Source organism: Arvicola amphibius, chromosome 13 (assembly GCF_903992535.2).
Source record: "Arvicola amphibius chromosome 13, mArvAmp1.2, whole genome shotgun sequence".
Classification (NCBI taxonomy): domain Eukaryota; kingdom Metazoa; phylum Chordata; class Mammalia; order Rodentia; family Cricetidae; genus Arvicola; species Arvicola amphibius.
In genome coordinates, this window is record NC_052059.1 from 42,447,231 (window position 1) to 42,519,319 (window position 72,089).

Genomic DNA, 72,089 nt, shown 5'->3' on the forward strand with positions numbered 1-72,089 from the left:
AGAGGCATAATCCTCCAACAGTACAGACTCATTCTGTAAGTTCTGTTTTCCTAGAGAACTCCTATTATTACAATGCACCATGACTGCTGGGTTATAGTCATGAGCTTCCACAGTACATGCACCGTTAGTCTGGGTTTCTGGTTTGGGTTTGTCAAAGTCCACTCACAGTGAGTACTAGATTATAAGGCATGAGCCTTGTGCACCATGAGTACTGGGTTAGTGGTGTGTGCTTCCAACAGTACATAAACCTTGAATGCTGTGTTATAAACCTGAACCTCCCACAATATATGCAGCATGAGTGCTCAGATACAGGTGTGTCCCTCCCCCCCACTGTACATGCACCGTGAGTGTTGTGTTACAGCCTTGGGCCCACCCTGCTAATGCATTACGTACAATGAATGCTAGGTTAGAAGCTCGCATGCACTTCAATGCTTGGTGACTGGCTTGCGTCTCTTAACAGCATGTTCACAATGAATATTTGGAATATTTGGTTATACTCATCCTACAGCACACGCACCATGAGTTCTGAGTGTGAGAGTTTAACTCTGGCCAAATCACCCTTAGGATTAGTTCCTCCCATACTTGCCAGCATAACCTTTCTGTTGCTATTTTTTTCCTCATCTGAAAACAGAGACTGAATAGGATCACTTACTTCAAATGCGAAGAAGTAGAACTGAACAAATCCATGAGAAGCACATTGCACAGTTCCTGGTCTGTGTTAAAGGTCCCTGGTTCTTTGCCACCTGGATTTCATTCTTGCTCCCTAGGTGCTATACCTATTCTGTATCTTGTTATCTGTGTGTCTTTGAGGAGACCCTCCCTCAGTTTCTGTACCAGGGAGGTGATGTATGATAACATCCAGCCTGCTTATCGTGTGCCTGCTGTCAGGATCAACAGGTATAAACTCTGTTTCTTGTCACATTCCCTAAACAATAAGTACAACAACCATATAGCATTACACTCTAAGAAGCATTACGCCTTCTGGAGATGGTTTGAAGTATACAGGTAGATGATCACAGGCTATATGCAGACACTTTTATATGAAAGGCATGGGAACCTATGGATGTTGGTATGTAACTTGGTCCTAGAACAAGTGTCCTCCATGGACACTGAGGGATAGATGCTTAGCTGTTATATTCTGAACACTGACTATGGTGCCCCTGTTTTCAAGATGGTGCTATGATTGTTAGGCATAGGGAATGCTGAGAAAACATACCTGTCAGTGAAGGATGCTCCACAGCCCTTCTCTTTGGTCATTATTTTTTACCTCAAGGCAACAAGGGAGGAGTGGAAACCAGATCAGACAGAAAAGACTGTATGTAGTCCAGTGTGTCCAGTACCTATGTTCTTAGCTGGGGGAGACTCTCATTATTTCTTACAGAGCATTCAAAGGGACAGCCCGGGTCTGTAGAGGCTCAGAGCCAAGTGCTGATGCTGCCTTATTACTCAAAAGGACTACACTGTTATTTAAGTGGAGGGACAATGAGAAGAGTCCCCGCTTCTACATTTCTTCTTTATCCTGGGTTACAGCTCGCCACTTCTCTGCTGGTTCCCTGAACACTCAGCTGTTGACTGACTGAGTTTTCTGTCCTACCCAGTCCTGAAAAATCGTTCAGTCCCCACCCCAAATCACACAGAGGTCTACATTAATTATAAACTGATTGGCCAGGAGCCAGGCATGAAGTATAGGTGGAGCAACAAGAATTCTGGGAAGAGGGAAGTTTTAGTTTGCAGTCATGAAAAGATGCAGAGGAAGCAAGATGTGACTGCCTCACCGAAAAAGGTACCAAACCCCATGGCTCACACAGAAAAGAATTAAGAGTTAATATATGTTATAAGAGTTAAGAAGAAGCCTGAGATACTAGGCCAATCAGCTTAAAATTAATGTCCTCTGTGTGATCTTTTGAGGACTGAATGATTGCAGGACTAGGTGGGACAGAAAACTCAGTCAACAGAATGGTGCCCAACATGGGGCTTGAACCCATGACCCTGGTATTAAGAGTCCCATGCTATACCAACTGAGATCTTCCCAGAATTCTCATTGCTCCACCTCTACTTCCTGCCTGGTTGCCCTGCCTATACTTCCTGCCTGGCTACTGGCCAATCAGTGTTTTATTAAAAATAATACAACTGACAGAATCAAACGAGCATTGTCCCACAGCACTTAGCCTGCTACCCTCTTCTCTTCTTCCACTGATGAAGTCTTTCTAGAGATAAAGTGGATCTTGTTGCTCCCCTGCTTATCTCTGTCAATGGTTCACTATTTACCCCATAGTAAATCCTAGATCTGCCTGCTCTGGCCACACCCCATCACTTCACTCATGTTCCAGATACAAGAAGCATTCAGAATGATCTGCAAACCACTCTCTCACTGGCACATGCATCCTCTCAATCTGTATGCTGGGTATAGATGGGTGACTTGCTGAAGTCAGAGAAGCAAGCAAGTTAGAAGGTCCTTAGTCCCTTGGAGCTTACTTTATAACAGGTAGAAACATACCTTAGAGAGAGAATATCACTAAAATCAAGGCATACTTTGAGTTCACATACATGTATGTTTGGGGATGTATGCATGAGTGAATAAGCAGTATCATGCCATGGACCTTAGAGTCAGGAATAGTGAGTGTGGACCATTAACTAATTGAGCTGACCCTTGCCCTTTCATACCCAGTTTAGGTGTTATTTTCTCTAAGAAGCCTTCCTTAAAGGGAACATATTCGGGTGAGGTGTCATGCATCTGTGCTCTCAGGGAAAATTGCCAAGTCCAGAGTATTCCTGAATCGCTTCTCGGCCTTTTGGCTAAGATCAAGTGCAGAGTATTCCTGAAGTGTTACACCTGATCCCAGGTATAAGTAGCATCTGTCCCTGAGGCTGTCAACCTTTTGAAATCAGTGACAATGCCACTCAGTGCCCAATAGATGCCCCAAATAGAGTCAAAATGATGACTATGAATGAGTCCCCAGATGCCTAGGATCAGGGAACAGAGAGACCGAAGCAGCCAAGCCCAGGAAGGCTCCTCTTTCTCCTATTTAAAAGAGTGCACTTGAAAATGGAATTGTGGAACTGAGTTGGGCATTTGTTTATAAATGACAAAGGCGGCCTGGAGCTTTGGAGGAGACCCTCATTCATCCTGCCCCCATCACCTTCCTGTCATTTTGCAGTTATTTAGAACCAGCCGGCCAGATAGCCCTTAACCAAGCAATATACATGTTAATGTGGAGAGCAGGGGCTGAGATTGAAGTAGCAGCAAAAACACATTATTCAAAAAGGAAGACGAGGAGGAAAAGAGAAATGGACAAGGTAGGGGAGGCTCGGGGCAGCTCCAGCCTTCATTGAAAGTCACAAGCCGCCATGTCTGCAAGGGCCTGGTGGCCACCTGCCTCCAGTCCGTGTCCCCTCCCTTGGACCTCTCTCTCCCCAGTCTAAAAATGCCCTTCGTTTAGTTTATTTTTAACCATCTCCATAAGGCCCCTGGCAGTCTCATTTTAATTAGGTTTGTACCCAAAGAGGCTGCAGCTATTGATGGAATGATTTCTTTCCTTCTCTCCTTATTGGCATTGCGTAGGGGGGCAGCCAAAAATTCTTTCTGAGAAATGGAAAGTTTAGCATTTAATTATTTTTTTTCTTGGTTATCTGGTTCCAGTCCAAGAGCACTGGAGCTGGCAAGAGGAGGTGGCTCTTGCTCTTACCTCTTTTATTGACTTGTTGGTTCTTAACTATGGCTGTTTTCATTCTTTACCCATGGACAGGCTCCATTACTTGCCTTTGCCTTCAACTAACTCCCTTGGATCTCAGAGATGAGAGGGGCTAGGAAAGAAAGAAATAGGTGCAGAAAGTGTTTAAATATGAGACTTCTCAAAGCTCTGAGGCCGTCAGGTGAGGCAGCAACCCTTTCTGGATCCAGACAGCCCCTCTTTATGTCACGGTCATAGTGGTGATGGGAACAGCATTGGGTGACACTGTAGCTCCATTCTCAGAAGCTAAATGGCAGCTCACTTAGACAGATATGTGTCCCAGAAGTAGTAGTCATGTTGAACCATGAGTTCACAATCCTGTTCACATGCACAGATACACACACAGAGACACACAGACACAGACAGACACATACACACACACACACAAAGAGAGAGATTGACAGAGACAGAGACAGAGAGAGAGGGTGATGGAGAGAAAGAGAGAGAGGGAGGGAGGTACGGAGGGAGGAGAGAGAACTTACAGAACTTTCTGAGCTGCCAGAACGGTGTTAGTCACAGCAGTGCTAGGCCTCTGTTTGCTGAGCTAGTCATACTAGATTAGATTACCCTGATACAGTGAACACTTCACCACACCCTACTCCAACTACAGTCTATTTTTGTGCTTTGTAAACTCTCTCTGAACCTGAATGCTTGTCTAGGGTAATTTTCCTGCAGGTAGCAGATCGACATTTCACACTGGTGCCTTTGGGAAGACGGCATTGTTACCACAGAATCAGAGCTGGACCACAGCAATTAGATGCCTTGTCAGTCACAGTTCCCAAGTGTTATCTCTGTGTTCAGATCGGCAGAGGAGTGTTGTAGGGAGGCCGCTTTTTTGTTCCAGACTGCCCAGATCTGAAACAACCACACAGAAACTGTCTTGATTAAATCAAGCATTTATAAGATTAGTTATGTCTTCAAATCTTCCCTCTCCCGTGCCTCAATTTCCTTCTCTGCCTTCATTTCTCCAATGAAGGAAGTGAGAAGATGACTTCCTGTTTGACTCACTGTATAAAACACTATTAATTCCTGTGCTTCATCACTTTGTGCTCTAATAAAGTGTCTTGGACCTGTTCCAGGGTACCCTACTATATATCTGGTCAGGGTCATGTGTCTGGCATCTCTAGTATCTGGGTGTAACCCTGAGGACAGGGCTAGCAAACCTGGCTTGTCAAAGTCTTGAGAGAGTGTCCCAAAGACTTTAGTGTCTTGTCCTTACTTTGACATCATTTCTGGCATCATTAGCCAATTATCTATAGTTCCCATCAGTGACTTATGGCTGCTTGGCCATGGCATTCCACCCCACTTCCTTCTTGCCACTCTGCTCTGGCTGCACTGGCTATTTATCAATTGATAATTGGTTTCTCAAACTCACTACATTTATGCCTGCTTTAGGGCCTCTCTACCTGCTTTCTTGTCCTTAATCTAGCCCTCTCTGCTCTTCTCAGGACATCCTCTTTATGATCTAGAGGATATTTTTAGACACCTTGCAGGTCATCTCATCATGGTCTTACCATGATCAGAAATTATTTGGGGTTTCATTTGACTGCATTCACTCAGCTAGGCTGTGAGCCTTCTGAGAGTAGGAACTGAACCTCACTTGTCCTAATGTTACTGTCTCTGCCCTTAAGACAGTGGTTGGCAAAGCTGTTCATGGAAATTTGTTGATTAAAAGGATGTGGACATCAGAACCTTTGCTCTCATTTCTTCCACTTGTCTCCTTCACCATCCCATTCTCCTTTCACATTCACACATCATTCCTGTTCTTCAAGGCCGCCTCCTTTGCAGACTTTCCCATTTATACCTATTTCCCCACTGTGCCTTAGAAGAGACAGTATTTACAAAGGACACTTCAAACCTGTCCTATATCTTTTGCTTTCATTATACATCATAACCTTGTAGCAGCTCAGGGGCTAAGACCTTGGGGTGAAAGACATGGGGTGATCCTGTGGCTCTCGAGAAATGTCCTGATGCCTGGAAGGCACATGTCTTGCCTTGAGTTCACCTGATGGATATCTCGCTGATGTCTTGGCTACACACAGACTGAACTCTGCCTTGCTTCCATTTGGAGGAGGTCCTGGTATACCTAGTTATGTCCTGATGTTCCTGTATCAGAGAGGAGGCATTATCTTGTGTTACAGGAACTCCTAGGGAGGATTATCCTGGGGGTCAGGCCCTCAGAAAGGAGATTCTGATGGGTTGCAGAAGAAGGTGTTCTGCTTGGTATGTATAGCTTTGGTATAACCAGAACTTCAGAATTCAGTGTGTGTGTGTGTGTGTGTGTGTGTGTGTGTGTGTGTGTGTGTGTGTGTGTGAGAGAGAGAGAGAGAGAGAGAGAGATAGAGAGAGAGAGAGAGAGAGAGAGAGAGATTCAGAAGCCTTGCAAACAGTGCAAGCACAGAGTTGAAACTAGAATTCCCACGCCTTGAGTCTGTAGTCTCTAGTTCAGTGCTTTGGTTTTTTTGAGCCATGTTCTCTCTCTTCCATAGCTCAATTAAAACAAAGCAAAGCAAGAGGCAATGTTGCCTGAACAGAAAAACACAAAGCCAATTAGCACCAAAGTTGATTAGCTGCTTCTGGGTTGTTGTTTTTCCCCTGCTTCTGGTGGCTTAAAAGCTTTCAGAAATAGTTTTTAAATAGACTGAGAAATAAGATAACAACAGTGTTTTTCGATAACAGTGATACAAACAAGCTGCAAAGCTCCCAACCAAGACTGTGAGGCCTCCTCTCCCCCAACTTGGCTTGCAGCTTCTTTGAGCAGGAGCATGGGAGGTCATTAAAGTGTGGAGTCCCGAGGTAGATGGTAGGAGACAGATGGAGTCTCTTGCGGAGGGGGCCAAGCTGTTCTCTGGCCTCATACTACTTCCTTGAGTTTACAAGGATAAGATTGGAAGTTGATTGACATCTGTCAAGAGGAAATGTCTCCTACATATTTCAATGGAAATGAATTTCCCCCATTCCTCTTTCCAACCCTTTACACATTTACAAGAGAATGCCTTTCAGACCCCCCTGGTTTGTCCTATAGATTCAGAGTCTCTGTTGAATAATGTGTATTATTGGCTATTTTCTTATTGTTGTGATAAACGACTCTAATAATGGGGGAAAGGCTTTCTTTTGGCTCACATTTTGAGGATGCAGTCCCTCATGGTAGGAAGGCATGGCAGCAGGTGTTTAAGTTGGTTGGCCACGTTACATCCATAGTCATGAACCAGAAGGCAATGATTCCTAGTGTTCAGCTTGCCTTCTTTTTATTCAGTTCCTGACCCCAGCCCATGGAATGGCAAGTTCCACAGCAAGTGGATCTTTCTACCTTGACCATTTTAATCTAGATAATTTCTCACACATACAATCAGAAGCTAATCTAGTTTAGATGATTCCTTGTAAGTGAGCCTTCTAGGTGATTATGGGTCTTGTCAAGTTGACAATCAAAAGACTATCACAGCACACTTCAGTGACAGATCTGTTTCTCTGTCTAAGTGGAAGATGGCTAGCCAAAGAGGAGTAGACGGATTGGGTTACCATTTTGGCTCAGTGATAAATTTCATTTGATTCCACAATTAAAGTTTTGTTACCAAGTATACTGTCTTTGATGAATGGATTTAGTTTTCTGGAGAAGTTAGAAACCACAAGATGGACAATCTTTAATGATACTCCTAGAGCCAAACATATATAGCTTCTCAGATGCAGATATCTGAGCCAGCGTTATGATGAGGTGAGGCAAATCCTATGAGACTCAATAGAAAAGGGCTTTGCTTTCAGGATGTGCAAGCAAAAGTCCCAAAGAAGCTTTGCCTTTTTTTAAAAGTGTGAGGTCTTGACACCTGAGGTGGAAAAAGAAGGTATGCTTGTCTCCTAGTTCCTGTGGAGCTTCCTGGTCTTCTGGGATTTCCTTGGCTGGCCAGGGCTAACAGTATGGGAAGGAGGGGACTGAGTGGAAAGATCTATTCTTGTCTGGAATGAAGGAGGCTGTTCTATGGAGAAGAGAGAGTGCAGGTATAATGGGGGCCCACAGTGTTTCCTTCAGCACACCTGAGAGCTGGTAGGGGGAGAATGGTTTGAAACATGGAGAAATGAGTGTGAATTTCCATATCAGAGGAACCTAGATGTCAATTTTGCTCTTGCGAGCCCTAGATTTTTCTCATTGATAAGCCTCTCTCATGGAGGATGGGGACTGGCTATCTTAGCTACAAGGGCCTCTAGATTTCCTTGCTAGTGGGTAGGCTGAGTCTGTCTAGGAGTAAGGAGTCCTTGGGGTCAACTCTCTGGTGCCCTTCCACTGTCTGTGGCCTGATTCTGACCCAGGCCACTCTGTGCTGGTGTCCTGTATCATATAGCCCCACCAGGGACCCATAGATGTCTCTACTATCTCTGTAGTCCTTTCTCTTTCTCTTATTGTCTTGAGACAGGGTCCTGTTATAGAGCCTTGGACCTTTCTATGAGAACCAGATAGTCTTGAATCTGATGCCATCTCCCTACCTCTGCCTCCCAAGGTCATTACCATCATTAATAGCCCCAGTGGGGAAAGGCTTCTAGGTGATATGCCTGTTTTCCCTAGGAGAGAGTATATTGGTTTTGAAGGGACCTTATTAATCATACTCAGGAGTCAATGTCAATCATTTCCCTATACAAATGTTGTGTAGGGAAAGGGAGCCATCTTTGGAGGCCCATGAAAATGTTCCTCTTTGGAAGAACTGCGGGATTGCTCAAGATACACTGAAACAAAAACACCCAAGTTCTGATTCTGACCCAACTCTCACCAGCTGTATGTAGCAGTTTCTGAGTTTTTGTGAGCCCTGCTGTCCTTATTTATACCATAAAGGAAAAGTCTTTCTCCTGTGGCTCCTAGGAGAGGCAGGCATGATGAAGGTATTTGAATGCATTTGGCATATACGAGGCTACCACTATACCATTATAATATTAGCCCCACTGGGAAGGAAGGAAATTATGCCCTCTTCCTTTTCTTAATCACCATCAATACCCAGTCCCCGCTGTGCCTCCTTTTCTCCAGCGGAGCATTCTCAAAAGTTGTGTATCAATTGAATTTTTTTTTCCTAAATTGAATCTCATTTCCAATGCACCAAGGGAGCTCGAGATTTTAAAGAATTCTCCAGTTTGTCTTTTTGTAAAGCTAATAACCACCCCTTGATGTCTTTGGTACAAATCGGATTTTTCATTTATAGGCTCTGTTGAAAGTGGGGCTCCCTTGTATTCATTAAGAAGCCCATGTACCCCTACTTGGCATCGAGATATAGACTGAACAAGTCAGCTAAACATACCTGGTCTCTCTTGTGGGCATGTGGGGGGGGGTTGTATGGGGTAATGAAGGGTTTCAGAGAACAAACTCAGCCCCAGAAATACTGGAGAAGGCTGAGTCACTGGCAACTTGAGGACACACCCAAGACCAGCAAGAGAAGGAGGGCTATTGTCCTTTTCCATCATCCGATGTTTTATTAAGATTTCACTGGGGGGTTATGGGAGTCCTGCTTGACCCATGTAAATTCTTGATGCTATGTTCTCTCCCTTTATCAAAATTTATTACAGTGTTATCACCCCCTCTCTTTCTTTTTCAGCTGTTTTCTGGAGTAGGTAACCCAGGGTTCTGTTCCTCAGATCCCTGAACACCAGTCCCAGGTCCCAGACTTGACTTCAGCATCGACACAAATTCATTTGTCTAGTCTCTAAATCTCATTTGGTTTGTCTGTTTTTCCTAATAAGAAAAATAGAATTAGTTAGCTCTCTCTACTCAGCAGGGCTCCCATATAGAGTTTACGTAAATTATCTCCTTAATAAAATTACTAAATATAACATCAACATGGTTACAAGGGTGGAAAAATAAAACTCTTAGGTTGTAAGTGTCTCTAAAAAACAAAGCTATGTTCTACTACCAAGGGAAATGAAATTTAGCTTTCTAACCATAGGAACAAAGTATAGGAGGGAGGGTAGATGAGAGTCTAGAAAGGACTGGAGAGAAAGACTGAGAGAAGATGGGAGGAATCTCTAAGCCAAGCACACAGATAACCCTTAATTAATCACTCTCCAGGGATTTTGCAGGGTGTTTAGAATCAGGTCAAGAATATAAACAGTCCTTGTCTTCCTGAAAAAGATACTCTGGTTATTCTCCCATGTCAAAGAAATTGTTCCAGTAAAATAATGAAAAGTATTAGACATGACAATAGGTCAGAAATGAGCCTGTGTGTCTCTAGGCATGTTCACCCACCTATACAGTGACACTGTGCACAAACCAGCCAAACCTAGCAGAGACAGGAGTCGGGAGTAATGTCAGAAACTGTGGAAGACACTGGAGATATTTGTATGAGAGGCACATGCTTGTCACTCACAGGAGAAACACAAAGGACACAGTGCACAGTCTAGCTTCCTGCTTTTCTCTTAAGTCTGACATGTAAAGTGTCTCTGTTCTCCTCCTCCCTGAAGGCTCCTTCCTTGCCAGCCTCTGTCACTACCTTTATTTAGTCTCCCTCTGTCGTGATGTTCTCCAGGATGCCCTCCCCCTCCCATCTCTAGTCTCTTTCTCTCATCTTTGTAGGGTGCCAGAGATATCTTTTAAAAATATCCCTAGATCAAGACATAGTGGTGGCAATACATCAATTTCTCTGACTTCATACCTGTTGGTCCAATATTCAAAGCCTCCCACTTACTGCCTGTTTCTTTAGCCTGCCTAAGATCCTCTTTTAAGACCCACCCCACCCCCAGATGATGGAAGGATGCTAGAACGATGCTTCTTAAGTATAAGGATAACCTCTGCAGCCGGCAGGCTCTCAACTCACCACGCATGCTTGCATCCTCTGCAAATAGATGTCTGCCCAGCCCACATGCAGGTCTTTCATCTCTCTTAGCCCCTGGACCATGAGTTTCCCTTTACTGACTTTTCACAGTGCTCCAGCTCACTTTCTGCTCCGTGCAGTTTTTGGAGTAGCTATTTGGTGGAGCCAAGTGATGTTGACACATCTGAACGCAATGCAGACCCACGGAGGGACCGGGAGGACCTCTGAAAGTCAGCCAGGCTGGTTCACATTCCAGATCTATCGCCTACCAACTGGGTGGACCTCAGGCAGGTTCCTTCATCTCTCTGGAAACCGATCTCCTCGTGGGTAAAACAAAGACATCAAACTCTACCCCACTGAGCCCTTAAAGGAATCCGATTGTGTGATACCCGCACAGGCCTTGATATGCACGAAGCAAGTGTCAGCCGTGTACATAGACATCATTACCAGCTTCCCCTTCACCTGGCTGAGAACTTGAAAAAAAAAAAAAAAGGAGCTGTGTCTTCTTCAACTGTATTTTAGCATCTACTTCTAGAGTGAATGCTGAGTCCTAAGAAAGGGACCCTACCTATAAGCAACCCCTTTATTGCTGGTTACTCCTCTGCATAGGCCAAGAATTGGGGTTCCAGGCCAACACATATGGTTTTGAATACTTCTTCTGTTTCCTGTGAGTTCCCTCATTGCTCACAACTTCTGCAGCAGGCTGGAGCTGGAAAACACAACTCACTCTACTCCACTCACATCCAGAAGTACCACAAGTTGACTGGCAGCTCCTCCGCAAACCCATGAGCCGAATAGTGCCTTTGCTCATCCTCTATTGCCCTCACAGAACACCCTGGGACAGATACGTTTTAGAGACAAAAAACTTATTAAATTTGTGATCCTAGTTGTTCAAGGCTGGGCTGATCTGGTGAGGGCCTCTCCTCATCCCTTTGATGTGGTGGGAAAGAAGAGTGAGGGGCAGGAGTATGTGGAAGGGAGAAAACACAGAGCACCCTGCATTTATGCTAATTCCTTTCTAAGAACCCAGTCTAACAAGGAAGATATTAATTCTTCTTAATGGCATTATCACCCTTTAAAAGCCCCACCTTCCAAGAGAACCACGGGGTAATGGAATTCCAATTTGAGTTTCAGAGGGGGCAGAGCATATTCAGGCCACAGCAGGAAATCTGATTTTCTTTTTGCATTGATGTGAGCTCAGAAAATATGGTCTGGTCTGCGCTATGCTCTAGGGAAGGGATTTGACCTGCCTTGCCTGACCAAAGCCAGGAGCAAGACAGCATGGGGGTCTAGTTTCTTGGGGCTGCTCAGCAAAGAACAAACCAGGGGTCTTAACTAACAAGCCTTTGTTTTATGATTTCTGGTGGTGGGGCAGGGGGTGGTTACAAGGTCTAGGTTTCTGAAGAGTTGCTTCTTCTGAGAGCAGAGAGAAAGAATCTGCCTCTCTTGCAGCCATTCCCATGGCTGGGGATCTTGGAGTTCCCTATATTATAGAGGCAGCATTTTGATCCCAACTTCACCTTTATTTGATGATCCCCCTGCCTCTGTATCTATGTACACATTTTAGGCCCCTTGGAAGGACTCCAGGCCACACCAATGACCTCTTTTTAACCTGAGATCCTAATTTCAATTAGGATTGCATTCTGAGGTACTGGGTACTAGAAATTTAGAGTATGTGTTTGGGGGAGTGGCTTGAGTTAAATCATAGCAAGAGTGGGAAAGAAAAGTCAAAAGAAGATGGGAACCATGAGGGAAACAAAATAGCTGTGTCTGAGACACAGATCTCAGAGTTTCCACAGCCTGGGACAAAAGGAGCCAGGAGAAATGAAGGAGGATGGAGGGATGGGCAAGGTTCTCTCTTGATCTTATTCTTCACTCTTAGGTTCATTTCAATGACCCCAGCTTCACCTGAGATCTTGGCTGTCTTCATTCCAGAGACTTCCAGGCCATCCCTATTGGATCTGTATCCAGACAGTACAGCTGGTGTTCAGTATGTACAATATGAAATTATTTGTCAAACTTTCAAATGTTCCTAGGTCTTGTTTACCTAAGGAGACTCTGAATTCTAAAGATATGGACGCTCCCTGGGCCTTTCTTTATGATGCTCAGTAAACATTAATGGAATAGCAAAGTGGCCACGTCCCACCCTTAATAAAACATAACAGGTAATTTAGCCGATGCTAAATTCAAAAGGCAGACAAAGATTCCTGGTGCAAAGTCTCCCTCCCACCCCTGTCTCTCTGCTGCAGGTTGATCTCCCTGGAGGACACTCATGTTCTCAGTTTATCCTGTATTTTTCTGGAGATCTTTTATGCTTCTGCCAGCAAATGCATACAGCTATTCTTTCCCGATATGTAGTAGCCTGCCATCCAAACGGATCTGTTCTCTATTTCTCTCTTTCTGTGTGTTTAAGTTATTCATTTTTTTTTTGGAAAAAACTTAGAAATCTTGGTAAGGTAGTTTTAAAGATAGGCCTGCAAGAATCTTTCCGATTTCTCCCTTCAAGAGGTAGACCTAAATTCCCTTCTCTTTGACGGTGGGCTGGAATGAGTGACTTGATCTTAGTGAACACAGCATTGCAGAATTGACAAGCTGTTGTTCTGGGATTATATGACAAGACACCTCCACATTCCATCTTAAAGATCTTCATAACCTGGGAGAAGTTCATGCAGTGAGGGGCTGAGGCTTGCCCCTGACTATGTGTGTATGTAATCTGTGCTTCTGGGACCTTCCCATAGAGTTATGAGAAGCAGAAAGCAAGTCCCAGACCCTCCCTTGTTACCTGAAAGGGATACAGCCTGTGTATATCTTCACTCCACCCTCTTGAGGGATCCTGAATAAGAAGCATCTGGAAAAGTCATCTCCTAGTTCCTACCTCATGAAAAGAGTGGGCCAATAAGTGCTTACAGTTTCATGCCGACATTTTCTTTTTTACAAGAAAGATAAGGCCTTGACAATCCTTCATGTGAATTCACGGACAGTGTATACACCCTTTTCCACTGATATTTTATATTCCATCTGCTTGACATAGCATGCTTTATTTTAATTGGTCTTTTATTGATAGACATTTAGGCTATTTCCAAGTTCTTCAAGCAACGCTGCTGCAATGAATCTCTTCATGTGTGGAAATCCATAATTTTACCTGTGTGAATGTAGGAAAAATTCTTAGACAGTATGTGCTAGAAGTTGTGATTTTGGTTATACTCTCTCTGTGTGCGTGCGTGCGTGCGTGTGTGTGTGTGCGTGTGCGTGTGCGTGTGCGTGTGCGTGTGTGTGTGTGTGTGTGTGTGTGTGTTTGGTTGAATCCTGCCTGATTGCTTTGGTTTATCAGCAATAGATAAGATAGGTGGGTTTCTTCAGAGTCTCAGTGTTGTCTTTTATTCTTGGAGAACAGGGTATTGAGTACAGAATTTCTATGCTTCAGGACTGAATGAGTTTGGCGTCTCAGCAGAAGTGCTTGAAACCTCTCCTGGCTACTTTGGAATGGTAGAGAAGGACTATGCCCACAGCTAACAGCTAACATATGCACATCCTGCCGTGAGGAGCTATAGGCACCAAAGTGAAGTGGCAGCAGCAGCGGTGGCAGCAGCAGTGGCAGCGGCTGCAGTAGCAACAGCAGCAGCAGCAGCAGCAGTGGAGGCAACAGCAACAGTGGCGGCAATAGCAGCATTTGTGTGTTGGAAACTCAAAGTAAACCAGAGCAAGCCAGATTTCCTTTTATCCCCTGCTCAGAGTGAGGCGGCAAAGCCCCAGGGTCTGACAGTCCTTTGCCACAGACACACAAAGGGGGATGAGTAGTTCACAGGTGTCTGTGATCCTGAGGTGTCCTGGGGGAGCGCAGGGCAGGGCCCTGCTGGCGGTCTCTGAATCTATCCTGACAGCTGAGACTTCAGATGTGTCCTTCCAAGCTCCTGTCTCTAAAGGGAGCCGTGCCTGAAGCACAGGCAGCTAGAGGTGCTGTATCCTGGCTATAGGAGAGAGGAGTGCCCTAAAGCCAGCTCCAAGTGGCAGAAGTGGTGGTGCTATTCTCCCCTGCCAGTTCTGTGCACTTCTGTTGTTTAGCCCATTGGAAGGAGAGTCTTCTCCACAGAGCACATAGGCTTTATCTCCTTAGTCCAGAGAGCAGAGGAGGGAAGAGGAGGGTGATGCCCATCTTCATTGTCTACGGAAAACTAGATTGGCTGGAGAGATGGCTCAGTCATTAAGAGCATTGCCTGCTCCTCCACAGGTACTGAGTTCAACTCTCAGAAATGACATGGTGGCTCACAACCATTTGTAATAACATCTGGTGCCCTTTTGAGGAAGTGACCTGGTCAGTCATCCTCATCAACTTAGACCATGAAACCCAATATGAACAAAGTTCAACAGAACCGCCATATATGGGCTGTCTGTGCATGCTTCAGTTAATAAAAGGTGGGGGGGGGGGGAATAAAAAAGAAAAGGACAGGAAAGGAAAGGAAAGAAAAAAAAAAAAGATTGAACATAGAACCACCCTGGAAACAAACCTTTTGGTTTGGCTATGAGGGCTTTTCTAGAAAGGTTTAACTAAAAAGGGGGAATTCACCCTGAATGATGGAGAAATCGACTTGAGGAGCAGCATTCCTCTCTGTTTTTGCCTGAAGGTGCAGTGTGACCAGAGCCTTGTGCTCTGCCACATGACGGACTGTGAGGCAAAATAAACCCTTCCCATGTTGACCTGAATTTGTTAGGTATTTTGTGAGAGCAACAAAAACAGTAACTAATGCAAAGAGAAAAGGGTTTTAGTAATGGAATGTCTCCCAGGTTTGTAGATGAAAATTAGGGGCACAGTTGCTGAGGAAATGGGATTCTGTGCCTGCTTGGTTTTTGTTTGTTTGTTTGTTTGTTTGTTTTTTGTTTTTCCAACTGTGTAAGAATGACTTGCATGGGGCTTCATGGACTCCTTAGCTCACCAGCTCACTCTTTGCTGAGTGCCTGCATGCATCTAAAAGAGCTGTAAATCTCCAGCTCCCTTGGTCAGGCAACACAGGGCAGGGCAAAGGCTAGTGCAGGCATCCCAACAATGTGTGGAGAACGCTGAAGACACAACAGAAGTTAGAGATGTTCAGAACATGGACCATCTTCCAGGAAGATGTCTCTGCAGTGAGCAGAGACAGCCCAAGAAAGGGACTTTGCAGACTACAATTGGGAAGACCGCAGCAAAGTTGTCCAAGCCTTTAAATCTCATCACAATAGCCAATGTTGGGGGGCACTGAGCTATGAGATTGAGGGTTCTTCCTGGTTTTGATCTTGTTTCCTTCCTAACCCCCCTTTCTAGGCCACCATTTTTCCTCTTGAAATAAATATATGCACTGTGTATCACTGTATCTTCCAAAGATTTTTATTGCATAGGATGTTGAGTCTCAGAAGAGACTTTAAACTAAATTTGGGGCAACGTTGTAGTTGCTAAGAATTTGTGAACTCTTAGAAATGGATTACATGCATTTTGTACTATGAAATGGATGTGAACCTTCTGGGGGCTGGGGGTGGAATGTGATAATCTGGAGACAAAGTGTTTTTCCCAACCACTCATACACTGAAGACTTGGTTGGCTCAAACTGGCGAGAAACCTTCTAGAGGGAGGTCTAGCTGGAATGAGGTCAGGGAATGGGGGTGTCGTTAGGGGCATCTTGTTCATGGTCTGTTCCTGCCCCAGAGTCCCAGCTGCCCCAGGATGAAAAATCTCCTGGGTTATCCTATTTCTGACACCATGATCTTTTGTCCAGAATCATGCATGGAAGCAACCACAAACCAAAACCTTTGAAACTATGAGTCCAAATAAATGTTTCTTTCCATAAAGTGTTTTGTCAGTGTCCTGTATTAGGAATGAAAAGTCTCACTAACACAGATTCTCTGCTCCTTGTCATCTGCGTGGACCTGTCCCTTTATTGAAGAAACAACATTGATAATAACCATGTTGACTCTGTGGTTGAGTCTGGGTCTCTATTTGTTTTCTGTTATTTCAGGTTGAAAATGCCAAATGCCTCCAAACATGGGACATTTGATTGCCTATATGAAGCCACAGTCAACATCCCATGGCCATGAAACTGAGTTTCATATGCAAATACCAATTATGATGTTATTTATAACTGTTTCCTTCTTAAGGTATGCACAAATTGTGAATGAATTTTTGGTACTATTCTCAATGTACCCGCAAATATTCCTAAACTCAGAAAGATCTAAAAGTCTAAAACACCGTGGTTCCAAGCATGCCATAAAGAGACAATCCATCTGTTTAACAGAATACCTGAACCTGGATAGTTTACAAAAAGCAAAGTTTTATTTTGGCTAATGAATTTGGAGGCTGGAAAGATTGGCCGCCCTTAGCTGGTAAGTTTTCAATGATCATCTCATAGCCTCGTGGGGGGGTGGGAGGGGGAAGCACACCATTGATAGCTAACCCATTCCCCAGAGAAAACAACCCACCCAGGAAGGCAGAGTCACCTGGAACAAAACAGCCTTTAACGTCCCACCTCTCAGCAGCAGCCAGTAGGGATCATGCTACAACTTGAGTTTTTAAGGACGCAAATTATGTTCAAATTTTTGCAGTGTGGGAGCCTTCTTGAGGGTTGAACTGTGTTTCTAAAACAGTATGTTGGAGTCCAAACTCCTAGTATCTGTGAGTGAGGCCTTATTTGGAAATAGGGTCTTTAGAAATGTAAACAAGTTCAGGTGCAGCCATATTGGATTGTGGCAGGTCCTCAGTTCAGAGACGGACTTTCTTACAGAGTGAGAGGGGTCTGGAGACAGAAACACAGAAGGTGGGAGCTCCCATGAAGACAGGGATGCGGCATAACTGATATGACTCTAAGCCAGAAACTAGTGAGGATGGCTGGGGCCTTCCTTGAGCAGCGAGGAAGAAACAAGGAAGGCTCTGTGCATGTACAGACTGAACATTAGGAAAGTTTTCACTGAGAAGACTCTGAGCTCCCAAACTGAGGGAATCCGTTTCTGGTTTTCCAAGTTTCTTTCTTTCTTTCTTTCTTTCTTTCTTTCTTTCTTTCTTTCTTTCTTTCTTTCTTTTCTTTTCTTTTCTTTTCACTTTTTTCTCTTTTTTTCTGTTTTTTCAGATTACCCTGCTTTGTGATAATTTGCTGCAGTAGCCCAGACACCTGAGGTGCTCACAGTTCAGCTTTCTGCAGGGCTGCCTAAATGAGACCACATGTACCAGTGTGTGGCCACAGGGTCCCTGAATCCAACCAGAGACTGCCTCCCAAAGAGAACAGACTTGTGGGCAGGAAGGAGGCCACTCGCCTTCCGTGTGTGTGTGTGTGTGTGTGTGTGTGTTTGTGTGTGTGTGTGTGTGTGTGTTTTCATGTTGGAAATTCTTCTTACACATCCCAGGAAAATTGATGTTTCTTGAATTCCAAATCTTAAGAATCATGAGGGGCAAGTACAGGACAGTATGAGAGACTGAACACTTACAGTATAGATCCAGATTTTGTAGATTTGAAGGAAACTCTTCAAACACCAGGACAGAGCACAACAGGAGGTGGATACAATTAGTCAGTCAGTCTCCCCTGTTGTCATGGCTACACTGAAGTTCATGTCCATGATCTGACTGTTGATACACATGGTGAGTCCTTAATATATTTAACAACACGCACACCATGATTATAGACCCTTTTAATGGTCTTCTAAGAAATACCAAGTTTGGAATCAAAAAACAAAAAACCCTTTGGGTGGCATAGGACACACATTTCTGAGAAGGTGCATACCTTGTCAGGGGACCCAGATGTCAGGATCTTAGGGATGCTATAGTGACTTAGTGTAAACAGCTTCAGGACCACAGTTTAGTCCAAATGCTCCAGCACTTGTTCCCCGTTTGTGTCTGAAAGAGGACCTATGCAAAGATCACCCCACCTTGTCTTAGCCGAAGCCCAGCTCTGTTCTCAGTTAGGTGAAAGCTCTCTTATCTCCGTGGTTGCTTTCTATCTCCACACTGTGCTCAAAGGCTGTGTGGCCTCATTGGTTTCTTCCAACTCCCCAGATAGTTCTTCCCTAGGTCACATTTTTCAAAGGAAGCACTCTGTGACTGACTTCATCTTCTGTTTGCTTCTTTTTAAAAATGGACACTTAACTTCCCAGACTCATGGGATGCAGTGTGTCGCTTGATACATGCCCGAATGTTATAACCACAGCACTGGGGTAACTAGCATGTCCCTTCTCTCATTTATAACGCCCTCAGGGGACTGTTGAGGTTGCACCCTTTGCATTCAGACATTTAGTGAGGGCTTTGCTTGCTGGACGATGGCTACTTTCTTGCATTTCTTACTTTGCTTAATCCTCATCATGATTCACTGAGGGAATGCTTTGTTATACCAATTCACAGATGAGAAGCCAAAGCCCAGAGCAACATGTGTGGAGAAAAAGGTCCCAGACCAGGGAGGGGACTTGAAGGTGACCCTGTGAAGTGACTGGACACACCAGGGCCTTTCTCCTACAGCAGCTTCATGGGAGAAGCTATCTTCTCAGGAGGGCTTTGGGACAGTGACGCCTAGTGTTTACTGTCAACCTGACAGATTCTAGAATCACTTGGAGCTGGGCCCCTGGGCATGTCTATGAGAGATGATCTTGACAACGTTTACTGCTATGGGCAGGTCCGTTGCTAGGTAAGGGATCTTGGATAGCATAGAAGAGTGAGATCAGAGCATCAGCGTGCGGGCATTCATTGTTCTATTCTGACTGTGGGCATAATGTGACCAACTGCTTCAAGGTCAAGATGCCTGGCCTCCCCTGCCAGGATGGTCTGCCACCTGGAACTGTGAGCTCAAAGAAACTCTCATCCCCTGAAGTTGCTTTTGTCAGGGAATTTGATGGCAGCAACATGGAAAGAAGCTAAACCGGGGACCCAGAGGAAACTGAGGTAAGGGAAACACTGGCTGTTCGCTGCTGCTGCAGCCTCTCTTCAGCCCAAGGAGAGGAAACGCGGCAGAAAGTGCAGATTGGGGGAGCGGGAAAATCACACCACACTGCAGAACTTCATATGTTATTGTGTGCTGTGCCAGGTTTGCATTAAAGAGGTGACTGAAATGTTGTCCCTTCTCACAAACCCCCAGGGTGTAAAGGGAGACACGGCGGGGCAGACCATCCCGGGTAGAGCTACAGGGGCTGGTGGCATCCATGGAATCGCCAGTGGAGCGGTGGTTCTGGAACATCTATTCCTTTCTGCTTTGCATTTCCAGGTTACAGGATGAAAATAAGAGCGTGTTCACACTCCCACTTAGAAGGAATCCTAATGCTGCCAATTGGAATCTGCCGCAGCAGATGGCCCTGGTACTTAAATTACAATGGACTCTTCATTTGTCCGGAGGGGATCTTTCCGGGAGGAAGCTTCTTCCCATCATGCTCTGAAACATGTCCCTTGCTCACTCTCATTCCCCATCTCATCCTCCAGTTCATATGTGGAAGCTGCACTCTCAATATGACACTGTCTGGAGAAAGAACTTTTAGGTGGCCTGAGGTCAAATGAGGTCATCGATGGGGCCATAATATAATGTGACTGGCTAAATTTAAGAAGAGTAGGAGAGAGAAAAAAAGACCCTCTGTATATACACACACACACACACAAACACACACACACACACACACACACACACACAGAGAGAGAGAGAGAGAGAGAGAGCACAACACAGCACACAAATGCCACATAAGACAAAGACAATTGGTAGCCTTCTGTAAGCCAAATGGGGAACCCTTTCCAGACATTGGCCCTACTAGTACTTGGATCCCGAATTTGTAGCCTCCAGAACCATGTGATCACACATCTCTGTTGGATTAATCACCAGGTCCATGCCTTTTTGAAATTATGACAGCCCTATCTAGCTAATGCAGCCTCCTTTGCCCAACAGCATATAAATGCACTTTGACTTTACAATTGTTAATATGGGACAATATGTATGCTTAGGTATGTAAGGCCCTTTCAGAAGATGCCTAAGAAGACATGACGTGTGTAAGACTGCTTTCTTCATCTGCTGTTCACCCCTGCTCACACAGGATAGCATCTTTTTACATATCCTTCTCTGCATTCATAGCTTCTGTGGGCAAGAGTATATGTATGAATAACAGAAGTGTACATGTGTGTATGCACGTGTGAATATGAATTTAGGGGTGTACAGGTATATATGGACATGTATATACAGGCATGTATATATGTGGGTGGAGGCATGTATATATATGTGTGTGTGCATGTGTGCTGTGGTGTGTGCATATACATATGTATGTAGAAGTATATGTACATTTAAAGGTATATGTGGGTTTATATGTGTATATATGAGCAGGGATGTGTATATGCATATATCGATATGTTGATGCATGTATGTAATTATACACAAGTGTGAATGTGTATATATATATATATATATATATTGTGTAGTGTGAGTATGTAGACGTGTCTATCTGTCATCTATCTATGCTTAGGTGTGTGTATGTGTGTAATATGTATTCATTTGTGTATATATCCTGCTGCTTTAAATAAACAACAGAGTCACTGTATCACAAAGGGTGAGACCCTCTCCAAGGGTCACAGACCCCCACCTCTGTAGAGTGAGCCTCACCATGGAGATGCCCTCTAAGATCCTGTTCATACCCTGTTTTCTGGCCCTCCCTGTTCTGTTCCCTCACCCTGAGGTGGACAGGTGATAGAGCTGTCCAGCTTTATCTTCTGTCTCCTAGCAACTGTCCTTGGCAGGTAAGAAGCAAAGTCTAGAGATCGGGGTGGGCCAGGTGGGAAGCCCAAATCCTCAGGGCTAGTCAGATCCTTCTTCCTTTTGTGTAGCAGAGGGGTTGGGGTGGCTCTCATTACTTAGCTGTGTAATTTGTGTTGACAGACTGGACGGGGATGTTTCATCAAGCAATTACACAAAGGAGCCTGACTTGTTCCAAAACACAAAGGCGACAGGCGGCATGAATTAATGTGTGCACGTGCTCCTGCGCCAAGCTCTCGCTACCATACACAGCACAAGGGAGGCTGGGGGCATCTCTTTCTCCTGAGATGAGAGTTGATTGCAGTGAGGAATAAAAAGGCAGAAAGTCTGATTCCTGGCAGAGCACCGGCAGCTCAAGCAAGAAGCATCCATCCCACTGAGAATCCCTCGGGGTCTTGGCCTTGTCTCTCATGCAATTGGGACACTCTTATTTCAGCTATTCCTCCTGAGACTCAGCCCCTGACAAGTTGTACTCTGCCTCTCTGCCGCCTTTGATGTTCACTGTAAGTAGATGTCACCTAGGTGAAGATCAAAGGTAGCCTTGGAGGAAAAACAATGTCACAAAAGGCTGCTCTCCCATCTGAGGCTGGGAGGGACAGGTGAGGAATGAAAGAGGCTGTCCTCTTGCTGGTTCTGTCAAATTGGAAGGAGAGCCCTTTTCTTTATGCTCCCCTTGCCCTCAACTCCCCACCCCCGCCTGCCCTGCCCTTACCTCCTCTCCCATTTGCTTCTTAAAGGAAGATTTTCTGGGGGAGATTGAGTGATCGCACACAGAGGACAAGCCTCAGCACATACAAACATAAGAGTCAGAAACTCTTATACAGGCAGTCCATAAATTTCTGCCTGAAGGAACTCAGGACCACAAACTCTAGGCAGATGTGGTGAGCCATTACAAGGCAAATTTAAATCTGGCCTATTGCTACAACAACATATATGGTTCACCCCTCTCTTCTTTCGTTTCTTTGAAACTTAACCATGATAGCACTTTTGTTCTTTATTGTGAAGAAACAGGAAAACAGAGGATCTCCTAGAAAACAATAATATTTTTATATTTAGAAATGTATTTTGTGTCCAACCAAAGAACAAATAAACTTTTTGCACATATACTGAAATAACTTCTTCTAGCGGCTTGATGCTTCCCTTTCAGTGAATGCTGCTGAGAGTGTGACATCTGTGACATGTCCCAGGTCCCAGACATGGGGGCCTCATTCTTTCCTCAAGGCCTTTGGGATACACGGGGTTTTCCTCTGAGTGTTACCATCAAGTTAGGAAAACGTCCCTAGCAAAGTGATGATGGGCAAGCATGACAAGCACTAACATTAAGCATCATGGAATCTGGAGAGGAAGAGATCATTAATTGAGTAGATGTGAATACTTGGCTAATTTGAGACCATGGCGATAATTTAGATAGCTTCCTTCTATAATCTCAGGTACAAGTGACTCATTCCCATTTTGAGAGACTGTCAAGGATGCTCGTGGGTGGACTTGCAGACTGGAGACTCCAACTCCTCCTTTCAGCTGCTTGAGGCAGAGATGTGGGTGGAAGCATTTTATTTTCTCCCTAAAGGAGTCTTGTTTTGCTTGCCCTCCATCTCCTAAGTCTATAGCCTTCCATCTGCTTGGGTGGGAGTAGGTATGTCTGACAGTCCTGGGGTGGAAACATTTTTAGTAGAATAAGAGTCTGACATCTTTGTATGCCACAGATTTTTCTTCTAAGCTCCCAGAAGTCTTCGTGTGTGTCCAGCTCAATGCCAGCCTTGGAAGAGGGTTATGAACTGGCATGTGGTGGCAGGGGGGTGCATTTTTCTATTGAAGCACAAACACACTTTTGAAGTAAACTTTAAGACAATGAAATGACAGGCAAAGGTTGAGTGAACTCCAAGAACAGCATCACATGTAGAAGGTTCTTAAGTGAGGACTGCCCTCAATAAATCTAGGAAGAATGGACTGCACAGTAGAAGAAACCAACCCATAACACAAAACCCCAGACCTGGGGAGCTGATATTCCTCCAGAATCCCAGACTGATGTTAAGAGTATAGTAGCTCATCCTTGTTCCACCAGTCACTGGGGATAAAGGCCTTCTGGAAGGAAGAGTGACCTTGAATAAGCCAGTTCTCTGAATTTCAGGGTAGCTCCTAGTGATGGTATTATGAGCAGCAATGCTCTCAGACAGAGGGACAGGTATTAATAAGAAAGACCGGAAAGGCAGCATAGTGGGTAAAGGCACCATAGCTTCCATCAAGTCTCATGACCTGAGTTTAATTATTGGGTATCACATACCGGAGGGAGAAAACCGAGTCCTGAAGATTTCTTAAACAAGCTCACTGTGGCGTGCACCTGCTCGCATAGCCTTTCTCTACACTTAATCAATAAAGGTTAAATAAAAAAAGAACAATAAAGAGATGAAAGAGAACCAAGGTTGTAACTAGCAGAATCCACAATGGCCTCCTTTTGTGGGCACCATTTAGATTGCTCACCTGGAAACAGGGCCTCCAGTTTACTCTGTCCTAGGGAATTCATAGGCAAAGGACAGACCACAGCTCCTGTTCTGTGGTTGATCTTGGAGCTATAACTGATGCTTTCTATCCCAGTACTTTGTCTTCAATCCCAGTTTTCTTTTGTCTTGGGTAGACAACATAAGTTATATTAGGTGACTTCGAGATCATGTTTTGATTCCCAAGCCTCCTAAGACCATGATTAGTATTGACCTATGGGTGTGGATTCACTGTCGAATGTTGGCATTCTCTGAGTAGCCAGAAGAGTCTTTCTTTGTATAGGAGCTTAATGGTCAGGATATTCTCATTTAGGCTTAATGTAGGATTTCTTCCCATCTGAGACACAAGATATTAAGAGCCACAAGCACAAGACTGTAGGTTTGGTACTGTGTTTGGTTATAGTTCCTTGGCATAGTTTCCTTACTTAACATTTTTTATCTCTAGGGGACAAGGGACCTTACAATGCTCATTCATTTAGGATTGGCTTGTGTAAAAAAGATAGTGACATCTTCAAGTTGGCACTGCACTTATTCAAATTATTGAGACAGGATTTCACTGTGTAGCCATGACTGGCCTTGAACTTATAGCTTATCTCTGTCTCCTAAGTGTGAGAGAATATGTAAAGGTATATGCCACCATGCCTGGCACCCTTGCTTCTCACTCTGAAGAGCTGTGTTTCCTAAAGACACAGTAGGTAACAGGACCAATGGATTATATTACCAGTGTATCACCCGCCCCCATTGTATGGGTTCCTTGGCCTAATACATTGTCTGTTATAATTTTATTTCAGCTGATATGATCCTTCTGAAGTCTACAGACAATTATATAGACCAAAGCCCCAGGGAAAGAAAAGGTAAGTTTATACTTGCCATGTGTGTTGTTTAGTTCATATCTTCAAAGGTCAAATATGGAGCTTAGTCTTAGTTTCTGTTGCAGGCCAGGTGGATATTCCACAGCAGCTGGCCAGGTGGATATTCCACAGCAGATGGCCAGGTGGATATTCCACAGCAGGTGGCCAGGTAGATATTCCACAGGAGCTGGCCAGGTGGATATTCCACAGCAGATGGCCAGGTGGATATTCCACAGCAGATGGCCAGGTGGATATTCCACAGCAGGTGGCCAGGTAGATATTCCACAGCAGCTGGCCAGGTGGATATTCCACAGCAGGTGGCCAGGTAGATGTTCCACAGCAGCTGGCCAGGTGGATATTCCTCAGCAACTGGCCAGGTGGATATACCATAGCAGGTGGCCAGGTAGATATTCTACAATAGGTGGCCAGGTAGATATTCCACAGCAGCTGGTCAGGTAGATACTCAACAGCAGCTGGTCAGGTAGATACTCAACAGCAGCTGTGCCAAGACCAGTCTCAACCACTCTGGGTGCATATGGAGCTCCCATCCCTTCTTTCCTGCCTGGCCCTTTGTGTGCCATCTGTATCAGCACTACATTGGTTCATAATAAATAATGGCTAGTGACAAACAAAATCATTCCACCTACCTGATTGGCTTAGGGTTGTTATTTGGTGGTCACACTATGCTGTGAGATCACCACACTTCATATATATTTAATAAGTCTTCCTTGAACCAATATCCAAATCTTTCTGCTTTTTAGGATCCATTTGTTAGCTACATTTCAATTTGCTGTAAGTACAGGAAAGATTGGACTTTGGGGTACTTCTCTTTCCAAGGTAGAAGACCTGATTCATCAGACCAGTCCTGTTGGTTGGGACAATGACAATATATCATTGCTCTCTTTCAGAGCGTTCCAAGAGAGAATTGTATTGAAATACCAGCCTGTTTTTAATTTATGACAACACACCAAAGTGACCAATTTATAGACCAAGCTTGGACTTTTCTTTCATTAGGATGAACCCTAAATGACAAAAAAAGCAGCCATGCTGGGCAATATGGGTGTGAGATGACCTACTCATGTGATTTACCCGTGTCTCTGGTCCTGTTCATGCCCAGTCTCAGACAAGTCACTTACAATTTACAAGGAATTTATGCTGTTTCTGCCTGGCTTTATGGATTGGTGGGGATGACAGAATTCAGCCTATAATGGCCATCTCTGGCTGCCACTTGATGCCTTGTTCAGATGGTCCATATTTACTAGAGCCTAGTGTCCAACCAAGCCCTGCCTTTGAACTGGAGCATACTCTGCAGCAGATGGCATGGTCTTGTGCCAAAATTTTGATGGCTTGCATTGTGACTGTGTATCCACTGTATTTCATGTCTTTCCCAACCCAGAAACCTCTAATAACATAAGGTCTGCTAGACTGTGTGGCCAAGTTACAAGCCTGCTTTTATTTCAGTTCAGACTTCCCATAGAGGTCTTTCAGGGGAAGTTGGCAGCCTTTCGTGTCACCTGATAAATGAGTCAGAGAACTTCTTGCAAGCATTGAGTTTGGGGCTTCTAGAGCCTTGAGGCTTAGAGAGCATTGTGCTTCTTTTCTTGTGGTGGGAGTCGTGAAGACTGTTGGTTTGTCCTCTGGTGGAGAGGGAGATGCTTTGCTATGGTCCGATCATTAGAGTTTAAAAAACTCACAGATGTGGCAAGCTCTTGAGTTTCTCAAGGAGATTCCCCTACCCTCCAAAATCCCTGTGCCTATAGTTAGTTTATCACTGTTTCCTGCTTATGTGGTCCGATCAGCATGACATCAGTAACATAGGAGCTAATATGATTACCCGTAGGATACGTGAACTTTAGATCTTTCCCCTGCTACATTTTAAAAATTGGTTTACGGTTTCTTGCATTTATATAATGAATTTATTTATCTCCCATTCCCTGTTCTTCTCCCTTATTTTTCCCTCGGACACTGGCACCCTTCTCAAGAGGCGGCCATCTACTTTTGTGTCTCTTTTCGGTGGAGTTTGGTTAGAGTTGCATGCCCTTGTGTGTATAAAAAGTTACTCAGTGACACAAGAGTCTCTCATCTACGGCTATATATACTACTGAAAAGAGTGCCATCTGTCCCCCAACAAGTGTTAGTTCCTAAAAGTTAATCCCGTGTGATTAAAGGTTAACAGGCTCAAACTTTTGTAAGTCTTGTACAGATAGTCAAGGCAGCAGTGAAATCATGAAAACAATGGTCATGGGTGGTAGTCTGAAAGAAAATGCCCCCCATAGGCTCACAGGGAGTGGCACTATTAGGAGGTGTGGCCTTGCTGGATTAGGTGTGGTATTGTTGGAGGAGGTGTGTCACCAGTGGCAGGCTTTGAGCTCTCATACGATCAAGCCTGGCCCACTGTGACATTCTTTTTCTGCTGCCTGCCGATCTAGATATAGCCCTCTCAGCTCCTCTCCAGTACTGTGTCTGCCAGAGTGCTGCCCTACTGCCCAATAATGGATTAAACTTCTGAACTGTAAGCCAGCCCCATTTAAATGAATTATTATATACAAGCATTGCTATGGTTATGGTATCTCTTCACAGCAATAGAAACCCTAAGGAAGATACTACACCGTGTCCATAATACATCTTTTTACTGCGCATTTCCCCATCTTTAGCCCTGATATTCTTTTAGCCGCCTTTTTCAAAATGTTCCATGAGTCTGGAAGGAGACATGACATATGTTCCATTTGGGGCTAATCACTTTGCCATCACTTATTCATGGCACTTTGGCCAGTTACGAGTTTTGGCATTCCTCATTTGCTACAGCAAGAAGAACTTCTGATGAAGACTGGATGAGCACTAATCAATGGTCCTGAACTTTAGCATTCAGAAGGCAGTGGGGAACATGACTATTTCTCAAAACAGCAGTAGTAAGTTCCTTCCTAGAGCCTATGACCTCCCCAGCAAAGGACTTATGAGCAGACTACAGAATGAGATATGAGTTCCCTCCTGGGGTGTGGGAAACCATCAATCCGTTTGGAAATGGTTACCCTCAGAATGGTTGTGCCACTATTGCAGTTAATGTCTAGCAGTTCATTATTGTAGCTCACGGGGTTCACAGCTGAGCAACACTGTTAGTGCCTTTTCTCCCCCCCCCCCCATCAGCATAGATTCTGGGACTCTGAAGGGGGTAACTTGTACAGAGGAAGCTGCCACCTCAGTTCTGACTTGATTTTCCAATGATCTATAATGAAATTGTGTGGTGTGTTGAGCAATGGGGTCTTACCGTTAAGTTCTGGTGGAAAACCAAAAGAAAGGATAATTGTTTTTGTTGTTTTGCATGTGTGTGCATGTGGTCTATAAAATCTCCCTGGCCAACACTCATAAAAAGGTGTTTCAGTCCTCCTCCACCATCAGCCACATTCAGAGAGTCCGGGGACTTAACATAGTGAAGGGAACCCTGATGGCTCTTTGGCTTGGAGAGGGGTGGAGTGGGGGTATGGGTGGAAGGGAGGGGAGGGAAGGGGGGGGGAGATGGAAATCTTTAATAAAAAAAATGAGAAAAAAAATAAAGTATTTAGTGAGCTTAAAAAAAAAAGGTGTTTCATTCCCAGCACTGGGAGTTTTGAAACCAGCCTGGATGTTCCTTAGCTGATGAAGGGATAATGGAAATGTGATACACACAAAAACTCTGCTGCATCTTCTCCCTTACACAAATATTCTAGATACACATGTGTAGGGTAGTGTGCTTAGTGTCCTGTTCTTCTAATAGAAATCAAAGTGATAAAAGAGAGACACTTGAGGAGGAAAGAGGAATAGTAGAACACATGAATGAGCCATGAAACTGGAGAAGAAGGGGGACCCTGTAGGTAAGAAGGTCTAAACAAGGATACGTGTGGGAGGATGGGGAAGAGGGAGGAGAAAAAGGACCAGAACAAAGGATATATAACAAGTCAGAGAGAAACCTACTCTTTCATAAGCTTCCACAAAACCACAATATATAAGCAAGTATTTGAATGAAGGTAGATGATAGCCATGCACTATTAAAGGTATCTTTAATCTGTTTTATGACAGAGGGAAGGGGAATTAACCATGTCTTGGGCATAGTGTTATTTGTGACATGGGGACCATGTAACACTTTTTATCCTTCTGAGACAAAGGCAAAAACAAGATACTTGCCAGAGCGCCCTTGCATATCATGGGCCCAAGTCTGTGTAATCTGTGCTAAGGTTGTTATTCTAGCATAGCGTCGTCTATCTATGTAATCTGGCCTAGTTGGTTGCAGTGGGCAGTGCTTTGGATAAAATTGGCAGTCATATATTTCTCATCCATCGTGATCTCTCCTGTTTGGGGGATCTTAACAATGTCTCTACTCTAAGGATCACTGGCTTTGTAGTACCATCCCCTGCTTTCAGCTCCAAAAAGACAGACACAATTGAGGATCCTAATGCTGTTCCCCTGTTTACCAGTGCCTTCCTTCTCCTGTCAGGAAATGGAGCCTTTCTCTAGATCTCACAAAGCACCCAGAAGGAAGGTTTCCTGTAACCATCCTGTTATGCCCATTTTCTGAACCCTTTCAGCTTTTATTCTACCATCTGCCAGGGGAGTTTTGGGGTTATCCATTTAGTGGGAGCCATTACTTCTGCCACATGTCCAAGATACAACCTGGCAATTTATCAGCAGTGTTTCCCAGGATCCTTGCCCAGGTGTTTGGAGGTCTTAAGACATCACATGTTGACACATCTTCCTTTATCCAACTTTCTTTCACTCATTCGGCATGTTATCCCAAGGGTCTAATAACGTGCACGTATATCCCGACTGCCTCCTACCTTGGCCTCCTTTGCTGTGTACTCTTTCTCTTCAGTTAGCTGAGCTTCATGGTGTGTCCACCTTTGACATCTTCAACTACCCCAATTAACAGAACATGACAATGGATTAGGACCTGAAAAGAACAAGTGAGATCTCATAAGGTACCCGACTTTCTGAGGCCTCTGCATGAAACTCACAGGAGGAGGAAACAGGGTATTGTTTTCTAAGAGGATAAGCTGTGCCCATTCTAGCAGGTTTTGGAGAAGGTGGCAGTTTAGAATGCTAAACTGTGTCATTAGCATGGTGGAGGCCGAACTTTTCAAGTTCTGAGTTTCCTTCATCTGGGGTTTGGTCACTGTGCTCATGGCCCTCACGAAGAACTTAGGATTTTCTTTTAAAAATGAACAGAATATCCCTTGGCTTTCATGTTTTGCTTTGACTCGTCTGCTTACCGTGAGTCTGATAGAATGTGCCCAATTTTATGGTTTTGTCCTTTATGCATCTCTATTGCCAGAGATGTTAGTTCAGCCAGGAATCACACTGCCACAACCACCAGAGGCTATTTATAGTATACCTGCCACTAGGATGGATTCCACTATGCTGTCCCGGGAGTAAACCACCTCAAATATCTAAGCTTTTCAAAAATTCACTTTCCAGAGCCATAGCAGATACTAATTGGATTGTATTAGGTTCCCTGAAGTGAAAAGCATCATCTAATATCTATTGGGTAAGGTTCTTGATAGAAACATGTACAAAAACCAAATAAGACAGGTTTGAGGAAAAGGGAGAAGAGGAGGAGGAGAGAAAAAGAGGTAAAGGAGGAAGCTAACTTTAAATGTGCGTTTTCTTCTAAAGATCTAGCCTGTTCTATTGGTGCCATAAAGCTATGATCACCTCTTAGAGCTTTTCCTGTTGAGGGTAACTTGAGGCTTCTGTGTTTCCATCATCCTGTCATTGCTCATAGGAGTTCTCTTCAGATGTGAACCGTATCTAAGAGGGAGAAAAGTTCTTTGTGGTTTAGGGCAATACATCTGGGGTCATAATTATGAGTTTCTAGCGCCAATATATGTAGCACTTGAGACCTGAACAAACGATTCCTGATCCCATGGGGCACCCAAGTGCCCATTGTTGGTGCCACTATAGGCACCCTGAGCTCATGGTTTCTACAAAGCCACAAGGAAAGACCCATAGAAGAAGGGAAGGAGCAAAGACAATGCATTTGTAGCAACGGTGCCAATTTCACGCCTGCCAATCATTATTAACCATTATTCTGCTTGATATTACATAAGTTGTTCTTCCATTTATGTCTCTAGTTCCTCATCTGCAGAATGAAGTTGCTAATTGGTAATGACTTTGGAAAGGTGCCTAGCATATTGCAAATATTTTTAGATGTTGTTGGCATCGCCATGGGCAGTGCTATTATTGCATTTTCAGTGATTCAGACTTACTTTCTGTTTACACTTCCCTCCCCGCCACACTCTAACCTAGCTCTTGAATATTGTTCCTCTCAAAATGAAACTTCCTCTTTCATCTTGCCAAATTCCCAACTTGTTCCTCAAAAGTACCGTGTGTCACGTATGCATTATCTATCCTCACGGATCACCCACAAAGCCACCCACAGTCGTCCTTTGTGTGGGAGAAGCAGGCACTTTGGATTCAAGAGATTTGTCAGACTCCCTGTCTACAAAGCTGAGTAACCTCGGGTAAGCCATTGGATGTGCTGAGTTCAATTTCTCCACTTATAATTGGAGACAACAGCATCTAGTTCACTATGAGGGCTAGGTTAAACTCCCGGCCCAGCCACACATAATTTAGATGACTCAGTAAACAGTAGTTAATGAATTTTGTAGCAGTTCTAATGATACAACCAGTCATTCAGTGACTATTTAGAATAACATTCTGAGAGCCAACAATGGAAAGATCCTGTGAGGGACAGGGACATGAAGGAGTTAAGTTCCTGGCCCCCAGATTGGGAAGAGCATTCCAAGAATTTATCCCAGCAGCTCCTCTAAACATTTTGTTTCCTCACCTCTCCCTCCTCACACTTCCCAGAACAGACCTGCTTGTTATCAGGACACTAATCTCTTTGGCACTGACATCACACCTATCTTACACCTATCTGTGTATTTTTGATGTTCTCCCAAAGCATTATGAGGTACTTGAGAAGCTCAACTCTTTTTAAAAATATTTATTTATTTATTATGTATATATTCTGTCTGTGTGTATACCTGCAGGCCAGAAGAGGGCACCAGACCCCATTACAGATGGTTGTGAGCCACCATGTGGTTGCTGGGAATTGAACTCAGGACCTTTGGAAGAGCAGGCAGTGCTCTTAACCTCTGAGCCATCTCTCCAGCCCCGAGAAGCTAAACTCTTAATTCTATTTTACTCTCACAGTAGGTACCCAGGAGAGCCGCAGAACTAGTTTAGGAAGATGTGACATGAAAATGCATCTAATATGCATATGTATTGTTGGCTGATAATTGATTTTAGTTATAGCAGTGTGTGTGTGTGTATACCTATTCATGTGTGAGTGTGGGTGGATGTGTGCCACAGCATGTGTGGAGATCTAAAGACAACCTTGGCTGTAAACCCTCGCCTTTCCATCTTGTTTGAGATATAGTCTCTCGTCCACTGTGTAAGGCAGGCTAGCTGACCAATGAGTTTCTAGAGCTTCTCCTGCCTCTGACTTCCTCTTCCTATATGTTTTGGGATCACAGGTGCTTGCCCTATGGTGTAAGGCTTTTAAAAGGCCTCTGAGAATCTGAACTCAGGTCCTCAGACTCATGTGACAAGTCCTTTTAACTGCGGAACAGTGTATTTCCAGCCTTAGTTTTTCCATTTGAAATACATGATGTGGATGACATTGTAGCTTTAAAGTATATTTCCTTTTAATATATATGAATTATACAATGTGATAGGTTTCACAGTGACATCTCCACTGTGTGTCAGGGATAAAGAAAGAACAATAGTAACAGGACGTATATGACAAAGCTCCTAACATGGATGACTGGGAGTTTGAGAGGCATCAACAGGCTTCGGAAAAGCTCTCCTGAGGTCCATGGGGATTAAAGTGGACAAACAGTTAAGGGGGAAACACTCAGGATCCTGAACACTGCTTATTGGCTGGGCAATGAGTGGGCCCTGAATGTGTATCTACAAACCCAAAGTGCCTGTCCTACTGAGAGAGAGACAAGGAAGGTAATTCCTTTCAATTGCTTGAGAGCTCCCTCTGGGGACCCTTGCTTTCCTCCAGAGCTTCAGAGTGTAGCAGAAACAACATCGCCTTCTTCCCCTGCCAGTTATTAACCTGGGAATATAAACAAACTCTTTGACCTTTGGAGATTTGGTGGATCACTCCCTAAAGGCTAAAACTGCACACACAGCTTGACAATTATGGAAGGGACCACAGCACAAGATCCTTATAACAGATCTGACATTGGAAACTTTGGGACCTGAACCTTCCAGCTCTACAGGAGTGGGAAGTTGAAGTCAAAGTGTCTCAATGCCTTTCAGAGCAGAAAGCCCCTGCCTGTGGGAACTGCAGCCTTCTGCCCTGCATCACTTGCATACCTTCAGGGATGCACACCTTCAGGGACGCACACCTTCAGGGATGTACACCTTCAGGGATGCACACCTTCAGGGATGCACACCTTCTGGCACTATTCTGGACCAGTCTTCACTCACTATTCTTCCTGGGTCCAGAGCCTCATGCCTTACTGGCTGCTCTTTGCCCTCTGAAGGGTACATTAATTGGGGAGGTAAAATACAATAGTAAATGCTCTCTTTGTGGTCTATGAAAGGCCTTGAAAGCTTAGCTTAACCCCAAGAGCTTAAATCAATAGCTCTAGCTCATTTTCTAATCACAGGGAATTTAATAATGATCAGGAAAGCCATTGTCAGTCTGATCTGTGGGACTGTTAGGACCTTAACTCTTGGAAAACAGCTCCCTGTCAAATTCACACACTGTTATCATATTAAATGTCACTCAGAAAGGTATTAAAACCCTTCCTGAGGAGCAGGCATTACAGGGGCTCTATCAGAATGGCTATATATGCTGATGAGCTGGCTGCTTGGGGAGAGCGAAGGAGGAGGGAAGGAAGGATTTTCTTTTCTTACTGTGATCCATTCCAACCAGGAAGGGAGGCTTCTTGGTGGCTGGGTCTCTGATTCCAGAAGTCTCTTGAGAAATCTCAGCCCAGGCAAACTTGCTTTCATTCCCAGAAGCCTGGCAGCCTTGAGGAGGGAGACTATATATTTTTTTATTTTTATTATTATTTTTTTTTTGGTTTAGAATTTGGCATCACACAAATACTTGCAAAAGGAAGACTCCTTGTTCCATTGATGTCACAGTGGTCCACTATGATGCAAGGGTTTGGCATATCAGACCCCAGTACTGGAACCACTTCCTTCTCATAGACAGACTCCACAGATGTAGATTTTAGGGGCTGTCCTAGCCAGCTCCTTCTGTTGACTTGACTCTGCCCAGGATCATCGGAGGGAGTCTCAGCGGTGGGATTTCCCAGATCAAATTGTGGCCATGTCTGTAAGGAATTACCTCAATGTGTGATTGTTATTGGGAGGGCCCATTCCACTATGGGCAGCACCATCCCTAGGCAGCTGAGCCTGGGATGTTTAAGGAAGCTAGTTGAGCTAAGGCAACGAGAAAGCCATCAAACTGTGCTTCTCTGCTTGAGTTCCTTCTGAACTGCCTCAGTGATGGAGCGCGACCTGGAAATAGAAGCTGAAACAAACCCTCTGCTTCCTCAAGGGTTTTTGCTGTGTTGTTCGGCGCAGAAGCAGAAAGCTAAGACAGGGATTGAACATTCAGAAAGAAACGGAACGAAATAATTATGGGAATAAGGAGAGAGCTGGCCTCGAAAGAAAGCATAAAAGAACTGGGACCTGGTGTGGTCTTGTTGGTACGGAATAGCCATCTGCAGGGCTTTCTCAGCAGGAGAAAGGTGTGCACGCGACTTTGGAGGACTGTTTACTTCTGTCTGTGAGTTCATGTCAGGTGGCTTCATCTCAGCTAAATCCCATAGTCCAGAGTCATCCCCATTATACCAAACAATGTTACCCTAGTACAGCCAACTGTACAACGGTAACTCTGGGGTAAGTGTTCACTTAATAGGAAGGTAGTTCTCCTCACCCATTTAACTTCTTTAGAGTCTAAAGCTTTTTTTTTTTTGAGATGGATTCTTGTGATGTAGCCCAGGCTGTCCTTGCACTCTCTATAGAGTCAAGGATGACCCAGAACTTCTGACCCTCCCTGCCTGTAACTCGTGTGCAATCTGTGTCACCATGCATGAGTTTTGTATGGTCCTTGGAGTTTTATGTATGCTGGACAATCCTATCGCCTGTGCTACATTCACAGACTAAAGTATTTAAAGTGATAAGGCTCTCACAGACCTTGGTTTCTTCTATAAAGGGTGAGCCTTGAGAAATACACCAGAAGAGAGGCCAGAACAATGACTAGCACCCATCTTTGGAACGGAGTCCCAGCCCCCTGACACCCCTATATCCAAGGAGTCTGGAATATTTGGTATGGAAGCATCACCCTAGCCACTAGCACCCATCTTTGGAATGGAACAGGAAGCCATTTCAAGCCCCCTCCCCTAGAAGTAGCTTTACTCAGGACTCCACCTCCGGGAAAGCCTGCCAAGCAGTGACCCCTCTCCCCAGGGAGGGTCAAGAAAGCCAGCCAAGTGGTGACCCCTCTCCCCAGGCCCTCTATTCAGGCTGTTGTGCAGAAAAGAAGCACGTGATCTCTGGGTTTCGCCTGGTCTCCCCTTGTCTCTCTTCCCCTCACCATGCTTTTCCTGGGACACCTGGGAGCGCTGCATTAAACATGGGCATCTTTTATTTGGTCTAATTTGGCCTGATTGTTAGTAGAGTTTCATCTTAAGAAATATTCCGCCGGGCGGTGGTGGCGCAGGCCTTTAATCCCAGCACTCGGGAGGCAGAGGCAGGCAGAACTCTGTGAGTCCGAGGCCAGCCTGGTCTACAAGAGCTAGTTCCAGGACAGGCTCTAAAAAAGCTGCAGAGAAACCCTGTCTCGAAAAACCAAAAAAGAGAAAAAAAGAAAGAAATATTCCTAGCACTGACCACCCATATTAGGGAACTTGGGTCTGCTGAAGTGGCAGTCATCACCCATGATGATGATCCAGGGTTTACTGTAGCCTCTGTGCCTTCTGTGTGCCCCCTTCCCTCCTTTCTTGGGGTAAAAACTAAAGGCTCTGTCAAGGGCTGAGTGTATGGTTTGTTATTCACAAATGATAGCCCCTCTGGGTAGTGGTTCTTTTCGTGAAATGAGGACAATAACGTTTAATTTGAGGCTTGCATGTACGCACTGCTTCTAACATGGGATCTTTCACTGAGTGGAACTGTAGCATTCTTCTTGAAAGACAAGACAAAGGGATCATAAAGGCAATTAGGGATGTTATGGATCTGTGTGTTTCCACACCCTTCCCTCTAATTCATATTTCAGAGTCCTAATCTCGGAGAGGATGGCATGAAGAGATTAGATCCTTACAGGTCATTATATAATGAGAAGGGAGCTTTTTTGATGGGTCAGGACCTCTGTAAGAAGAGGCGAGATTCTCTCTCCATCTTTCTCTCTTTCTCTGTCTCTCCCTCCCTCTCTCTGTCTCTCTGTGTGTCTCTCTCCCTCTCTCATCTCACACACATACACACACTTCTTCCTTGTGAGACTACAGTGAGAAGTTGTTTATTCCTTTGTCCTTATTCCTGAGATATAAAAATTATCTATAGGAACTAAAGATTCTTATTCCAGGGTGCCTTCTCAATGCCTTTCTGAGACGATTTTGATCCAATTATCCACGTGAGAGAGAAGAAGCAGATTTTGCTCCTTTACTTAAACTGTCTTGCGAGCACTCATCCTCTCTCCTAAATATGTTTGACAGGTATCTTCTCCTTCCTGGACCCAGGACCACTGAGTATCGGTCTCATGATAATTAGACTCCAGAATTTTAAATGGATAAATGTTCAATGTCAATGTATAAAATGACTAAAAAAAATCATAATTCAGCAAGTTAAAGGCAGTGCCGGAATGATCCATGCTTGATTGCTTCATGTTTGGTTCCTACAGCATCATCACCAAGCAACAGCGTCACTGCCCTTCCTCTTTGTCCACTTTCCATCTTTGCAAGCCATAATGACGCTGAGACAGAGCGAGGCTTCGTCTACAGCCAGGCAAAATTTGAAAACCTTTGTTCCAGAAAAGGCCTGCATCTTCAAAGTTCAGGCAATAGGGTGAAGAGTTCTGCAGGGATCGGTGTGCAGCCCTGTCTCTGTCACTTCGGGTCCTCATAACCATGCAAGAAGCAGAAAAGTCAGAGGCAACCCCAACTTCCTCAGAATCTTCCCTGAATTGAGAGCACTAGCAATCTTTCCAGGGCCACTGTAATTGAAATTAATTGGATTTGGGAGATAATAACATTTATGCTAATATGTGTATTGAGAGGAGACAATAGCGGAAGATAAGTACCTAGGAGAGGTGGGGCAGGATGTGCAGTCCTGGCAGGAGAGATTAGGAGTCTTGGGAGGGGGGAGAAAGGGAGGAGTGAGGGAATTGGAGTTTTCTAGAAACTGGAGGGTTTTGGCAGGCAATAAAAAAGAGCAAACGAGGAGACTAGAAAACTTCTGTAGATATAATAGCAATGATATTAATATTGGCTATGTTTTCATTGATGCCTTTCTATGCCCTATGAACTCTTTTTGTGATGTCATTTTTATCCTCACAGTAAGCTTATGAGTTTTAATCAGCTCTTATTATTTTTATCATGTGTGTGCATATTTATGTAAGTGCCACATTTTGTATGCAAAGATCAGAAGAAAATCTGAGATGTTGGTTCTCTCCTTCCACCTTGTTTGAGACCAGGTCTCTTATTCCCTGTTGCATACATCAGACTTGATGGCCTGTGAACATCTGGAGAGGCTCATGCCTCCACCTTTGCTTTCACTGTGGGAGCATTGGGATTATAGGTGCTTCTGCATCTGTCATGATGAGTTCTCTGGAGTCAGAATCCTTACCTTCCACACTTTTTCTCCCTCCTCTATAAGACAACATTGAATTTCTGGGTTCGGAGATGGACATCTCTATCATTATTAATCCATTTGGTCATTTCCCCACCTTTATTTCAGTGCCTTTTTAGTTACTCATGTTTAAAAAGGTCTAATGTGTACCTTTAATCCTTCTCTCTAACTTCCACTTGCAGCTTTCTTTGATGATATATGGATGCTTTATTCACTATAATTTTGTGCTATGGCAGCATTCAATTTTGTGTGTGTGTGCTCAGAGCTACTATTGAGGTCAAATTATGGGACTATTGCGTATTCGAGGGAAATTGCTAAATTGGAATGGTAATGAAGTTAACTACTATTATCTTGGCTTAATAGACCTAGTATCAAACTGAGAGATGTTTAAACTGATACCAAGGTCATGATATGTGCGAATTTCATGCAGTCTTCTTGGCTTGCTTTTCAAATCATTAAGAAAATCACTCACCTTCTGACTAATTAGTCTCTGAAGCTCACAATTCCCAGCATAGCTGCCCACTCTACCCTCCACACTAGACCACAGTGCTGACCCACTAGCTTATTTCTCTTCTTCTGTTGCTTATGGGAAGCTTTGCAGGGCCCCTTGCGCATTTCATCTGACCTTCCCAAGGCATAAACATAGCACTATTACAACAGTCAGTAAAATAAAAAGGCTGTCTGTTCTGACACCTAAACCACTGAAGACTGCCAGCCATTTAGACACACTGAAAAGCATCAAACTGAGTAGAAATTGCAGCTCTGCTCATAAGTACAATTTTTCTTATAGCTCAATTTTCCCTAGCCTTGCTTGCACTTTCCTAGGTAAATCACATTAATCAAAAGAAGGGGGACATGGGGTACTGAATGCTGGATAGCCAGCCAGCCCTCTGTAGGGAGAGTATCTCATCTTGAGCCATCAGGGAATAGGTACCAGGCAGTCTTGACAAGCATGTATTCAGTGGTATGAAAAGTCATTTAGATGGGAGGTAGGAGCAGAGGTCTTCCGCTGGCAGGGAGTGTCTTCATTATTGTTGTCGTGATGCCCATTAAATATTCCCATCCATCATTTGTTCAATACCTCGGTGAAGTGAGCCAACTGCATATTACAACTGGGCTTCAATGTGCCAATCTCCCCTGAAACATTAGGCTGGTTCTACTCTGTGTCTCCTACCACTCGCCACCCCTTTTTACTGATCACTAATGATGTTTTATTTGCATCACGGAACAATGGCGTCCGTTAGGCAATTATACGAAATCACAGGTGCTCTGTAGGTACCCTCTGCCACCCGTTTTGCCTTCTTTGTTGTTGAAGCAGTAGGCTGAAGTTGATTTATGTTTCAAACATTGCTTGACTCCTGCCCATTTCTAGATGGAAACAGCACAAGGGCTTAATGAACTGGCTCAGACCCAACCTCAGTGAAACTGTAAAGTCACTCTCAATGGGTCTTTTTAAAACTTCGTTTCAGCTCATAAATCAGAAGGGAGCAGGGCATTCTGGGGAAAGACAAACTTATCCTTTCTGTCCCAGGACACACTGCTCATCAGATTACTTTTGGCCCATCTCTTCTAGGATGCTGCTTTTACTATTATTAGTAAACTATTATTCCCACTCCTTTGATTCAGAACCCAAAGGTACCTTCTCATATCCTAGGAGTAAGTATATAAACGTAGGGGAAACCAATACAATGACACACTTTCCCCAGCTAGGAGCAGTGTTCTGTAAGTTTATGTTAATTCTCAGTCCAGCTCCAAAAAAGGGATCCAACTCCGTTTCACAAATGTGAGACCGAAGTTAAGAAAAGGATCCAAGACTGACTAAGCCTACTAAGACTGTTTCTGCTTTATTCCACAGGAAGACCATGTGTGAACAGATCCAGAGAGATGCTCTCCGGTGGGAGCCCAGCCGTGTGTCAGCTGAGTTAGCACTGGAAAGCCATTTATTCTCTCTGTGCTCCAAAAGTATCGTCTGTATAATAAGAGAAATGCTGTTCAGATCCAGGATTGTCATGAGATTAAACTAGACATCATAACTGCCCTGGGCATGAGGCAGGTACTCAAAAGCGCTGACAACATTGCTTTCCTTTTCACATGTATTACTCAGAGAGAAAGCTTAAAAGAGCCCCCAAAGAGAGGACAAGATATACTCATGTGAAAAACATGGAATCATAAAAGCATAAAATTTTGAAGTACCATGTACTGATATTATGTAAGTTTAAACAAGATGCTGTAACCCACAGAAAACCTTGTCACTGAAGCAAGACATGGGCAGGGCAAACACTGAAAGCAGGAAGAGGTAGTTGAAGGGGAGATCCATACCTAATTTGTTCCTACCTTTCTCCCTACCATGACTTTGACCTAAAAGGGTTTCAATAGGCAATATGGTCACATGGCCTAAATATAAAAATCTCTTAAAAGTTTTCCCTGCATCTTTAACTCCGAGTTCCCCAGTTTCCCACCTAGGCGACCACCGGGTGCTATCAACTTCTGATCTTTGTAGCAATATATAAGCAGATACATATAAATCATTTTGTTGCCTCATGTATATCCTTCCTATACTATTAGTTAATTATTCATCTCTATTTCATTTATAATATATTTTTAGAGATCATCATATATTGCTACATAAAGATTTCTTTATTTTTATAGTAGTATAATGTTCTTCTCTGTCTATTAATTTTATTCTCAGTCCCTTCCTGCCAATGAAAGTGCTGCATTGAACCATCACAGACATGTAAGTTTTCACATGTGTGAGACTAGGATGGGGTTTCTGGGCATGTATGCGTGAAAGGATGAATAAGAAGGTGGCGGAAATGCTGCTGAGTTGCTGAATATGCACACTGGAAGTGATAGCGTGAGGGTTCACAAAACACAGACCAAATTTGTTGGAGTTGGTGTATTTATTTATTGGTCAGTGAGCTGGCAATGCAGAATCCATCATCACTAATCTAAGGTAAAAGGGGAGGAGAAAAAAAGGGTCAATAGCCTAGAGAAAAACTGTGAATACCCAAGAGAAAAACAAAACTTCAGGACCTTGGAGAGCACCGGGCCAGGCCCACTCCTCAAGGACAAAGGAAGTTGTTTGGGAGCAGCAGGACTTCTCAGCAGTTCTAACCCTACCTCCACATCTATGTGGAGCAGTATAACTTCTTCTTTAGAATAGATTTGCTCTATAACCTCCCCAAAACAAAGTTACAATTAGCAGAATCCCAAATGTTAAAATCCTCTAAGGCAGGAGCTGCAGAGATGGCTCAGATGTTAAGAGAACTGGCTGCTCTACCAGAGGTCCTGGGTTCCATTCCCAACAACCGCATGGTGGCTCACAACCATCTATAAGGAGATCTTCTGCCCTCTTCTGGCCTGCAGGTATAACACTGTATATATAATCAATAGAACCTTTTAAAAAAGAATTCATTAAAGCAGGGGTTCTCAACTTGTGGGTTGCAACCCCCTTAGGGGGTCAAAAAACCCTTTCATAGGGGTCACCTAAGACCATTGGGAAACACAGATATTTACATTACAATTCATAACAGTAGCAAAATTACAGTTATGAAGTAACAAGGAAAATCATCTTATGTTTGGGGTCACTACCACCTGAGGGACTGTAATAAAGAGTCACAGCTTTAGGAAGCTTAAGGACCACTGCTCTAAAGTTGTCAATCCTGAGAGACCCAAAACTTTCCAAAAACAATTTGGAAAAGCAAGGCATTTATTGACATTTAAAGGGGGATTTATTGGTATACACGTGAAAACATGACAGAACACTTCATAGTCCACTTTGCACAATAATAACCATATATATCTTTGTAAACATGAACACCTAGGTATGTGAGCAGCATCACATAGCAGTTATAGGCACATGAATCCTACTCATAAAAATATACGGCAAAGGAAAATGTGAACTCACTGCAGCTGGGGATCGTGTGCACTCAGTTTTACAACCTCAGCCATATGAATACCATGGTGAACAATGTAAGTCTTTGAAGGAGACCGATAAATCCTGTGAGGAGCCCTGACAACATATAGAGCCACACAAAGAGCTGAGGTTGTAAGGCATTTTAACCTCTACAGAAGCACACGCATGACATCTCTCACTTCCTGGGGAAATGAGTGTTTACTCGCAAGGACAATGCTTGCACATACAGTCAGGAGTATGCAAATGCACTTTTGGAATCAAGTTTTCAAAGGCTGCAGCAAGGGAACTAGAACTCTGTCAGTCTTTACACATTTTGAGTTACTAGGCTTAGATGTGTGGATCTCATCTCAGTACAAGAGTGCTCTCTCGGGCTCATCTAACAATGCATTATGTACAATATATTATGAGGTTTATAGGTATTTGTACTGACTAACATCATGTACAACCAAAAAAGCAAGCTAACCTCTTTCTGAGAATCTAGCTTTCTATATCTCCTAGATGGCCTTTTCTACAGTGAGAGCTGCTGTTTTCTCAATCTTGGCTTCAGAATTTCAACCGTCAAGATTTTGATCCTTTGTTATTCTAGATGTCAGGGACTTTGATCTTCAGGCAACTTGGCATTATGCTCTTAGAATTGTGTATTTCAAGATTAAGATCAGAACAACTGTTGAATTTAGTGCTGAATTTTTAGCTGCCTCTTATCTCCGGAAACTCTTACTCCCAGCATGTCCTCTTGCTCCACAGATTTCCAGGTCTCTGGTTTATATGGACCTTGTTGGGCCCTTTCTTCGAAAGACCAGTTCTGTGGCAAGTAACTCTGTGGGACATGGCAAGATAAACAAATCATTTAATATGGCAATAGTTATACCAGCTTACAACAAATCACTCTTAAAACACAAAAAATAAACATAAGGAGGAAGGTGATGATGGATGGATTTTGAGTCTGAGACACCTGATTCACAGTTCTCTGGTTCTAGTGAGAAGCTTTCTTACTGTGGTATTTATTCTGGGTAAATAAGTTGTACAGACATCTTTAGACTGAAGGACAATAGAAAACAGAAATCTCACAAAAATAATGTCCCTACGTGACTTGAATGTCCCCCGGAATTTGAAAGAGTTCTAGGAGTTAGGGTGTCCAAGTTACTGATAATAACCCAGTGGTACCCCTACAACATCCCATGAGCTTCCTCAACTCCAATTATTTTTCTCTATGGGACAGGGACCATAGTCAATAAAAGTATACCGATGCTCTGTTTTCTTTAATCCCTTCACAGCACCAAGACCATATGTATACTTGTTCTCTTTTCCTGTCTATCAGCTGGGGTGTAGTGCTTGACTCTGTACTGATAGCATACCTCAGAGTGGATCGCCTCCTGTACCAGCTAATACTTGTACACTGAAGTTACTAAATGCTCATCCTTGCTAAAACTCCTGCCTCAGTTTTACATGACAGCTTGCTGTTTACTGCTGCTGATGCCTGACACAAGTGGGAGGCATGTCTGAGGTCTTTGCCAGAAAGAGAAAAGACTTCCCTGAAGGAGCTTCTGATCTGGATGCGGATAAATACGTACGTATGCATTTATGCCTTTTACTTAGATAATTTCCAGAGAGGGGGCGGAAAGTGGGAGAATGTCAGGTGCCACACACAGGCTGTCAGAAGTGCTCTGGCAAAGTTGTTCATGGCGTTTTAACACTTCACGTGGCTTCTTTGTTGAAGGAAAGACTGATGATTATAGATTCGTTAGAAAAGAGAAGGAGGAGGGGGAACTAGGAAGGACTGTGAGGGTAGAAAGAAGAAGCTGAAATCTATGCACACGTTGCTCCCCAGCCACACACACACACACACACACACACACACACACAAACATACACACACATAGTTTATAATCACAAGTTAAGCATTTTTCACATATAGCCGAGGAAGGCACAGGTTCTGAGAGACTGAATAATTTTTTTTTTTTTTTTTTGTTTTTCGAGACAGGGTTTCCCTGTAGTTTCTAGAGCCTGTCCTGGAACTAGCTCTTGTAGACCAGGCTGGCCTCGAACTCTGAGATCCTCCTGCCTCTGCCTCCCGAGTGCTAGGATTAAAGGCGTGCGCCACCACCACCCGGCTTGAGACTGGATAATTTTTGAAGTCATATTATCAACACAAAGTATAATAAACCAATCCAGTTCCAAAAGTTGCCCCAGGAAAATACCCCCTCCCCATCAGAGCCTCCTATTGAACTGGTGAACAAAACTCAGACACAGAAAAACTAAATGTCTTGAGTTTATGGTCCAGTCACAACAAGACAGCAGGAGGCAGAAAAGGAAAAGATGAGCCCTTCCTCTTTCCTTTTTCCGGTGATGTATTTTGCTGCCTACCACGGAGGCATTGCTGTTGACATTTTGTGGACCCCCTTTGTGATAGGATCACGTAAGAAACACACCTTCAATAAGTTACAAAATTGTTTCACTTTGTAAAAGAAGTGGTCAAAGAAGACAGGAAAGGCAAGCTCCCCTCCCCCCCAATAACTCACTATTATGTGTGGAGCCACTATGCTGGGCCTGCTAGCTGCATGTTTGTGTTCTTGCCCGCAGGAGTGTACAGAAGCACATAGATGTATGTTTGAACATGAAACAGGAATGGTTTTCTTTTCTCTTTGTTTTTTACGAGGCTCTGCCAGTGTCTTTGTCCTGGACAATTTAGGAAGCTTAAGGAATTGCTGGATCACGGATCATCCACTGTGAAACTCTACCCTCGAAATGGTAATGAGCGTGCTATCAAGAGTATACTAGGGTTGTGGCCTCATCATTAGGGTCATAACATCTTTTTGAGTCAAGTCTTGTTCTTTGCACTTGCTGTCTGAAGCTGGCACTTGGAGATAAGCTTTTGCTTTGTGGCATCTAGTCAGGATTCCTAATGTGAGGAGGAAGCAGTGTTGTCCATCATGGCTGACACATTAGCAGCAGGAAAACTAGTGCCAACGCTCTCTGGTAGAATCTGGACGCTCTCAGTTATTCCAGAAGGACAGAGGTTGGTGTTCTACCTTTTAAGCTTGGACTGGAGTTGCCCACAGGAATTGAAAGGCTTCATGGATTTCTCAGTAAAATCACTGCCAATGGCACAGGAAGGTGTAGGCTCTCAGCTCTGGGCAGGAAACTGACTTCACAAACCTGACTGTGCCTTAGCCAGTAATTCAGCATGAATCAAAGTGAATGACTGAATATGTCTGGACTTCCATTTCCCAACTGTGAATCGGAAATAATAGTAACTAATCTATTTGTTTCATAGGAATGCTTCAAGGAACCAAAGAGCTCATACATTTCATAATGTGAAAATTTTCAAGGCATTAAAGTCCATGTATGTCTACAAGCTAGTAATCATAGTTGTTTTTGCATGCCTCACATGCAACTGGTGAGGTTTTAGTTGTTCTTCATGTCTCATAACTCTTGCCACAGAGCAGGCACCATCATGTGATGAATCCAACAATGTTTGTTCACACGCTGATGTCACATGCTGATGCGTGAGCCTTCTGTGACCTGCTCTTCTGGAATGTTTTTGGGAATGGTGGTTTTGTTGAGCCAGTAATTACTGCGATCTGGTTAGCTTCCCTAACACGCCACCATAGCAACCTCCAATGGAGTCTCTTTCATTGGCTTTGAAGAGAAGCCTCTGTGTGCTATACAGCTTCAAGGAAGTGCACACAAAGTATAGAAGATGACCTTGACCCTCTGCTGAGGTTCTAACCTTGGATAATGCTTTGATTTCACCCTTGTGATACTCCAAGAAGAGACCAACTAAATTCATATAGGCCTTTGAGTTAAAGAACTGTGAGATAGTAAATGGTTGAATAATAAATGCTAATTTTGTAGAAATTTATTATGTGGCAATAGAAAACTAATACATGCATTCATTTACTTTCTTTCATCCCTGTAACTACCAAATGAATCATCACAAGTATCTTTCCTTATTGGGGCCATTGCTATCAATATTCTGGGGTTCTTCTTTCTCTCATCTCCTCATTGTTTGGCAATCTTTTCCACCAAGAGAACTGTGACTTCTACCTCACCTCATATACACCCCTGATTCAGCTGGTGATTGTTTTTCTAATTTATACTCTTCTGACATAGTACTGCCTTGTAGTGGAGGCTCATACTTCGTGTAGTGCTTGTCTTCCTTTAAAAGATCATATTGAATTGCTGTTTCGTGGTACCCAAGAGGAAACAAGAATGGAGACAACCTGGTAATTCAGTTGTAAATGTGATTGATGTGGTCCCACATACATCCTGACAAGAGGCTTTCCAGTGACTTCCAAGTGAGGAAGAGAGAGCACTGTTTTCAAGAACCTCTCAAACACCATCAAAGTGAGATACATGGATGCTCAGGGCTTGCTTGGGATGAAGCCACTGTGGGAGAATTTAGGATACAACACTGTTGCATCTCTTTTTCTCTTCCTAGTTGCCCCATGTTATTGGTGCTCTAGATGGAACCTTGGGTGCTCCTGCATCTTCTCTGAGCCTCCATCCCAGCTATTGTTTATTATATGATTCCTTGAAACGTTGATAATGAAGTTGCACACCCTGCAATTTTCCTGGCTCTGGTCTAAACTGTCTGAGTTTCCTCCCAGGGATGGCAGACTACCCCACTCATTTCTTTGCTGAAGCCTCAATGGAATTTGATTTAGGCACATTAAAGGGCATTCTGCTATAGGAACGGGAAGACTGAGGTGTTCTTCATGTCCTGTATGACCTTGGAGTCGTCACTTCTCCCTCTTCCCCTGCTGTCTATAATCTCCTCTATGAAATGAGATGACCCCTAAGGTTCTTTCATTCCTTGTCTTAACTCGGACCGATATTTTGTCTCCTAATTTCTACCCCCCCCACATGATTATTCAAAAGAGTAAATATGAAAATGGAGTCAGTCTATCTCACAGAGGGCTAGCAGACTTCTTTGAGTGCGCCTGCCTGAGCCCCCACCTCTGCTCACCCTCCACTTCCCCCAGCAGGTGAATGAGCTATAACCCAGATTCCTTATGGCAGATTTTCCAGCACAGTCAGACTAACTGACATCCTCGTGTCTCTGAGTTCACTCCCGCAGCTGTTTGCAGTCCTCATCGCTTTATCATAATTGTTATGATAAGCATTTCTGCCAAAATGGTAGTAAAAACTCAATTTTCCTGAGCAAAATTAACAACAAAGAGTGTTCACAGCTCCTGCAACCTGGTTATTAAGCTGTAGCAGGAATTGGCTGCAGCTGTGAAATAAGATATAATTAAAATCCGGGGCCCTTCACCACGGATCTGGTGCCTTGGTGGGTTGTAGATACATGAATTACCGGGGCTGACCAGCTCAGGCTGTCATTGGGAACCTGTCCAATGAAATTACATCTGAATGTCAGGATTGAGGTAGGGGAGGGGAACATACACACAGAACTATACAGCAATAACAACTTGAGGAGATACAGAGGCATGGAACGGAAGGCAATTTGGGAAAGGGTTCCAACCTAGTTCTGCTACCAGCTGCGAGATCTTAAAGGAGTCACACATCTTTCAGATTCTTAACGTCCCTTTGGAGGCTGAACAGTGTAGAACATTAGCCAGAACACACTTCATTCCAGTGTTACTGACTGCATTTGTTTTTAAAACAGTTTTTGCATGTGGGGTAGAGGCCTAGGGCCTTGCACCGATACCACTGAGCCATTCTGTTCATGCAAGGTAGAAAGGGCAGGGCTAAGTATGAGAACTTGAAGTTTTCAGAGTTAAAAAAAAATCTCAGATTTATTAAAGAAAGATAAGGCTGATAAAAATGAAGCCAGGACACACTGAGCAGTGGGTTTAACTACTCAGCTTGGTCTGTTATTTTTCAATTTATATGGACATTAGTATCTCATTAACACATTTTTTCCTCTAAATGATCATGTTTTTATTAAAATCATATACAAAGATTCTTATCTGCTGAAGCTCTTGGCTATGCTATTAATTATCCTGTTTTGCTTGTTATAAAAGTCAGACTGTTTCGTGACTGACCTCCGTCTGCCCCTCCTTCCTCCTTCCACTCCAGGATGCTGATGCAATCTTTTACATTCATTGCAAATGAAAGATAACCATGTAAGTGGTATATTCTGGGTCTCAGGGTTTCAATGACATTTGGGGCTTGACTTCACTGGTTGACCTTATGTTTATTGGAACAAGATGAAGCCAAGTGGGACAATTTCACCACAATTGCTTGTTTGTCTAGGGTCAAAAGATGCTGTGCTCGTCCCTTTTGTCCTCTGAAACCAGGCAGAGAAATTTGTGTATAAGGCTCTGCTATAGGCCTGCGATGTAGAACAGAAACATGATGACCAGGTGTGTGGAATCCAGACTTCTGCCACCTTGGCTAATGTGCTGGTAGAAGCTGTCCTTCACATCTGAGACTTGGCTTGGGCTTCTGAATGTGTGGCTCCATTTCTCACGGTAGTTCCTACTACTTGCTACTTCCTGGACACTTCCAGCAGTTTAACACCATGGACATTAGTGTAGCACTAAAACATCAGAGATGCTCTGCCTCCTACAATCCTTCTGTGATGCATGCTTCTTCCCCACAGGACCACTGCAGAAACATGGCCATCTGGTCAGGGCTTTTTATTCACTTTGAAAGAAGCTGTGTGGAGCTGCACTGGGTATTGGTATCTATATACCTTTGTTTTCCTATCTCGTGGGTATGAGGATGGGATTGGGTAACATCCCCGCATTTTCTTGTGTGTAAGGCCTGCCGTGCTTCTCAAGCAGATGCAAACACCTGCGACCAGATTCTAACATAATTACCATATGATTCTTAGGCTGTTTTTCTTCTTGCAAATGCTTCATTTGGGTTTTCATCGATTGACGTTTACTACAAGCCTAGATCCTCAAGACACAAGTGGGTGGTTTTTAAATAAGACAATTAAAATCATGGGTATGTGTCCTTAAACCACACCAGGTAGCAGGAGCAGGGATCTATGTGGGCTACAGCTATGGGACCTTTTCAGTTCAGATTACAGGCTCTGGGTTCCCACTCCCTTGGTTCAAATCCTATCTCCAATGCTAAGTAGTTGGATGACTTTGGTAAAGTTGTCTAACAACTCTTCATCCATCTGTAAAATGTGGGAAGAACTATGTACATATTGTTGGAAATGAAATGTGTTTGCGTACACTTAATGACACAGAGAAGAAAGTAACATATGATAATTGTTTACTTAAAGGCAGATCTCATGACTGCACACTCCTTTTACACATGTAGAAACTGAGGTACCAAGAGGCTAAGTACCCTCCTTGAACTCACCTAGCCAGTTACAGGTAGACATCTATATTATTGGAGTTTAGTGGGAAATGGGTAGACTAGGATTCCCGTCATCTTCCATATTGATTTACCACTATGAACACATATTTAGGAAACCAGAGATGTCCTGTGCAGTTAAGATTCCAATTCAAGAACCTTCCACCCATCCAGTGTGGGATAGGTCTGATCCCAAACAGCAAACCCTAGCTGGACAGGAGATGGGCCCTTCTCACCAGTCATCCATGTGAGAGATGAGAACATGCTTCTCTCGGTATTGGTGAGTCACTGAAGAGGTAGGCAGTTTTGAGACTTCGCTTCCTCATGGAGGCACAGGAGATCAGTCCATCTGCCCCACAGAAATACAGCTGGATAACATCATCCCGTTCCCTCCAACTGCAGGGGATCTCCCTTAGTTTGTGCTGATCTGCTTCTTGTCTTCCCCTTTTCTTGAGCTGATCGTTTTCAACAGCCCGAGGCTGTGCATCTATGATCTCGCAAGCATTTCTGTATTCTTATACATAAAATAAAAGCTTCCCGAAGATTGTAATTGCTAGGGGATTTCCCTCCTTCAAGCCTCTTTGGGTATCTGAAGTCTCTCTGGCTTTCTCGTGCTTGTTTGTGAAGTTAACATTCAAATAGCACAGTCTGAATGTTTTTGTTTTATGAATTCCAATATAGATGGAGGCTCTCCCCCAAGAGGGGAGTTAAAAGCAGGTGTTTTGAAGTGAATGACTCAATATCCACATGCATGTTTCTGTGACTAAGAACCCCCTTTTTCTTCCAGGCATCAAATTGCTCTAGCTTCCAGACGGCTCTGAGGTGGTCACCTGCCTTGTTTAAGGATGTTATTGCCTTCCTCGGGGATGCTTGCTGTACTGTGAAAGCTGCGTGTGTGCATGTTTCCCATAAACCTGCATGATGTACAATCAGAGGAGTGTGTTCGCAGCTTCATGCTGGGCTCCCCTGACACACCGATTAAGGGGAGATGAAGCTGTAACACCTATGAATATGTCTTTAGTGGGCTGGACCAGGTAGTGTTCCATGTGCCCATTTTGTTGGATTTACCCGTGCTTCTCTAGTGGTGAATTCAAGGATCTGCCAGACCAGGAGAACCTTCTTTGTCTAAGCAATTCCTCTGGTTGCTTAGTTGATTGGTGGGTTTGCAGTTTCCGGGACCACTGTTTCTAGTGAATGAGGGAGGGAAATGAGATGATACTGTGGTGGACATATCGATGGTCACAGTTTCCCACACTGTTATATCTAAGGGGCTCACCAGGGAGAGACTGAGAGAGTGGCTTCAAAAGATGTAGTCCTAAAAGCTAGGGTGGCACTATATATATGTACTCAGCATAGTGCTTGTGGATCACTGCTATGCAGGACATTGTATTTACTTAGGATTTTGTTCTGCCCGGTTTAAGTCCCAAAGAAATCACACAGAGGTCTACATTAATCATAAACAGATTGACCCATTAGCTCAGGCTTCTTATTAACTCTTATAACTTACATTAGCCCATTATTCTTATCTGTGTTAGCCTCGTGGCTCAGTACCTTTTTCGGAGGTGTAGTCACATCTTGCTTCTTCTGTGTGTCTGGACAGGACTGCAGAGGGAGCTTCCCTCTTCCCAGAATTCTCCTGTTCTCATTGATCGGCCTCTACTTCCCATCTGGTTGTCCCGCCTATACTTCCTGCCTGGCTACTGGTCAATGAGCGTTTATTTAAAACATAATTGACAGAATATAAACAATTGTCCTGCACAAATTGGTGGAGAATGTATGAAGTCCTGGAAAGTACCATCAAACTGCTCATTTGTTTGGGAGCTCATTGAGATGATGTCACTTATGACCTTGGATGTTATGGACAGAACAGATCAGGGTTGGATGGGAATCAGGACTCAGTCATCTCAACCACTCCACCTTTCTCAGCAAAGACAAAGATCCTATTCAAAGTCATGGAGTCAGTGAGAGGCTAGCATAGAGGGCTGGAATAAGTCTCTGTGGACTAGCTGCTGCAAGGCACTGAACTGACTGCACTGGCTCAAAAATGTGGAGAGAGAGAAAAGAGAGATAAGGGAGCTGAAGGTGCAGTTCCGTTGTACCTGGAATGGGATTTGCCTACCTTACTCCGCCCTGGCCCTGGGGTAGCCTCACAGCGCCAGGTTAAGTAGGTTAATTGAAGTGGGAAAGCCTGCTTTAACTGGGGTGACCCATTCTATGTGATGAGTTTCCAGACAGTTTAAAAAAAGGGGTGGTGGAGTGGCCTGAGCACAGGCCTTTACCACTCTGTTTCCTTACTGTGGATGTGATGTGGTCAGCTGCTACATGCCCACGTTGCTCTGAGGTCCCTGCCCTGATGGATGATGTACCCTCAAGATGTAAGCTGCGATAAACCCTTCCTTCCTTTATAAAATCGTTTTGCTGTGTATTATATTATGACAAGAAAAACAACTAACTGGTAGAATGAATGTACATATCTGCAGAGCACAGTCCAGAAGTTAGAGAATCTCTGGTGGTTCCTCTGTGGACTGGAAAGTGCAGGGCTTCCACAGCATCTCAATGGCATTGTGTATGGGTTTTACCGCTAGTACACTGACCCAAGGGGCTTCGGCTGCATGCCTGTACCCTGTCATGATGACTACCCAGAATGCCAGATGAGGGCTCACTTACCAGCACCTTTGTGACATAATTCAACCTTGTTGAGCCTTAGCTAGTGGCTTGCCCCTCCCACTTCCCACCTTCCCCACATTCACACATGGTGGCTCCGGGCTCCCAAAGGTGAAGTTAGAACATCTCCATACCAATACCACACACCCTGCTAGATTTTGCATTTTCTTTGTGACATGCCTTGCGGTGGGTGGCTTCTAAGTCGGGATCAGAGTTCAGCATATGGAGAAGCCTTTTGATGACTTTGGGCTTCACTGTCTTTTGTCCCAAAGGGCTGGCTCAGGTTCCCCCAAGAACCAATAAGACATCTCGTGCACAGAACATCTGGTCAGGAATCACTTCCTTTGGTTTTGGCAGGCACAGTGTCATAAGAGAAGCAGGCAAACAGGACATCTGAGTGACACTGGGTCCTCAGAGCTCCTCCAGAAGGGCTAAGTACAGTAATTTGCTGTAATGACTTAAATTTAAAACAATAACCTAGAGGCATAATAGCATAGGCCAAGAATACCTACTGCATGTGATGGTCTGTTAATGGAAATGAACGGTTTGATTCGGGAGCAGAGAATTTTCAAATGGCTTCCAGCCTGGACATACACAGTACAGTGCAGCGAGCTAAGTTTTCTAGCAAGGTTAATTTGAACCACTTCTTCCCTGCCTGCCGAGAGCCATTCTCCCAATGACAGTTCCTTTATTGCTCTACTCCTTGTGCGTCTTGAGGCAAATTTCTATGGCTTTCTTTCTGTTCTTTCATTTCCCCCCTTCATCCTGCCTCTTCACCTGCCTCTCAGGGAAGCTACACCAGAGCCCCTTTCCTAAGTGATTTGGGGCCACTAAGTCCCATATGGCTGTATGAGAAAAAGTCCAGCGATTCCAAAGTTCATTTGTTAGGCCCAAGGTTCTCATGTAGCAATGGAGTAGGCCTCAAAGGCATGAACACTGTAGTGTCTCCAATGACAGGGGTCCTAACTTAAACTTTGCCATTGTTCCTCCCCAACAACTCTGTGTCCCACCTTTGATGATGTCAGCTTGTGACCCTTATTAGTGTTATTCTCATTAAGACAGAAAGAATATCTGGCTAAAGCGACATCAAGGAAAAGGATGTACATTGTCACAGTTGAAAGACAGACAGTCCATAGCATCTGGGAAGTTTGGTAACAGGTAGCTGCACGGTGCAGTGTAAGGTTGAGACTCCTTTTCTCCTGACATCTCAGTAGAATAGGAAACAGGAAAGATCAGGAGCAACAGCAGACTGTGAACCATAAGGTCTGCCTTCATAGAACTACTTCCTCTACTCAGCCTCCATTTCTAGAGGGCCTAAAACCTCTCCCAACACCAACTCCAGGCAAGGGCCAAGGATTCGACCATATGAATCTATAGAGGCTGTTCACCCTCAGTCAAGGATTCAACCATATGAATCTATAGAGAATATTCACCCTCAAACAAGAACAAGGCTAACACAGCAGGAAGCTCTCCAAGTCATCTTTTCAGGGAATCAAGGTTAAAAGTCCCCGTGTTTCTGAGGAATTTAAAGTTTTTAAAGTCACTGAGCCAAGACAGTCACTCTGGGAAATGGACCTCTTCCCTCCCTTCCTAGGATTCATGGCATCTTCTGGGCGTTCCTTCTCGCTCTTCAGCACCCATTATAGATCCATACAGACTTCATCCCAGAGCAGCACCTGCAGGCCAGCATCTGCCTATGTTTCCCATCACAATGGCCATCCTCACTTGGAGCTTCACCTTAAGAAGGACACCTTGAAGAACTCAAGTCCAACTAAACAGTTAAACTATTGGCCTTGAGGGTGACTCAAGGACTCAATCTGTAAGGACAGAGTTTGGTGTTGTCATTATGAATTGTCAGAAGAAATACACATCAAACCACATACATGAACAAATGTTACACACACATGCATGCACAGAGAGAGACAGACAAAGAGAGACAGATAGATGATAGAAGATAGATCAATCAATAGATAGATAGATAGATAGATAGATAGATAGATAGATAGATAGATAGAGACTTTTCACATTTTGCAATAAGAAAACCAGACCCATTCATGATTCCTTACAAGGGCACAATTTCTTTGCAGAGTCAACATCTTTGGTTTAGTTCAAATAGTCTCCGTAGTGAGTTGAAATATGCTTTCTAAAATGCAATGCCCAAGTCTTAGACCTAGCACCTGTGCACTGACCTCATTTGAAACAACTATTTGAAGATGTAGTCAAGTTAAGATGAGGTCATTCTCAGGTTAGGGTAAACCCTACTCCGACATCTGATGTCCTCATAAGAAGAGGAGATAGAAACACTGGTCACTGACAAGAACACCATGATGAAGGATGAGGCTGGAGTGTCACCAAGGAATGCCAGCCCCACCAGGAACAGAGCCATAAAGGATTCTCCCCAGAGCCTGTAGAGTGAACAACTGCCTGCTGACATTTTAAAAACATGCTATTGGCCTCCTTTACAAGAGTAAACACATTTATCTTAAGTGCCTGGGCTGGTGGTATCTGGTTGTAACAGCAACAAAAAAAAAAAAAAAATGTGGTGTCCAAGGACTTGTTGAGCCTGACTTTTCTGAGGCTGGGGATCCAGTAGGACTGGATATGGGAAACTTCTAGATCTTTCTGGAGAGAACTCCTGGTATCCAATCACTAGCGGTGAGGACTCTGCTGCTTCCTGTATTGTCACCTCTATTTCTGTCACCTTATAGCTGAGTGTGTGCCTCTCTCCTCACCAAGACCATCTGGATTAGAGCTATATGGACATCTCTGCTCTATCCTCCCACCCACAGACTATGACAAGCACTTGACTTTTAGTGTTAAATGGGTCTAATTTCAAATCTTTGCTTCATCACGTAAGTAATGGAGTTTCTACTTCCTCATATGTACAACGGGAATATAGATGGTGTCTGACTTGCAAAGATTCTACTTATTATTTTCAATTTTAAGTTGATGGGAAGCAGAATCCGTTTAGTAGAAATTGCCTGGAATTTGATCTTTTCCTAGTTTGTTGATCAGTGGTATAATTCCCATTCCTACCTCCCTTTTTTGGTGAGAAAATATCTCACTGTGTAGTCCAGGCTAACCTCAAACTTGAAATCCTCTTGTATACAGCTCCCAAAGCTAAATGCATGGTATGACCATCTTTTGTGATGCTGAGGAGCTGTGCTACCTGTCATCCACACGAGGGGGAAAACCCTGCCCTTACATTGTACTGTATGGGTTAGCCATGATGCTCCAGTAGGCTAGATGTTCAGTACACTTTATGTTTTACTTGTACGGTTTCTTGCAGTGCCAAAGATGAAACAAATACATATTTGATTTGATTTGCAATGTTTTTAATTTAAAACTGTCTGTTGGAAAGCTAACCTCTTTATAATTTGAGGAATACACGTATGTGGGTGTTGCTAGGAATTTGAGTGGTACATCCAAGGGACAGGCCGAGGACCTGGGTTATATCATTTTCCTTTAAACCACCATTTGCAGATGATATTATCTTGGGGAAGTTGCTTGACTTCCTAGGTTTTTCTTTCTCTATCTATAAATGGAGACAAAATAGCATGGCTTCTATAGGACGGCTTCATGCAGAGTCTAAATCAATCCTGTTAGATATTTGCATCTGTTATTGGTAAGGACACAGAGTCCTGGAGCAATATCAGAGACTGATCTCGTCCAGGTAGCAATCTCAGATCAGTTGGTCCTCTGAATAGCATCCAAAAAAGTATTTATCAGAAGGTTACACTTGTAATTATTAGAAGTTCCTGCTGTGGGAGCAGACAGATCTAAATGCAATCTTGAAACCTGTTAATTACTATTTGGGCATTGGGGTGCATTTCTTAACCTTCAGGGTCTCAGTGTCTTCATCTGTCTGAGAGAGCTGCTGATTTCATTGGACTGTTAATGAACGTGAGATTGGAATGAATGAGAATATGTAGCTGCAGGGTTTTCTAGCATTCATAAGTGTTTGTGAATACTGTTTGTATTTGTTAGGAGATATATATATATATATCTATATATATATATATATAGATATATTTTCAAAAACACTCTGGTTCATTTTCTTTATAAAATGAATTTGAAGACAAGAAGTCCATGAGTAAAAAGTCAGTACCCCTGGGTTAGTAGAGACTTACATCTTCCCATGTGATGCCTGAGCTCAAAGTCATATTATGATCCAAAGTGACATCTAGTGATCTTATTCCATGTCCATATTCTAATCAGCAGAAGAAAGAAAGAATGGTTAGGGAAACGGGGAGGAAGCTATGAAGACAGAAAGGACTACCTTCCAACTGTAGCCAGCGTCCCCCTTTTCTTCAATTTAATTGACATGAGTCAGCTTCTATTAAGGACTCAGCTTATAAGTCTATAGTGTGCTTATATATTATTGGCCAGAATTTAGATACATGGCCACATCAGGTTGCAAGGAAGCATGAAAACTATGCTCCTATAGGTGTGTTCAGTAAGGTCTAAGCTCTGATACTAACCAGTACTAAAGGAGATTGATTTGAAAAGACAAATAGAATTCTCTGATAGATTGTATTTTTTATTTTTTAAAAAAGAGTTATTCAAGTTGTATATCAGGAATCTACTTTTTAGGAATTTTCAGCTTTAAATACAATATCTTAATATTACTTAATATTAGTAAGAAGATTATATGGGGGGTTCTTAGATGGAGAGATTAATTGGGTCTGAAGTTATTCCAGAAGGTCTCATTGAAGGAGAAATGATTGAGGTGAGACATGATGCTTGGGAGGTTAGCCAGGACTATGAAGGAAAGGAAATTTTTACCAGAAGATGCAGTACGCATCAAGTCTAATTTTTCCATCAGTCTGACCTTTGACTGCTGAAGACCAAGCTAGCTGGAGGAAACTTACACCATAGAGAGGAGGCTCGGTCTTCAGTAGTTATCCTGCATCTTCTCTAAGTATGCCATCTCCAGGGAGACAGCCAGGAGTGCTACTAACCAAGAAGGTTTCAGAGTATCATCTCACCAGACAACAACCTATTTGTTGACTTGGAACCAGCCAGTTACTGAAAGAAATACATTTGTTGAGAAATAACTGACATGTACAAAAATGGATATTTACTACCTACGTGTCAAACATCAGTGAATTTGTGTTTAATAATCATTTTTTCAATTAACTCACAAAATATATCCCATTAATTTTAAATTAAATGCAGATTTGCAAAACTCTAATTTACAACATTATCACATCATCTTTTCCCAGCTTGTTTCCAATGATTCCCTGTTGGTGAAAAAGTCTCAGTTGATGACCTTAGAGATGAATTTATTTTTCTATTAATAAGTGGCTATAGATTGAAGGATAAGAACACCTTTTCCTATCTATACCTTCCCTATTTCATCCCTTTTGTTTTTAATATTATCACATGTTATTCGCATCAGGAATATTTTAATACTCAAGGTTGATGGTTTCACCTTGACCTTTGCCCCTTACTTGTCAGTGACAGGAACCCTTGGAAAACCTTCCAAACAAAATTCTTTTCCTGCAGTGCAGAAAGAGTCTCAGGCCAGAGTTAAAGACCTGAGTTTTCTTTCTAAGTGTTGCACTGAGATCGTGGACAAGTCATGCTTCTCCTTAAAGAATTTGCATTAGAATAAGTTCATGAGTATTTTCATTGCAGCATTTCCTGGTGATATTACCATGTGTGTGGGAGTAGTGTCAGCTCTATAGGATCTAGAATGAGCTAGGAGACAAACTTATGGGCTTGTCTATATGGAATTATCTAGATTAAAAGGAAACACCTATCCTAACAGTGGGTGGTGCCGTACCACGGGCTGGGGTCCTGGGTAGCATAAAAAGGAATGGGGATGCTGAAAACAAGCACTTATTTCTCTCTGCCTTCTGACTGCAGACGCACTGCGATCAGCTGCCTTGCACGCCAGTCATCATGTCTCCTCTGCCATGGTGGACTTCACTCTCCAACAGTGAGTCCAAATAAACACTTCTCGCCTTAAGTCACTGTTGTCAGGTGTTTTGTAATAGCAACAAGACACGCTGAAATATACTGTGGTGACATACAGGGAAAAGCTACAGCTGAAGAATGGCGGGGGGGGGTTTGCTAAATTAGCCTTTCTTTCTTTCGCCCTCTCTCTCCTCCCCATGCCTCTCCTGTACCCGCTTCCTGGAGTATGTGTGTGGTTGGCTGAGTTTTGGAAAATAGCTGGGGAAAAACTGGGCAGGATAGTTTCCAGGATCATCTGTCTCTAAAATTTCAGTGTTTTGTTTTATAGCACAGAAACCAGGAAATATAGGGATTCTGTCCATCATCCACCCCAAGTTTTCTCCCGTCCCTTAATCTGGATTAGAACAGATATGCAACATCACCTGGAATCCTATACAGTATTGTCCTTTGGCAACCTGCCTTGAACACATTTGGCCCGTCACTTCCCCCAAAGTGGCGTTGATGCGCTTATCATCGCCTGCAGTAATATTTAGCAAGCACCCTAAGGGCTCACTATCAAACAGCACTGCAGATGGACTTTTCAGGGGACGTAATCACATTCATGGGAAGTAGAGTGAGAGGGACCAATAGAGCCATGTCATGCTGCTGCTGCTAGACAAAGCCATCATGTTCCTCCTTCCATGCCTATTAGCATAATTATCGCACTCTAAACCACCCCCAGAGACTGGGAGGTCCCCCTAGCCAAAGGGATGATTTTACTACCTAACCCATGATCACACAGGGAAGATCTCTGACACCCCAGAAGAAAAGGATACAGGCCCAGATGATGGAGACATTTGGTTGGCTGGTGCTCATTGCCCCCTTCCCCTGCCTAGAATCCTTAAAGTCATGGCCCTTTTATTGAAATGGTTTTAGTGATACAGGACTGTCATCCTGACTACAACAGGTTAGTGTAGAAATATCACAAGCTCATAATCTGCCTGGGCTAGAGACTTAGTTCAAATCTATCTTAGGCAACTTAGTAAGACTAAGTCTCAAAATATAAGATAGACCTTGGGGTCCAGTTGTGTAGCAGAGGACTTGCCTAACATTCACAGGACCACAGAAAAATTAAAGAAAGGGGAAATTGTTGAGGATGTTCATAGGAAATAGAAGCAGACACAACAACATGCTTGGTTCTTTCCCCGTAGGCTTTGGTGTGGTTGCTGGGGCTGAGCGTATTTCCTACAACAAGCCTCCTCAGTAAAATGCAAACCTTCACATCCTTGTGCCCCCTGCTCAGTCCCAGGCTGGTAGTAAAGTCTCAGATGTAGGTAACTATAAGGAAGACTCTAGAAATACCAGGCGGTGTCATACATGTAATACAGTATGGTTCCCTTAGTCTGTGACCCAGGTGCCTTCTGATAAGAAAGTCCTGGCTAGAACATCTGAGACTGGTGGATAGTTCAGACCCTGAGCTGATTACAGTCCCTGATCCCCTGGATAGCCCAGTTGTGAGTGGCCCTGCTTTTCCCATCTCTAGTCCACGCCCAAGAATCTGCATTGGACAGGAAGAGCAAGTAGAAGAAGAACAAATGGAGCCACCAGAATGGGTTTGGAAGGAGAAAGAGTGTGGCATGGTGGGGGAGATGATGGAGGTGCTGGGGGGAGGGGAGAGAGAAGCATTCTTATTACCCATGTTAATTTTTCTGGGGCACCAGCAAAGCCATCCCAAGCAGATCAAAACCCCCCACTCAGATCAACCCCCCCCCACACACACTTGGACCCCTTATTTTGAATTAAAAATAATTCTAAGCCAAACTGCAGTGCCTAAATCTATCGCAAATGTCAGTAGCTGGGCCTGAAGCCAGAGCTGTGATCTCCCCCATGTCAATAAATCCTTGAAGTTCTTTCTCTCTTGGAAGCCTGGGGTTTTTCTGATGCCGTCCTTTCTACCCCGGGCTGCCCTTTCATGAGTAATTTCTTTTAACCCAAGGATCACAGCTGTGAGCTATAATGAAAAGATTTCTTCTGGCTCAAGACTGTGAAGAAGTGGCTGTGCCAGCAGAAGGAAGCTGGGAAAAATACAATTAAGTATTAGGTTTCACCAAGGCCTGGGCAGAGGCTGCGCAGTCAGCAGGAGAGGCAAGGGTAGGATGCACCATCACCCACACCAAGAGGTGCACAGGTGGCCCAGGCAGATAAAGTGTCCTCCCGGCCAGTCCAAGCTGGTGAATGCTGGGACCATAGGGATGCTGGTGGAGAGACTGGCTTGGTGGCATGAGGAGGAAGAGAGACAGGAGGGGATTTGTAACTTCAGGTGTCTGCCCAAGATGTCATGTAAGCTGAGGTCTCAGAAGCACAGAAGCAGAGCCCCTCGGCCTTCCAAGAGTTCAAAGCAGGATATTTACCCAATGTGCCTCCTCATGTTTGGTAGACAACTGTCCACCCTTAACTAAGAGCCAGAATGAAGAGGAACATGTGTGTAACACATCACACTACTCTGTGTGTTCAGAGGAAAGGCACACTTCTTCCCATCCTGAACTCCTGGGACTTTCCTTGTTAGGACAAAGTGTGCTCTACAAAGGGAGAGACAGACATCAAAGTTCAGTTTAAAATGGACATCCAGCTTCAGGTAGCAGAGTCAACTCCTGAGTCCACACGTGGTCCTCAATTTCACTCCTGCCTTTGATCCTGAGTCCATGCCTTTTGCTCCCAGATGTCAAAAACAATGTGGAATTTTATCTCAGTTCTTTATATGTGAAGTTTTTTTTCAAAAACCATCTATTCAGATCAGTTTAATATCACTAAAATATATTTGGGGGCATTTTTCACCAGCCCCGAAGAAAATTTACTTTGATTCTGCTATTGAACTTAGCGGATAGTGCTTGGGTGTTATTTAGGCAGTCCTATTTCTCCTATGTAATGACATGTTCCTAATAAGGTGTCTAAAATTTGAATTTTGGTAAATAGGGTCATATTTTTGTTTAACGGAAGCGTTTGTTGATAGATCATTTTATTCGGTGGTGACATTCCTTTTGTAATGCAAATAACCATTCTCAATCTATCCTTTTCTTTGTTTACATGATTGTGAATCAGTTTTTCTTGAATCGAGCCATTGCTGCCACCAGTGGCCAGTGTCAACTTGCTCCAGAACAGCTAAAGTAGGCAGGAGGTTTATTTGTAGTGGGCTAGGGTTGAACTGACTTCAGGTATGTTTGGCCTCAAATAGTAACTTGGACAGAAATTTTGGGTGCTTCTGTTCCTGGCGTTGGAGTCTTTTCTTGTAACTGTCATGAATTGTGGCTGGCAGTGTGATTTAATGGTGGGGTACTCATCTATAAGGTTTTGAATTTGTTCTCCAGGTCTGTATCAATGCTCTTCTTCTGCCGCTCTCTCCCCAACCCCCCCCCCCCAAAAAAAACTATCTGGAATTAGTAGTGTGGCCCTGATAATGCTATTACTACTGTTTAGTTTTCCGAATAAAAATCTCACACTCAGGGACTGGAGAGATGGGCAGTGGTGAAGAATGCATACTGCTCTTGCAGCAGACACTGGTTCTGTGCCCAGAACTCACTTAGAAATTCATAACCACATGTAACTTCAGTTCCAGGGAATTCAATGCCCTCTTTTGACCTTTGAGGGTTACTATATATGTGTGGTGAACATACGTACACTTAAGTGCACAACATGCATGCATAATATATATATATATATATATATATATATATATATATATATATATATATGACGTTCAATTAGTAAAAAACTCAGGGTCAGAAATAGGGTTCACCCTGAAGATCTGAAAAGCAAAAGTCAGCCACTGTCTCTTACCTCGACCTCAGTCTGAAATGGCGATCCTGCCTCCTGAAATCTCAGAAGGAGACTGTCTGAGAACTGTCTTCCCTCATTTTACATTCCTCTCTAGGACTGGAATTAAAAGCTTGCACCGCCATCATTAAAGGCATGCTCTGCCCAGTTTCTATGGCAGCTAGTGTGGCTACTGGGATTAAAAGTGTGTGTCCTTCTGGCCACTGAGATTAAAGGTGTGTGTTACTATAATCTGGTCTGCAAGGCTGACTGTTTTACTCTCAGATCTTCAGGCAGTCTTAATTAAAATAGAGTTGAAATACCATTTATGTGTTTGTATGTATAAATATATACAATTATATAGGCACATACACATAAACATATACGTGTGTGTGTGTGTGTGTGTGTGTGTGTGTGTGTGTATAAAAGCTCAAGGTTTGGAAGTTCATTTACTGAAAACGTGTGAATCCCATTTAAAGAACTTCAAATATGCCTTGTTTTCCTCCTAACAAATTTTTTTTTGGAAATAGAGGCACTGGACAGGAGAAACACTCACGCCAATCCTCTTTCTGTTCCTGAGCAGGGGAAGATGTCCTTGGTTTGTGCGTGCCAGGGATGAGCACGGGTTCCCCTCACTCGTAGGCACTGGAAGGCATTAGCTTCCCTTTGCCACCTGGCTCCCTCCTCACAGTGTGTGTCTGTGTGCAGATGGCCCTCCCTGCCCAGGGCATCAGCACTTCATTATCCAGAAGCTTCCATGTAGAATGCTGGGATGCTAGGTTAAAGGTCTCTTTTTAAAAGCTGTCCTCTTAATTTACAGGAGGATCAGCAGGGAGACGTCTCAGGTGCTGAAATCTAATAGAAGCCACGGTGATGAAACAGAGAGGTGACAGGAGCCGAGGGGAGTGATGGAGACGAACACACACTCCGTTCTCCCCAGAGGTGAGAGCCTGGCTGGAAAGGGTGTTTAGCAGCTGGGCTTTATTTGAAACACTGAGGACTTATTGAGTGCTTCTAGTAAGTAAGTAAAACAAAAGTTCTAACTGTACTTGTGAAACTGGTGGAACGAAGAAAAATGAAACCATTTTTAGGCAGGGCCGTGGAAAAGAGCCACAAACAGAAGGAGGGGATCCATGGGTGGGGCAGCTTCTTTCCTTGGGAGGGGGTTGAAGGAGGACCACATATCCTACGAAGAAGCAGACCAATCAGGCAGGCAGAGACCAACAGGGAGTGGGAAGGATCACTGGTAGAGCTATTGTACATTTCTGAATAAGGGACGTGTAGGTTCAGGAACAGCCTGGAGGAGGAGGAGTTCTCCTTAAACTTTTGTCTCAACAGTGGCTGAAGCTCTTACAGCAGGAAGGTGCAGCAGCCAGCATAGAGGGTAGCACATTTGCTTTACACTGTTAACAAGGCCAATGAGATGAGACTGTGGTCACTGATGTGAGACTTGACAATCTCCAGGTGGTGTGAGTAAATAAGTCTTCATTTGGGGCCTCAGAACTTCTTAGATGGGCTCTAACGTTCCCTTAGGGAGAGATAGGTAAGCAAGATCTCCAGGACACTGAGTTTTGTGGTCCCTATTTTTTTCAGTTTAGCCAAGTGATACAAGAATGCATATTCAACAAGATGATCAGGGAGTCATGAGCTACCATTTCTGTTCTTGTCTTTCTAAGGGAAGCCTTGACTGAGGAAGGGGTTTTGTTTTGTCATGAGACTAGTTTGTTTAAGCTGCCCATATTCTATGCAAGTACCGAGGCATCCATATCTTACACATCACCCAAGGAGCAACCCTGGGAATATTTTCATTTCTTGATATCTCTCACAAAATTTAAAGATCTTAGTCAGACATACATATGATAAGCAAAAAAATGTGCACCAAAGCACCACCAGCAAACTGGTATGTAGCAAGGAGTTCACTTGTTTGTTCTCGGATGCTTAGCCCCAAAATAATCACACAGAAACTGTATTAATTAAATCACTGCTTGGCCCATTAGCTCTTCCTTCTTATTGGCTAACTCTTACATATTAATTTAACCCATTTCTATTAACCTGTGTATCACCACTTGGCTGTGGCTTACCAGCTAAAGTTCCAGCATCTGCCTCCGGCAGGGCTACATGGTATCTCTCTGACTCCACCTTATTTCTCCCAGCATTCAGTTTAGTTTTCCCCACCTAGCTCTGTTCCCCTATAGCTCTGCTATAGACCCAAAGCAGTTCCTTTATTAACCAATGATATTCACAGCATACAGAGGGGAAGCCCACATCATTGCTAGATTTCTTGAACTGTGGACATTTAGGCAGCCATCATTGGAACAATGTGAATGAACACACACACACACACACACACACACGCACACACACACACATACACACACACAACATTTACTGTATCTAATACTATGTACCAACAAAGAATATGAACTATTTATTGTCCATTATCTCAAAATTTATTAATGTAAGGGCTCAGTAGTTAAGAGCAGTAGTTGCTCTTCTAGAAGACCCATATTCTATTCCAGCATCCACACAGCAGCTCATAACCATCTGTGACTCCTGTTCCTGGTGATCCCATGCCCTCTTCTATTCTTAGTGGGCACTATGCATGCATGTGGTACACAAACATTCATGGAGGCAAAACACCCAAACATCTTAAGGAAATAATATTTACTAAAGGCATAATGCTTATATATTTATAATATAAACATATTAAATATACACATCATATTTATATAAGTAATATAAACTAAAATAAATATATAGAGAGAATGAATGTGTGTGTGTAGACAGAGAAAAAAAGGGATGAATTATGTTTCTATAAGTTTCCAAGTATCACTATGGCTATTGCTTTTTGTGTTACATAATTACTATGGTTTCAACAAATTTGTTCAAACAAAATAAGAGACATGGTGGTTGCTCATTACCTCTGGCTTGGGTGTTTTTGTCTAGAGGAGATGAGTGGGGTCTCAGACATTCACTCTTTCCCGTTGACCTCTCATGCATAAGGAATCTTGTTTTGGGGCTTGAGAAAGTTACTATGGGATCCTTTTGCCTTAGAGGACATGATTTAATGCAATCTTGATTTTAACAAAGACTGGTACCAGTGCAATTATTATTTGAGAATAGGTGAGCTTTTATCAAATGGGATGAAGGAACAGTAAAATCAACCTTATTGATTTTTGTATTCCAGAGTCTTGATGTATCACTTGGTGGCCATACAAGAATCAAGGTAAATCCTAAGCTATGCTGTGCTGGGATAGAGGTGGGCCTCCTCTAAAATTGTGGGTCCCAATACAATGTACGTGCAGGGTAATTGAGCCTCTAACACTTCCACCTCATTAGTTTAGAATGTATGCATTGGGGAATCCTGTAAACATTTCCATCAGATATTTAATTTTGTGGCTTTAAATAGGAGTTCTACTTTGTTTTATGTCAACAGTATTTATGAATAGTGAAAGTGGGAAAGAATTATCATTATTTCATTTTGTTTTTATTCTGAAACTCAGTGTTAGGCTAAACTTTAATATACTAGCTGCAATTGTCATTGAGGCACAGAGTTTTAATTAAGCTCATGCATGATTATTTTTCACCAAACAGCCCAATTTATGAAATTGCTAATTGAACTAGCAGGTGCAAGCATCAGCTGGTACTGTATTATTGGTATGCAGTGCAGTACGCATGAGTACCTGGTGCAAAGTCAGATTATATAGAGACACACTTTAGCCATTGTCCTTCAATGACATCTATTCATTCAAAAAATATTTATTGTCTTCTTCCTTTTTGTGGCTATCATTGAAGCAGCAGCCACCAAAATGAAGTTTAATCCCCTTGTGACTTCTGACCAAAGCCAGAATCATAAAGTGCATTTCAATGCACCTTCTTACTTTCAGAGGAAGATCATGTCTTCCTCTTTCCAAAGAGCTGAAACAGAAGTAGAATGTTTGATCTATGCCCATTTGGAAGGTGCTGAAGTTCAGGTTGTCCCAGGACACTACTAAGGTTAACAAAATAGTTCAGGTGTACAGGAAAGAAAGATGACATCCATCTTGAATGCATATATCTAGCAAAGGCTAATGGCACAACTGTCAATGTGGACATCTGTCCCTGTAAGGTGGTTATCATTGGGTGTATTACTGAAAAAAAGAATTCTGAAAAGAGAAGCCAAGTCTCACCAAGTAGGAAAGGTATAGGGGAAATACAACCACTGGAGAAATGATCACAAAGATGCAAGAGAAGAGGAATCATGCATAGCTTTCACTAAAGACTGCTTAAGTAGAAAAGTATCTGTTGACCAATTGTACTAGTTTTTGATGCCAATAATAATATATGCTGCAGCAAATGCATTTTAAAGCTTAAAAATCAGAGTTTTTTTTTCTTTTGTTTTGTTTTTTGCATGGGAACATCTAAGTGCTGTCTGTCACATGGTTCTCCATGTGGTGGTGATTCAGGGTCTCAGGGTCGTCCCATCTTTTGACTTTATATTGATTGGAAGTAGAGAGGAGAGGGTCAGAAATTCAAGATTCTGTCTGGATACATAGTAAGTTTGAGGCTAACCTGGACCGTGTGAGACCCTGTCTCAAAACAAAAGCAAATAATATTGATTCTTGAGAAACAACACTTGAGGTTGTCCTCTGGTCTATACCTGCACACACACACACACACACACACACACACACACACGGTGTGGCAAGTCCTTCTGTCTACGTGTTGCTTTTATTGGTTAATGAATAAATCTGTTTTGGCCAGTGGCTTAGAAGAATAGGGCAAGGCAGGAGTTCAAAGAAGACAGAGGAAGAGAGAGTAGGCAGAGTCAAGGAGAAGCTCCTCCAGAGTCAGATGCCTGATGGAACTTTGCCCAGTAAGCTACAACCATGTGGTGATACACAGATGAATAGAAATGGGTTAATTTCAGATATAAGAGTTACCCAGAAATATACTTAAACTATTGGCCAAACAGTATTGTAAATAATATAGTTTCTGTTTGATTATTTCATGGTCTGGGCAGCCAGGAACAAACAAGTAGCCTCCTCTAACAACAGATTGGTGCACCGACAATGCTGACTACAGCCCCATAAAATCTGAAAAAGCTTAGAAAGAAATTCTAGACACAAAAATGCAAAGTTCAGCTGCCATTTTTTGTCTCAGCTGGTGACATGCCTTAACTTCTTTGAGAGAGGTCTCCCTTATTGATTCTGCAGTAGCAAAAAAAAGTACTCTTTCAGGAGGTCCATCTACAGAGCATCTAAGTGGGTTCTGTGAGCAGAGTGATACAACTTGCTCAATGGCAGCATAGACCCACTGTGTACCTAAAAGTGAGGCAAAGTGCATGGTTCTCAGAGGCAGAGAACATGCCTCCACCATGCTGGACTGAGCAGAGGAAGCAGACAGGGCTGTGTTGGCCCTAGCCATACCTACTTATCATTAAAAATGGCTCTTCTGGTCAGAAAATAATTACAGATATGCAATAAAGACAGATTCAGACTAAAAGACCTCTAAATGGTCACAGTGTTGGATAAATGTACATAGGCTTGGGAAGGAGAAGAAAAAGAATATAGTTATAAAAAGAAGTAAATTAAAAAACAAAACAAAATCTTTAAAGAGAGTACAGATAGTCATAGATTTAAGAAATAAAGAAAAATAAGCCAGCCGGGCGGTGGTGGCACACACCTTTAATCCCAGCACTCGGGAGGCAGAGGCAGGCAGATCTCTGTGAGTTCAAGACCAGCCTGGTCTACAAGAGCTAGTTCCAGGACAGGGTCCAAAGCTACAGAGAAACCCTGTCTCGAAAAACCAAAAAAAAAAAAAAAGAAAAAAAAGAAAAATAAGCCATGTAAAGATGAAAAATACACAGAGAGTATATTATTGTGCTTTTTTGAAGTTTTTGACTGTGAAGGAGCTAAGCACAGGGAGACATTTCATTGTACAGGCTACTAAGCTAAACCAACATATATATATATATATATATATATATATATATATATATATCTTCAAGGTGTCATGACTTTAAAATATGGGTCTAAAGATATGTTTCTTTGGAAAAGAGGTTCTTCTTTTGCTTCCACAGAAGATGAGAACCTATGGATTCCTTTCAGATTAACGTGGTTTGATGGATCAAGACTACCCCCCCCAATAAAGGTCACCATGAACACCTCCCAAAAATTAATTTGCTTAACAAAGTTTGGAGGAAGCAGTTTGGAGAGAAACATGCCCAAATTCCAAAATATTGTTTATAAATGTTTGTTTACATTTAAAGGGGATATGCTATAGAGATGAATACTTTGCATTGGTATGGATTTTGGTTTAGTGATACAAATTTAAGGTCAATTATGTTATATATGTATTTCTGCTCTTGTTTAAATATTTTATTTGTGCAGCTCATTTAAAAATGCAACACATAAGAAACAGATTAATAGGTAATCATCTATAATAATCAAGCTTGTAGTCATGTTAGTTAGGTTTTCTAGATATATAGAGATATATTTCAGTTAGATAGGTATTCTTCAAACCTTTCAGAGACCTTCAGAATATGGTATTTAAAATGTTTTAAGAGCTTAAGACTTTTTATGACAATGAGACACAACTGTTCCTGGCAGCACCAATTTACTTCAAGAGGATGATGGACATCAAAGAGGCTTTAAATGGAGTTTGTTAGCCATTTGGGCAAGAAGCTGCTCTTGCCTGAACTGTTTGACTGGATTTGCAGGACCCACAGAAAAATGACTACTGAAGCTGCCTAAAGAAGGTGAGATGGTCCTTTGGGGTTCCTGCTTCATGAAAAAGTCTGCCAGACATTCTGCAGGACACAGAAGAATGTGACTGGCAAACTGCCAATATAAGTGGAACTGTCTTTTAAATTTCCTGCTACATGGAAAAGTCTGCCAGATACTGTGGGCCTGTAGGCTGAAGATGGGTGCCCCAACATTGCAGAAGAACTTTGGGTGACTGTCCAGGCCTCGAGATGTCTCTGTCAATTCTAGAGTTTTAGAAGTTGCTCACAAAGCACTTCCTGTTAACTTAGGTAATATTATATCCTTCTGGGATCTTTGACAGAGTTGAAGAGTAGATAGTTATTTACTATGATTATAGTTATATAATAGTTATAATTATATATCTCTATGATCATATAACTATAATAGTTATGATTATAGTTTTCTTTAATTATGATATAAAGATAAAATAGATATAAATATTGTAACTGTAATTCTTGCTTGATACCTGTTTTGCTATCTATAATTTTACTATGTTAAAGTTAAAACCTTTTTTATTTAAACAGAAAAGGGAAAATGGTATGGGAAATCCTTCTGTCTATGTATTGCTTTTATTGGTTAATGAATATATCTGTTTCTACCAGTGGCTTAGCAGAATAGGGCAAGGTGGGATTTCCAAGCAGATAAAGGAGAAGACAGTATGCAGAGTCAAGTAGAAGTCATGTAGCCCCGCCCAGAGACAGACACCTGATGGAACTTTACCCAGTAAGCCACAGTCATGTGGTGATACACAGATTAATAGAAATGGGTTAGTTTCTGTGTGATTATTTCGTGGTCTGGGCAGCCAGGAACAAACAAGCAACCTCCTCCAACAACATACATGTGCACACACATGAAAAGTTCTGCTTAATTTTTAAGATTCTAAAATTTTAATAATTTCCATTGTTAATATATAGAAAATATTAGTCATGAAGATGGTACTATTACTCAGTTCACTAAATAATTCAAGAAGATTTTTTAAAAGTCTGTCATAATTTCTCTGGTTTTCTGCTAAGTAAGATGAGAAGTGATTCAAAGTAGTTAGAGTCTGTGTGGTATGAATGGACAAATTTAACTTGTATTTTTAGAACATGATAAAGGTGATGTTAAAACTGTTAGGTAGATGAGCCTGGAGGTCTGAGGGATATGCTAAGATGAAGGCTGAACCTGGAAGCAATAGAGCTTGGCAGGGCCTGAAGACAGCTCTGACGGCATGCTGGGGGGTAGGAGACCAAGTGAACTTCTGGGAAGAGAAGCTGGGGCCATGTGTACAGAAAATTCTGTCAATGAGTTCTGATCAATGGAGAGAAATGAAGGGCCAGTCGGGACTAAGTGGAGTCAGGGGAACCCCACCCCCATGTGTAAGTTTCATTTCGGTGGTAGGAAAGCTCTGTATTTTCATCCCACTTTCTCATAACCCAGGGTACTAGAGGAGAGAAAAGGGAGGTTACCTAAAAACCATGGCTTTGAAGGTAAAGAAGGTTGGTGTACGGATGGCAACTGCAGCAATTCCAGGAAGCTCCTCCACAGTGACAGGGGAGACAAAGAGTGGGTGTGTGTCTGATGATGTACATATGTGTGATCAACAGGACATTCTCTTTGTTTCTTTCTCATTGGATTGAGCTTGGTGGTTAATTGGGGAATGTCTGAAACAGTACTTGGCATATAGCTATGCAATTCTTCATAAATCAATTTGTTTCCCTTTATCCCAGGATCGGATTATGGGAATGAATGAAGAATGAATGTAGATTTTACCCATAATATTCAAGTTCCTAAGCTATGTTCTTTATGACCTAGACCTGGCACCTGGGGTGGCACTATTGCTCAGTGCTAGCTGGAAAGAGCTGGAATTGTCTGGGTAACTGTTACATTGTTGATCCTTGCAACTCCTGCCCTATTTCCTTTATCAGATGACAAGAGCAAGCCCTTGTTGTTTCTAAATGATTAATGGCTTTGAGCTACTGGCCTATTATTTTTGACTAAACACATAGACAGGCTTATTAGTATTATGAAGAAAGAAATCTAGGGATGCACAGATAACACAGTCAACATTGTGAGGGTGTGAAGGGCATCATTCTAAGGGCTTTGTATGTGTTATTGTCATCAGCTTACCTAAGAGTTTTGTACCTAGGATCTTATATATGCTTTACGTGTGGAAACTCATTTCAGCGAACAACAAACTGCTTAGCACTATTAACTATTAGGCGTCCTTACCCAGTTGTCTTGCACACTCTTGTACGGCATCTGTTCTCACTGCCTTTGCTGGAAGGTACCACTGGGTACTGGAGGAGAAGACGGGGAGACCTCAGATCTCATTGCAACTCAGTCATCTGCTAGATGACTGAACTTGGAAAATGACTTGTGGGGTGGTTTGCATGCTCGTTCCATGAACTTTGAAGATTTATACCATTCTATTCAGGTGTAGCTTTCTGAGAGTTTTAATGTCTGTAGCTATTATCGTATCGTAACCGTACACCTTCAATATACGGGCCTCAGGGGTGAAAGGGGGTTGTGGATGGGAATGATGCTGATTGAGATAGGCATGAGTTGCCCAGAGCTGCCACCTACAGCTCTCTCTGGCTTTCCAGTGGCTTACAGGCAGGATTAAGGAGCTGAAAGTCCCCCAATTTCCATCCCAGGAAGAGCTGTGAACAAACCTGCTAGGCTCAAGCTTCAGGCTCCTCCGGCTCCCAGAGCACTCATCCCAAAGCACTAGCCTGACGAGTTAGTTTTAGTGTCTGGTATTTATTATCTTTGCGGAACCTTGGCCCAGAGCCTGGAGCTGGGCATGTAGGGTGAATGATTACACATGGGGCTCTCATGCATCTAACTTTAAAAAAAAAATCTCAATTACATCAGAAAGAGGGTTCAGGGTAACGGATGGGGTTCTGGGGACGACAGTGTAAATAACAAACAAAGGCATTTTCTGTGATGTATCACTGATCCCCAGAGCACCAGGGCTGGTTCTCCTGCTAGAGTGCCCAGAGACGAAACATCCAGGAGGTGGCAGTACTTACAAACATACAAACCTGAAAAGGCATTAGCCTGGTGAGATGTGGATGGGTGGGAGGGGTCTGGAGGGTACAAGTGGACAGAGTTCTGTAAGCTTGCGAGGGTTGGCTAGAGAAGTGTTTCGTTAAGCTAGATGTAGAGTTGGAAAAAGAGTGGGCTGAGTGCTCAACAACAGGCTGAGCAGAATAGCTAGTTGTTGGCCAAGTCCCTTTGCACAGGAAATAGCCACTAGTAATATAATGCAAAAACAGAAGGCATCTTTTGTTGAGTGGGGACTGAGATATCCCTAATTCAAACCCTAAGACACGGAGGCCCTGGGGGAGAAGAGAAGCAGGGCTCCCCAGCTTCTTGGTAGGTCTTGTGTTGCCCTCCCCATCTTCTGCTTCGCAGGTACAATATTCATTTCTGCTCCACTTGGCTCAGCTTATGTAGTGACCAAACAAGAACACGGCATGCTGCATTTTTGACTGACATTGAGATTTCCTCCCTTCCACATCAATTCTGACTCCTACCATGGACAATGATGAGAGAAGGAGGGAAGGACAGAAGGATGAAAGAAGGGGGGGAAAGAAAGTAAAAGAGAGAGAGAAAGAAGGCAGGGGAGGTCCCAACCAAGTAGAAGGGAGGTACCATGCACGTGCAGGTGAGGTTGTGGGGCTGTAGGCAAAGGCAAGCAGACAATGGGACAATGTGTGATAAACAAGAACCAGATTGCAGTTGGATAGGCTGCAGACACTTTGAATTCTGAGTGAGTTGCTTCTTGATGTTACAAAGCTAGAGTTCCGCTACCAACTCTTGGGATCATTAACTCATCCTCCTTATCTGTTAAATGTTTTCTTTTGCATTTTTTTACTGTGTGTGTGTGTGTGTGTGTGTGTGTATGAGAGAGAGAGAGAGAGAGAGAGAGAGAGAGAGAGAGAGAGGAGAGAGAGGAGAGAGAGAGAGAGAGAGAGAGAGAGAGAGAGAGAGAGAGAAGAGGGGAGGGGAGAGAGAGAGAGAGATTGATTCCATACACTTATGCCACGGTGGAGGTTAGAGAATAGCGTCAGGTGTTGGTCCTCATCTCCCACATTCTTCGAGGCAGGGCCTCTTGCTTCCCTGTCCCTGTGTACATAGGGATAGCTGGTCCACAAGCTTCAGGATTGTTGCATTGGTATTTTAGACATACATAGAACTTCATCTGGCTTTTATATGGCATGGCTGTCTGAATAGGAGCATCTCCCATTGGTTCTGTTTGTGTGGGTGTGGACTTGCTGGAGAAAGTACATCGTTGGGAGCTTCCTTTGAGGTTTTTGAGCCACAGGCTATTCCCAGTTTTCTCTCTGCTTCCTACTTG